Source organism: Salminus brasiliensis, chromosome 14 (genome assembly GCF_030463535.1).
Source record: "Salminus brasiliensis chromosome 14, fSalBra1.hap2, whole genome shotgun sequence".
NCBI classification, from domain to species: domain Eukaryota; kingdom Metazoa; phylum Chordata; class Actinopteri; order Characiformes; family Bryconidae; genus Salminus; species Salminus brasiliensis.
In genome coordinates this window covers 5138925-5199872 of record NC_132891.1, presented here as the reverse complement: position 1 = coordinate 5199872, position 60948 = coordinate 5138925, and the positions used below count along the sequence as shown (strand labels likewise).

Sequence of the window (60948 nt, the reverse complement as noted above, 5' to 3'; positions counted from 1 at the left end):
GTTCTATAAAGATTTATGTAACAGAATCAACAGATATCGGCCTCAGATATATTCCCATAATGGTGCCTCCCTAGCTAAAATACATAAATTAAGACAAAAAGAGTTATTACTGTGTGCAGAATAAACTAGATGATCTTGATGCGAATTTAGTAATGGAGTTTTTTCTTTTTTTAATTCAGCTCATAGCGCACAGGCTACAGCCACTACTTTAATAATATGCTGCATCTCAGTGGGAGAAGGACGGAAAATCAAAGGTAGTGAACATTTATTATAGAAAATACAGTTAAAATGTATTTTTGCAGCTCTGGAAGTCTCCACCTTGAAGAGAAAAACAAACCTAAAAAAAGCTGTAAAACCAGGCCAATCCCCCCCCCCCCCCACCCCACCCCCATATTTTCTCACACCACCTTTCGAGGCTAAATGCAACAGCTATTTGGGACAATATGGAAGTCAGGCTAAAAAGGCTTGGAGGAAACCTGGTAAACAAGCAGGTGCTAGGCTGAAAGCTAACCTGACCCACCAGCTACTATCTCTTCAACTAGCTACCTGCACACTGAGCCTGGAGGACAGCAACATTATAGGTAATTAGATTCGGTAAGGCAGAGCCGGCTCAAGACAGACTCGAATTATGCAGCCGCTTAGGGCCCCCACACCACCAGGGGGCCCCCAAGAGCAGTAAGATATCATGATAAAAAAATGACTGTAAAAATAACATTTAAAAATAAAACGAAGTGGTATTACACAGGTAAAAGCATTTTTATATTAATTTATTTTCATAGTTGGCACACCGATAACTGGGTTAATCAAGTCCTGCTGTAGGCTGCTCCACTGTTGGGCAAAAGCAGATACGCGTGGGTGATCAGTAAAGCAGTGGGGCAGTGGTGGCTTAGCGGTCAGCGCGCCAGGCTATCAATAACAGAGTTGTGGGTTCGATTCCCGGGCTTGGCACGCTGCCACTGTTGGCCCCTTGAGCAAGGCCCTTTACCCTCTCTGCTCCCAGGGCACTGGAATTGGCTGCCCACCGCTCTGGGTGTGTGTGTTCACTACCACAGATGGGTTAAATGTGGAGGACACATTTTGCTGTACAGTGACAAATATGTGTACCTTTAAAGGCTTCTCTCTCCCTATGGAATGATGAAGTATCTGGTGGTATGGGGGGGCCCATAAAAGCTTGGGTCCTTCTATTTACTCACCTTTGTCAAATATTAATTACTGTGTAATGTTTTTATTAAGTGGAAATAAAGCTGAGGATTCTGAGATATCGTCACATTGTCCTGCAAAAACCTCATACCTCCAAAAAGGCAGCCTTAAAGGAGAAGGGAATTCTTTCAATGGAAGTCAATGTAAAAGATCTTATATTCATTCGTAATTTTGGAGCATTTCTATTGGTCCATTCATCATAAAAATGTAAACTGTCAGATTCACATTATGTCACAGTGAAAGAAATTAAAATTAAATGAATTAAATGTAGGGAAGACGCCGTGTTTCTTTCTGCTCTGCTCTGGCCGGTAGATGCTCTGCACCTCACCCTGGATGCAGCGGCTTAACAAGGAGGGCTCTGATGAGGGTCCTCGTTCCCCCTGACCACAGCTATGCACTGTTTACCCAGCCTGATGCATGCTAAATAAAGAGGAGACTCTGTGAGAAAGCCAGCATTTACCGTTTTCATTCCCGGACTGGGCAGAGCTCACCAGAGCACTTCTCAGAAAGAGCAGCCGGAGCTCATCCTTGAGCACATCCTTCAACAGAACGCTCCGAAGGACTGGAAAGCATATGGTACGGATGGTTTGTGGTCACAAATTGAAGAAAAAAAGAGTAACGCACTGGATCGAACTGATTCAGGTGTGTAAACAAGAATCCAATTTATTGAAATATACAGTATTGTGCAGAGGTTTTAGGCACTTAAGCACACTATTTAAAATGATTTCTACTGTGGAAGCTCCAGATCTCATCAGAACAGATAAAGCAGGTAAACATAAATCCAGTAAAAAACAAGAGCTTCTCATTCTGAGGAAAGAAAGTAGTGAGATCTTGTCGGTGAGCTAGTCTGAGTCCAGGTTTCTCCTGGACGCCCCCCAGTCCAGCCAGCACAGCGTGGAGGATGTGTTCAACTCCATCATCATCAGCAGCAGCAGCAGCTCACCTGATTTACCATCATTAAGCCCTGATTTACCATCAAACCAGGTGTTGATCTGAGGAGAACTTTGGAGATGTTATTCGTATTTCATCTTGTATTGGTGTTTTACTGAGGAAATAAGCACTTTCTGCCCAGATAAGCTAATATTCTTATTTTCAGAGGGGGCTAAAACTTTTTCAAACAGAAACGTATTAAATTTTAACCAACTTTTGCTGAGAATCGTGTTGATAAAATTGATGAAACTGCTCAGCTCAGCCTGTGGGGGGAGACTCGAAAAGGTTCAGAAAGTGTGATGAACTGTGGTTAGTCAAGTTTTTTAGAGGAACAACGATTCACAGCATTGAGTAAAGCCTCTGCTGATTTCAGTTCAACAGCAACGTACAATGTTTACAATAAATACTTCAGCAAAAACTTAAATATAAAACATGGGACTGGAGAATAAACGGGGGTGGGGGGTAGGGTGGTGTTTGGGTTGGAGTCATGGAAAAGTCTGAAAAACTCTGCATTTGCCAGCTAATGAAGAATCCCGCTTCAATTAGTGAACATTCAGAGTCACAAAGGCACACAGTCAGGAGTTCAGTCAGTACTGAGCACAGCCAAAAGAATGACAATGGCATTGTGGGAAGGCCCGGGTGGATGCGGCACCTTGCAATTAGTAATCTGTTCTCGACGGTGCTTTTCCGCCTTCGGGGAGAACCATGGCTTATTCAGGGCCCGTCCTCCATCCACTCAGGAACACACACGAGTGGAATTTAAACACCAGCACATGCTCAGAAAGTCCACTGGGATGTCCAGTCGCGCTGAAAGAAGTGGCACTTTGAGGTTGTAGCTGATTCAAATGTGTATCATTTCTACATTCCTCCACAATTTGTTCCGTTGTTCAGTTTATTAACTTTCATATATTTGAATCCCTTAGGATTTATTATTATTATTATTATTATTGTTAATTAGGTGTCATCAAACTCGTCCATCATCCTGATTCTGATACTAATACTGATTTCCTGACACCCTCGATAAAGACACATATACGACACCTCCTTTTAATAAAAAACTGAAGGTGGATGTGCCGTAACGCTTTCACAAGTACAGTCCAGCTTCAAAAGTGACGCAACATTCAGCTTTAATTCTAATGATTCTTCTAGTCTGGCTAATAATAAGGCGTCCCACAACATCCAGCGCATCCCGAAAATGCAGGAATGATCTGTTCCACCTTGCTCTGCTGCATTATTACAGATAATCAGACTGACTTGTGAAAGGGTTTACCCAGAAATGGGTGTGAGTAGCCCGGCTAGGGCTCTTACGGTACATAGAAGTCACATTTCGTGGATTGGACCTGAAGCAGAGCTGGGCAATATGATGATATTTTATCATATAGTATCGTGATAAATGTTGTTATGGTGATAACAGTATGCTTTTCTAAGCATATGAAGGATCCTGTTAGTGCTTAATAAACACTGATCTGATAATTAGACTGGTTTAAGTAGATGTTGAGTAAAATCAGTTTACTTGGTACAGGAGAGAATCTGAATAGTGGTTTGTCAATTCTGGTGTTTTTAGTCTATGATTATTTGTATCGTGAAAAACGTCTTTAAATATCGTGATAGTACTGTTACCATATCGCCCAGCCCAGTTCAGTACAATGGGGAAAAAGCCCTGAAAGCCTTCGACTAGCCTTCTATTTTACTATTTACACTTTCATTTTAGACACCAATCAGCTCATGCTAAGCTTACCATGGCATGTACCAGCTTAAGGCAAGGGTTCCCAAATGTTTTCAAGTCAAGACCCACCTGTACCCACTTTTAGCAAGTACACTGTTCTTTCCTAAAACAGTAAATTATTGCATTGTATAAAATAATACAAGAATTACTCTGTTATCAGTTCTGGATTCAGCTCTAATCTTCAGTATGAACACATTAATACAATCATAATTAGAACTGTTTTGTTCAAATATCTGTTCTGACCTGGGTTGTTCAGCATCACTGTTAAATGGTAGAGTGAGCATTACATTAAACACTCTCTCTACTATTTAAGATGATCTTAATACTGAGAAACCTGACAAGCCTTGGCCAGCTTGGGTCAGCGTGCTGCTCTGTATCTGATCTATCTGATCTATCACTGCAGATAAAGAGGAAAGTGATGTACTTTTAGAATACACTATTTTAATTCTATGCATTAATATAATGATACAGTATTATGATATTTTGTTGTATTGTTTTGTATGTATTCGAACTGTATGAGGAACCTAATATTTTAAGGCCCTATTTTAGGCACTGTAAAATATGCTGTATTGAAAATTGTATGGAATCGAGACCACTGTACTGAATTATATTGGGAATTGTTCCACCTCGAAATATGAACTGCTGGACATTTGGACATTTTGGCGTTTTTCACTTTATGACATATTATATATATATATATTGTCTCCAGATTTCATAATGGACCAACAGAAATGCTCCAAAATGACTTGGATGCAAATATTTTTCCATTGACTTCCATTGAAAGTTCTGAAGCTTTTTCCTGCTCCTGTAAAGTTAGCATTTTGGATTTTTCATGTGACAGCATAGGTATGAAATGTGCTGTAAACAGACAATCAGCAGGCTTGATTTGGAAAGATGCATGCCTGGTGGCTCACTTACGTATGCAGTGATCCTGAATCACATTATATCTTGATACTTAGTACCCTAAAAGTACTGATTCGATATGAATACCGCTCTAGAAATGAATTCACATTTGAATGAAGCCACTTCAGTGCATCACTTCTTTGCCCAATGTACACACCAGCACATGCATGAGCTCAAGACTCCAAAGTCCAACTCATCTCAACTTCAAGTAGGCTGGTGTGGAGTAGTTAAAAAGCAGGAAATCCATTCGGTACAGGTTGTAGAGTTTCTTCTGATAGAAGGGGCTGATGTTGTCGAAGAACTTGGCCGCCATGTCTCCAGTGGTCCTTGTGCTTTTGGAGGAGGTCGGGAACTGGACCTCCTGGTCAGCTCCAGCCAGTTTCAGCAGGTATTGCGAGTCCTGCTCCAGAGTTTCGTATTTCCCCACCACGTCGTAGTGGATAAGGCAGGGGTGGCACAGTGAATGAACCCTCTCCCAGTGCTCATTGAACGGCTCCTCTTTCTGAGTCCGCGGGTCGACCAGGTAGTACACAAACTCCTCGAACGAAACGTCGCTGCCTTTCTCCAGCGCCTCCGCCTGGGGGTTGACCCGGTGCTTGCGGATGATCTTGGTCCCGTAGCGCTTGTGGAAGGCAGTGTTGTAGTTGCGGGTGAATTTGTTCCGGTAGGCCGACACCAGCCTCTCGAAGGGTTCCCGGACGAAGATGAATTTGAGGTAGGTGCGCAGCCGCCGGTTGATCTCGGCCGTGCTGTACTCGGACAGCGAGCGCAGGCGTCCCGGCACGTGCGCCTCGTTAGCTGGGATGGCCAGTGGATCGTGGTAGCGCCCGTCGCCCGTCAACACCATCAGCACCCGCTTCCAATTGGTGCAGGCCACCTTGGGTACGTAGCAGTAGAGCAGGCCGTGCTTGTCATCCACGATGAGGTGTCGTAGGTCTTCGGGGGTCAACACGCGTCGCTTACGGATGTGTGAGCGACAACCCTCCTCCAATAGCTCCCGTCGACCCTGCAGCACAGAGGCCACCGCAGACTGATCCAGCTGTGGAGAAGACAGGGGAGGAGATTAATAACATAAAAAAAATACTGGACAAAAGTATTGGGACACACTGCGTAAACCTCTAATCATTGAATTTGGGCATTTCAGTCATTCCCTTTGCCACAGGTGTATAAAAAATCAAGCCCTTTCCACACAGTAGTGAAAGAACGGGTGGTTCTAAAGAGCTCACTGAACTCGTAGCAGCGAGAATAGGTGCCATAACAAGTCAGCTGGTGAAATTTCCTCCCTCCTAGATCTTCCACCATCAGCTGTGAGTGGTATTATTGAACAGTGGCAGTGGTTTAAGAGCAGCTCAGCCACTGAGTGTCTGTCAGACCACGTACAGTTACAAAGCTGGGTCAGCGCCGAGTGCTGAGCTCAGAGCATAGTGCAGAAAAGCCTCCAACGCTCTGATGCTGACTCACTAAATGCAGAGCTCCAGACCTGCTGCTAGAACTACCCCCAGCAAACTGACCGTCTGGTCTACGAAATAAACCGTCATCCATTGACACATGCAGTCCCTTCTTCTTTCACTGGAACTTGATGGTGAACTGGAAACTGGCGGTCACATGATGGTCATTGTCATGGCTGGTTAGGCCAGACACCGAGGAACAAACACTCGCAGGGATGGATCCAATGCAAGTACTTTTATTAACAGAAAAAGGGTACAACATAGAGGGTAAACAATGCAGCAACTAAAGGAACTAAATAGTAAAACAACATAAACTCGACAACCAAAACGGGCAAGCACAAAAGCACCCCTGAGAGCGGGGGGGGGGGGCTCTGGGAGCTGAACTAAGTGAGCTGGTGAGAGAGAGCTGGGGAACCAGCCGCTGAACCCTAAACGGCTAGGCCGACCAAACCTGAAGACTGAAGTCGAAGATGGTCGCCTAGCTGGAGTGAGAGTCGCGTATAAATCCAGGGAGCGAGCGAAGGTGCCTCGCAAAACACAACACTAAAAGCAAGGTCTGCTAGTGGACCTGAACTGTGAATCAAACTGGCCTAAACAAACCGTGATCTGAGTCACAAGCCTCTCGGGCTACCTCGAGGCTCTGAACCTACAATCCTCGGCGAGGAGCTCTGTAACCAAGCCCCTTAAGTACGCCCCCCATTAACTCAACAAGACATGATAAACCGGAATTGAACAACTGAACATGAACCAAGACACTGAACCGATACATTGAATCAAACTACATCGGAAACACAACAAAAGTCCTCCTGTGGGCGGCGGCTCGGAATCGAAACCTTGTATCTCTGAAATGATCAAAAAAATAACAAACTTTTTTTTATTAAATTAACCTTAACTTTCAGTGGAAGTGGAAATTCATGTGGTGGAAAAACTCACTCAGAGACTCAGAGACTCAACAAATGCTGTTAAAACTGAGGCTCTGAGTCATTTCTAATGGAACAAACGCATTCAGATGCATAAGCAGGTCGTTCTTTCTGGGGTTGAAATTGCAGCGTCAGCCGTGCCAGTGAATAACGATGCAGCCCGAAGTGCAAGGACAGACGCTTTGAGCCAGAAGCGTGACGGAACAGCAGCTTTAACGGCTGTTTTTCAGCTTGCTGTTCTGTGTTTCACTGAATCGTCAGAATTATGTTGCTCATGTTGCTTATGTTACCGAACCTGCAAACCCTATTAAAATTGTAACGATTGTGGGAGGTGAGAAGGAGGTAGTACAGAACCTAAAACCAAAACTAAGCAGCTTTACAAGGAACGTTCCGACATGGGCATGGCATCACACGGTGAAGGACACTCCCTGTGCATGCTGCCGTAACTTCTTGCTTATGTAGGAAATGAATCAGGAGTGAACTTGCCTCAGGTGCTTCTCACAGGGACGGGTTGGATTTTGGCCGAGAAAGTAACGGAGCAGGAAATGAGGCATGGGAGAAAGAAACCTGGAGATGAAGGCCTTGAGAATACACTGGGACAAAAGAGGATAGGTCAGGCCTTCTGTTTAAAATCATCCTATCCAGTGGACCAGAATCCGGGCTGATCCTGATATTTGAATGGATCGGGTATTGGCTACTTTAAGCCCGTTCAGTTTCTTGGAAGATTTTTACCACATATAAAATATATTTTATATTATATAAAAGACCCCGAATCTTGCGTCACAAGTCTGGAGCCAATCAGCGGATCCCTACGTTATTAAACCCTCCCACTGAGCAGTTCTGTTGCCCCACGTACGGCTAGCTAACCATGCTGAGAAAACCAGGCCCAGCTCAGTTAATAAATCTTCCGTGCCGACCTGTATCCACCTGGAAAAGCCACCGGACCTGGTCACCCTCGGCGCTCAGAACCGGTGCAGCGGAAATGAGGCCACAGTGGAACCGTTTGGGATTGAGCCACAGTTTGATGTTCCAGACTCACCAGATTCATTCATTCACTGACGTTATTGAGCTGGATGTACTCATGAGGGTCATTTCAGGTTCCAGGTTCGTTCACAGCAAAGACAGATCAGTGGTCAGTGGTTTTGCTGTAATGCTCATTTTGTAGGTCCAAATGTCTAGACTTAGGTTACATAACATCCTTACGATCTAATAATGAGAAATATTACACATGCTGCATGACATCAGCAAGAGGAACCCTCCGGCTATTATTCACAAAGCTGAAATTTCCACTAAAAGAGGAAATTGCATTGTTATCTTTGTCATAACTTCTGCAGACAGACCATTAAGTGCCGCGTAAATCTAACGTTCTGTTTGTGGCCGTAAATGACAGCGGCTATCGCTGTAGGACAGCTGGACGGTTCTCAGTTGGAGTTCTGCTGCACAACGTGATTTCATGCAGATAAATGTAGCCCCCTGAGACAACCTGGCAATCCCTCGCAAGAACACCGATCTCGAGCAGTTTTCTCTCACAGTACTTTCAAGTGAGTCCAGCACCAGCGGATGACGCCGCCTTCGTCCAGCGGAACTGGGGTTGGAGATGGTGGGTAGGGGGTTTGGGAGGAGGGGGGGGGGGTCTGTATGGAATGTGGACGAGTTTTGTTTTTTTTTTCCTAGGGACTTAACTTTCCCCTGTCCTCGAGACCGTCCCTTCAGAAGCAGAGCCTGAGGAATGTGTCCTCTGAGCTTAGCTTAAAAACAGAGCTCCGCACCTGAAGCAACTCAAAACCATTAAAACATGGAGAGAGAGCAAATGAGGTCGGTTACGGCTGAGATTACGGTTCTAATTCGGTTCCAGACTACATTAACCTCACTTTGAACCAGGAGGGATCACTGCTAACTGCAGAGTAACTGATAACACAGCGTTTTTTGAGTTAACTCAGTGTAGCTTAGTCGGTTTGTTTGCTAGGGATGTCCCGATTCGATCCAGTGAGCCGGGATCGGGGCGGATCCAGGCATTTGAATAGATCAGGTGTCTGCTTTTAAGGTTCTGATCCACTTTTACGATCCAGATCCTTGGATTTGTTGTAGCAGAGCGCCCTCTGGCTTCCTCTAGGCACCATTGACTGAACGATTTTCAGCTGCCACCTGTTGCAGCAAGAACCTCTGAAACTACCCTGAACATGATCCCTGTTCATTTGTGACCTTATCGAGCTGATCCACCTTCGATTGTATTAACTAGCATGCTATTGGTTAGCTAGCCGAGTTTCTGTCCCGGAAATATAAAGACCCTGAATCTTGCACCACAAGTATGGAGACAATTTTGTGCCCTTATTAATGTAAATAAAACAAAAGCGAGCTTTATCTGAACTGATAGGTGCACTGACGCTAACGGTTATTAGCCTAAACAAGGCTAAAGTCCTCTTGCCCAGACTTTCCGTTCCACCTTAAATAATACAGCAGTTACGTTCCCCTGTTGAAATGTAAACACTGTAACTGCAGCACTGTTTAAAGTGGAATGGAGAGCATTAGCATTAGAAGCCAACTTCAGATCAGCTTAGCTCAGAGCCTGTTGTAAACGGGACGCAGCAAAACAGGCCTCAGACTCAGAGGTGTTGATGAGATTCAAACTTATGGGCAGTTAGACAGTCGCTCCACTCTAGAGCTGTGAAGCCGTTGACCATTTCCAGGTCCAAAAAAGCAGGGAAAGGTAAAGATACTCAGAACTGGGTTTGTATGTAGTGTAATTTAACAGCTCTTGACCGGCCCTACGGTCTAACTGCTGCTCATCAAGTGTTAGGAGATCGTCAGTTCAAACGGAGACGAGGGATGAGGAGATGAGGGGGAACATCTGAGGTTTGACTGGAAGTACTAATCATTTAGGCCTATCATTACTTTAGAAACTTTTTGTAAAAGTGTCCAATGACCATGACCAACCTGATCACTGTTGTAGAGCGTCTGCAGGGGGGTTCTCCTAGACTTTCCTGGCAGGCTGGTTCTTCCAAAAAGCTGCTCTGTAGCTACAAGCACACAAACAGAAGAAAGACAAAGGTAAGAAATGGAATCAGAGACTAGTCCTAAAGGTCTAGCCCATCATATGACCTGTGAACTGAAGCGCTGAAGGGTTCCTGAAGGATTCAACTACCTTCTGTTTCTGCAAGAAAAAATCTGAAGAAACAAACACGAGGTTGGTTGGTATAGCAGACCTTTAACACCACTGTCCTCCACATGTAAGGGTTCAAATCCCCACCTGATCAAGCACACTGCACTTTACCAATACGAGCACCTGGGCAAGACCTTTAAGAGCTACTTTTAATGAATCACTGTTAATTTCACTTATTTAATGTAAAGTTTTGCTATATATTAAATTAACATATTAACAATTGTTGTACTGTATACATGCAAATATGCAATTACGTAATTAATCACATTAATATTCAATTTTCCAATTGAACTTTTGATTTTGTTCCATTTATTGCAATTTTTAAAAAACATAAAACACACAATTCACAAAAACATGGCAAATTATGACACTATACACCATATGTCCAAATGTTTGTGGACACTTCTTCCAATGAATGCATTCAGCTACACCCATACACCCACTGCTGACACAGATGTGCAAATGTAAGACTCTCTCTGGAGCAGATAAACATCATGAACCTATTGGCACCATGCTGTCTAATGCCAGGTATGGACTAGAGGGGTATAAAGCTGTGGAGCAGTGGAAGAACTGTGTTCTCTGGAATGATGGATGGTGGAGCTCCATACGATACTTTTGGGATGTGTTGAGGAGTTGGGGAAAATGAGGTGGGGTGGTGAGCATCCAACATTCTGACCTCACTAATACTCTTGTCGCTGAATGCAATCAAATCCTCACAGCAATGCTCCTCCAAAATCTAGTAGAAAGCCCTCTTCCCTGGACAGTAGGACAAAAGCAGGATCAACCTTTTAATACCCTTGATTTCAGAAGAAAAGCAATGAATGAGCAGGTGTCCCAATACTTTTGTCCGTTTGTCTCTGCTTCTACATTTACGCTGAAAGGGGGCCGGTTCACATGACAGTACTGTTCCACCACAAAGCTGAGGTCAGTGCTGTTTAACCCCACACACCTCAGATATGTGTATGTGGTCCACACTCCAGTTCCTCATTCTCATGACTTTCACATCAGCGTCTTCACACACGTCGCTGAAGGACAGGTCTGGAGATGAACAGCTGAAGAATCAGCCTGTAGGGTTCAGAGGTCGGAGCAGGGCGGGGTTTCCGGCTGACCACAGTCATCAGACATAAACCTCTCCCTTCAAACTGACAAACTCTATAGGAACACTGTGTTCTCTCCTACACTCCTCTCTGCCTTACTCCCCTTCTCTCCTATCTCTCTCTCACACACACAAACACACACACACTTATATACACACTCACATTTCGCCAAGTCAAGTCTACGCTGAGGCCCTTGCTGGCCGTAGTGTAAGTGATTGGTTTTGCACATGTGCCAGCAAAGTCAATCAGCGAGGGGGAGAGAGAGAGAGAGAGAGAGAGAGAGAGAGAGAGAGAGAGAGTTAGATAGTGAGAGAGAGTTAGAGAGTGAGAGAGAGTTAGAGAGTGAGAAAGAGAGAGAGTTAGATAGTGAGAGAGAGTTAGAGAGTGAGAGAGAGTTAGAGAGTGAGAAAGAGAGAGAGTTAGATAGTGAGAGAGAGTTAGAGAGTGAGAAAGAGAGAGAGTTAGATAGTGAGAGAGAGTTAGAGAGTGAGAAAGAGAGTTAGATAGTGAGAGAGAGTTAGAGAGTGAGAAAGAGAGAGAGTTAGATAGTGAGAGAGAGTTAGAGAGAGAGAGAGAGAGTTAGATAGTGAGAGAGAGTTAGAGAGAGAGAGAGAGAGTTAGATAGTGAGAGAGAGTTAGAGAGAGAGAGAGAGAGTTAGATAGTGAGAGAGAGTTAGAGAGAGAGAGAGAACAAAGAGAGAGAGAGAGAACGAAGAGAGAGAGCGAGAGAGAGAGAGTGAGAAAGAGAGAGAGAACGAAGAGAGAGAGAGTGAGAAAGAGAGAGAGAACGAAGAGAGAGAGAGAGAAAGGGAGAGGGAATGAGAGAGAGAGAAGGAAAGACAGAGAGAGTTAGAGAGAGAGAGAGAGAGAGAGAGAGAGAGAGAGAGTGAAGAGAGAGAAAGAGAGAGAACAAAGAGAGAGAGAGAACGAAGAGAGAGAAAGAGAGAGAACAAAGAGAGAGAGAAAGAGAGAGAGTGAGAAAGGGAGAGGGAATGAGAGAGAAGGAAAGAGAGAGAGAGTTAGAGAGAGAGAGAGAACAAAGAGAGAGAAAGAGAGAGAACAAAGAGAGAGAGAGAGAGAACAAAGAGAGAGAAAGAGAGAGAACAAAGAGAGAGAGAGAGAGAGAGAACAAAGAGAGAGAGAGAGAGAGAACAAAGAGAGAGAGAGAGAGAGAGAGAGAGAGAGAGAACGAAGAGAGAGAGAGAGAGAAAGAGAGAGAGAGTGAGAAAGGGAGAGGGAACGAGAGAGAGAGAAGGAAAGAGAGAGAGAGAGAACAAAGAGAGAGAGAGAGAACAAAGAGAGAGAGAGAGAGAGAGAGAACGAAGAGAGAGAGAGAGAAGGAAAGAGAGAGAGAGAGAACGAAGAGAGAGAACAAAGAGAGAGAGAGAGAGAACAGAGAGAGAGAACAAAGAGAGAGAGAGAGAGAGAAAGAGAGAGAGAGTGAGAAAGGGAGAGGGAATGAGAGAGAGAGAGTTAGAGAGAGAGAGAGAACGAAGAGAGAGAAAGAGAGAGAACAAAGAGAGAGAGAGAGAGAGAGTGAGAAAGGGAGAGGGAATGAGAGAGAGAGAGTTAGAGAGAGAGAGAGAACGAAGAGAGAGAAAGAGAGAGAACAAAGAGAGAGAGAGAGAGAGAGAGAGAGAGAGTGAGAAAGACAGAGAGAAAAAGAGAGCGAGAGAACAAAGAGAGAGAGAGGGAGAGTCAATTGGGCAGAGAGAGTGAGAGAGAATGAAGAGAGAGTGAGGGAGAGAAAGAGTGAATTGGTGGGAGAGATACAGAGAGAATGAAGAGAGAGAGAGTGAGAGAGAAAGAGAGAGAGAGTAATAGAAAGAAAATGGGAGAGAAAGAGAAAAAGGAAGAGGAAGAGAAATTGGGAATAAAAAGAGGGAGAAGAGAGAAAGAGAAGGGGCGAGAGAGGAGGGAATGAGACAGAAACGAGAGAGAGAGAGAAAGAGAGAGAGAGAGAGAGATAAACAGGAAGGATGAGAGAAACGGGTGAAGAGTGAGTTAAACAGGGTGGGGGTGAGTTTGGAGTGAGACACGGGTGGGTGGCAAGTTAAGGCTGGGTGGACCGGTCTGGAGAAGAGCCCAGCAGGGACAGAAATTGTGCGAACAGCAGTAAGGAGACAAATAAGTGAACAGGGGATAAAGGGGGGCTGGACGCATAGCTTTAGATGTGGACCATATGCACTGGTGCAGAACATAGAGGGAGCAGTACACACACACACACACACACTCACACACTCACTCACACACACACACACACACACACAGGCCAGCGTGGCTGTTCTCCAGAGCCCTGTTCCATATTATGCTTCAGGATACAAAGTTACAGCCAGACAGAAAGGCTACAGGAAGCGAATATACAGACCAGCGGAGCTCGGACTCTCTTACTGACTTCTATAGGCTGTAAACTGATCTGCCAAGAAATGTTTGGTGTGTGTAATCTGCTTCTACAGGGCTAATGTAGCTAACGAGCAGTGTTAGCAGCTCACAGCTACCAATTAGCACCCGAAAAACGCTAGGCTGACCAAAGCAAGCGCACAAATACCTCTGGAATGGCTATAAGCTAACACTAGGCCATCGAAGCAAGGGACGATGCTGTTTTCCGGCATCTGGGAGACTCTAAAAAGGCTAAAAGCTAGCGCTAGGCTAAACAGTGCAACAGCCGCTGCGGTTATCTGGTGCACGGGAGCCTCAGGAGCGGCTAAAAGCTAATGCTAGGCCTATAAAGCAAGGATCAATGCAGTTATCTGGCATCCAGGAGCCTCTGAAACATGTCAAAGCTGGAGCTACACCGACCCAAGAAAGGGTTGATGCTGTTTTCCGGCATCTGGGAGACTCTAAAAAGGCTAAAAGCTAAATACTGCCTGGTAAAGGACTCACGCCTCGCCTCAGAGCCTTAAGATGTGGACCTCATATTTACTACTTTTTGGATGTGAAGGGCCCAGGACCCTTATGGTTATGGTGGAGCCATGTAGGGAGGTTCTTTAACGAGCACTATACATGTGTATAGGTTTTCCATGTATATGAAGACTTATAGCTCTCTGACTTCCATATAAACCCCCTGCCTGTACTAGAAGAGCCCTTGAAGAACCACCATTTTCGACTTTTCCTGAAGGTGACCAAACATATGTCTCCATTCCGCCTCGTTCTTCATGCCACTGTCTGAACCTATCCTAATCTGAAGTCTCGCGATGTATATATTTCAGACACAGCACAGCAGCCTGCTGAAGAGGAAATGTCACTGGTCTGTGTGTACGTGTTTCGCAACCACGAAACCTCACAAGCGTCAAACTTCCGCTTCAGACTTCATGAGTTTGTCACAGGATATAACCAGCCAGATAGAACTAGCTGAACTTCAACTTTTCAGATCACTGAAATTCCTCTGCACCGACAACACGGCTGATCTCGAATGGCGTAGCACTGGATATTCCCACACATCACTGTCATCACTGTTCTGAGCTGGCTGAACACTTGCTGTGCTCATTTGATCCATCATATTTGGATCTCTGAGTTGAACCAACTTCCAGTAGACTGGGTTTAGTCTGCTGCCACTGGCCACCAGATAGTGACTGGCCCATGCAAGTTGGAAGAGAGTCAGCTGTGGTGATTTAGGGTAGGGTTTCGTACACCTTTCCAAACCCTCATTCATTTGCATACAGGGCTCACCTCACTTACCTTCACGAAGCTTCGCCTGATTAGATAAACTAGAGCTGCATGTGGAAATACAGGTCACTATTGGTCACTATTACATGGAACAGGATTTGTCAATGAGACGGTCGGCCTCCCTCAGAAAAGCTGTGCGCGAATCTTCAAACCAGACGGCGCATTGGATGGATTATGGGTATTGCATTTCCGTTTAGTGTACAGCACTATAAAATAGTGACACCCCAAAGTAGTGCACTATAGTGAACAGTGAATAGGGCACAGTTTAGACATAGCTTAGGTTAGGTGGGTAAGTGGAAAGCTTCCCAAGCCTTCCTAAGGGAGAGCCCTGGACTGGCTAAGACTGTATGTAGCTGGGCGATATGGTAAAAATACTATATCACGATATTTAAAGATTTTTTTCGCGATACACGATTTATCGAATATAATCACAGACTAAAAACGACAAATTCTTATAAACTACTATTCAGAGACTCTCCTGTACTGGATACAGTGATTTGTGGATTGTATGACCATCTTTATCAGCCCGATATTCCAATTTACCAACAATGCAAACTTCGCTGAGCGACTACATTTGAGGGTAACCCCGCAAATCTGACTTCTGGCCACAGTGTCGCTTAAACACAGCCTTGGGAACACTCCACTTACACATAAAGTGACATAATACATCCATTTAGCGTGGCCGTTTTGGAACTCCGCCCAACACGGACGACGGAATATCCAGGAAAGCCATCTTTCCTTGATCTCTCTGGCTATCTGAGGGGAAGCCAGCCGCTTTTGAAGGTGCCCAAACAATGGAGGCCTTTTTAGACCTCGTTAGTATGCACAATGAACGAAGCCTTCCCAAGTCAACTGAGGCCAGGCGGCAGCAACAAAGGCCGCTTGCTGGAATGCTGCGGAGGCTTGTGGCCATTTTTGTTGGCCCGCGATGGCTTAGAGGGGACGGCACACAAATCAGCGGGCTTCCATCTAATGCTTTAAACCAGGCCAGAGACAGGAATACCTCCTGCCGTGCAGAAACAGCTCACTTTCTAATCTCCAGCCTCCTGCAGCGTGCATATAGCTCGGGATTATGTGTGTGTGTGTATGTGCATGTGTGCGTGTGTGTGTTAGAGATGTCCCAATCCAGTTATTTTGCCCCACGAGTTGATCCGAGTCTCTTAATGCGGAGCATCAGCCGATACACATCCACTTTATCCCTTTTATTTGTATTTGCCAATAGAATAGGACTCGTGGAGCAGATAAACATCAACCTATAGGCATCATGCTGCCTAATGCCAGGTATGGGCTAGAGGGGTATAAAGCCCCCAGCATTGAGCTGTGGAGCAGTGAAAGTGGACGTGACATATAGGATGAGGATGAGGTGGGGTTGTGACCAACCAACATTCTGACCTGACTAATGCAATCAAATCCTCACAGCAATGCTCCTCCAAGCTCCAGCAGAAAGCCTTCTTCTTCCCTGGACAATGGAGAAAGTTACTCCAACAAAAGCAGGATCAACTCTTTTTTTTTTTAACCCTTGACATCAGAATAAACTATGAATGAGCAGGTGTCCCAATACTTTAGTCAATTTAGTCTAGATCCACACTACAGCCTGGATCCACTGGATCGGACCAGGGCAGATCTACTGTATACATGCTTGGCATCTTTCTTTCCGTCACTCTAATCCAGGACTCATCAGTCTCACTGATTGTCTGTGATTGCTCCTCGTGGTAAACTTCCTTTAGCTATACGACAATGAAAGGAAACCAGGTCACACAGCTGAAATACAGGCTCAGCCTCGGGGGACAATGTTTAATCACTATAAACAATCACACAGTGATAGTGAAAACGATAAGGGAAGCATGTGCAGGTCACACTTCCTGTGCAAGTCTGACAAACCGAAATCATCCAGACTGATATTAAAGGCTCAGACAGAAACATAGGGCTGCTGGTCTGGGGTTTGCATTAGTGGAGTATGAGCTCACAGACTGCATTCGACCGGTGGATCTGAGTTGGATCTGAGTCAGAAACACAGGCCTCCTCTATGCTTTCCTGGAAAATGAAGTCATTAAAGCTCTACTGAAACCTAACCCCAGTTCCATTAGAGGCTTAAGATCAGGCCCATAACCAAATCCCGATAAGAACCACTATCCCGATATGAGCTACGGTTCCTCCTCTGTCCTCGTCCCGAAGATGATAAGAGCTATAACTCTATAACTCTATAATTAATGACATGAGTAACTACAGGCTTAATTACATGATGAATTACATATACGTATATCCATACACTCTCCTGAGAGGTTCATTACTACTGGGGCAGGCCTAGTTTAGTTGGAGGAGTAGGTAATGCCATTTTTGCTGGTGTTTTTCAGTGACGTTTACGAACCAGGCGTCCCAGTGTCAGTGCTTACCCCCCTAAAAATCCTAGAAATAACCCCAGATCCTAACGGCATCTACAAATTGCCATGTTGATACATACTGCATCATATCCTGTGGCTTTTTCTTTAGTATGTGGTTGGTGTGGCGCAACGGATAGCACCAGTGAGCTACCGCACCAGGGGTTTGATTGCTGGCCTGGGTGGCTATGCTGTGCTACACCAATACATCTATATATCACTATATGTAACCTGAGCAGCAAAAACAGCCTGTTCTGAATTTACAATTTCACTATATATATGTATATACTAATTTATATGTTCAGTACTAATATGACAATGCTAATATACAAGAAAACTGTCAAATATGGGCCTTTAAAAAATTAATTTACTTAATAAGGATATGTCGTAGGATAACAGACATAGAACAGTCTACATTTAAAAATGTTTATATATATTTTATATATTAATATATATTTCACTACCTCCTATTCAAGCTGTACAGTATTTTGCAATCCCCATATATATATATATATATATATATATAGTCCTTGGGCAGGACTCCTAACACTACATTGGCCCTACATTGACCTATGTACCCTTATAAGTCGCTCAGGATCAGAGCGTCTAGCTAAATGCTGTAAACGTACATATACAGAGACGAAAAGACACACGTCCCTGTGTTCTCTAAGGCCCCAATTAAGCCAACCTGTGTCCCACTTTGAGTGTCCTACATTAGAAGATGACAGAAGGAACTTCAGTTGGCTTGGCAGGCTTTTACTGTACTGGAATTCCCAATATTCCCAACCAATCAAATCAACCAAAGACACAATTGTACACTAAATAGACTAAAGTATAGGGACACCTGCTCATTCCTTGCTTCTTCTGAAATCAAGGGTATTAAATGAGTATATCCTGCTTTCGTTGGAGTAACTGTCTCTACTGTCCAGGGAATAAGGCTTTCTACTAGATTTTGGAGGAGCATTGCTGTGAGGATTTGTCTGCATTCAGCAACAAGAGCATTAATAAGTTTAGGATGTCGGATGATCACCACCCCACCTCATTATCCCCTACTCTCCTACTTCAATGGACCCCTATATGATGATCACAGATAGGGCTGATAGATGGGAGTAAGGAATAGGGAGCAGAAGGGGAGCAGTTGGGAGTTGGGATCAACTCTGTTGATCTATTTTTACAGCGTCCCAAAACGTTTTCGTTTTTAGTTTAACGTGTTGTTTGTGTTTTTTGCGAATTTCTGACTTAATAAAGCTCTATGGAAAATAAGACCTGGGGCGGAATCCCTGTTTTCAGAAATGTTAACAATGTTCTAATGACATTCGGGAGTGTTTGAGGAGTATCAGAAGAAAGGTCAGCGCAGAGGTGTTGCTAGAACACTGTGACAAGTGATGTGTTATGAAAGCGGCTTTAGTGCCGCACCTAAACCACTGCACAGCGACGAGCTTCAGAAAGCATTTCTCCAGCGCGGACGAAGAACAGTTAGCGCAGCCTGTGTCGCTTCTCTTCGCTGAAATCCCAACCTCTGTATCACCTCTACTGATGTAGCAGAGCTGGTGGAGTGATGAGGCGTCTACAGTTGATGCAGTCACTGTTAAACGTATACGCTCCATGAGGAACTTTCAGGGGTTCTTCCATTTGAAACTGTGGAGGAACCTCTTAAGGTGCTTTCAGGAACCTTTAAGGACCCTTGTTCCTCAAAGCACACCAGAGTTTCAACTGAAGAACATCCAAAGGTTCCTCAAGGAACGTATACTTTCAACAGCATACACCCTTAAAAACACAGCTGCTACAAACGGTTCTTGGAGCGGCAACAATGAAGAACCATGTTCTAGAAAGAACCATCTTAGTTGAACTGAAAGGTTCTTCCAGAACCAAAAGTGGTTCTTCTATGGAATCACCTAAAGAACCTTCAGAAGAACCTTAACTTTTAGAATTTTTAGAATTACTGCTCACATTCCCAGCCAGGAACTGGGACTTCAGACTTGGCTTTAAAGTCCCAACCAATGGGAAAGCTCACTTATCTGTACACCATATGTCCATATATTTGTGGACACTCCTTTTAATTAATGCATTTAGTTACTTTCAGCTGCAACCATAGCAAATGCACACACACAGCTCGTCTAGTCCCTGTAGAGAAGTACTGCCAATAGAATAGGACTCTCTGAAGCAGAAAAACTCTTCCTCAGGTCATCTATCTGGCCTTGACTGTTCGACAGTCTGACGTGCTGAAGACCGGCGTGTGTCTGCTCTCTGACAACATGATCTTTCCGAACATCGTGAACAGCCCAGTCACTCATCAGCCACAAATGACTTTAGCAGAGCTGAGGTCTGGGACGGTCTGCAGTGTGTTCTTCTTGGCAGAGCTCTGTAACAGTTACTGTAGCATGTGGGAGGTCCACTGTAGAGAATCACAGACGTTTTTTTTACAGATTTGTCTGCACTTGCTGTTAAAGGGCCCATATCACACAAATCCAAATAAATGCAAAGCACTTGCTGTAGTTCACTCTCCATACGTCCCTTACACCATTAAATGCAAATTGAGCAGCATGAACTGCCTGTTTGGAGTTCAAAATTTTTGTGATATTATAAAAACATATATATATATATATATATATATATATATATATATATATATATATATATATATATGTTATATATATATATATACAAACATGTATATAACATGTTTTTATAATATCACAAAAATTGTGAACTCCAAACAGGCAGTTCATGTTGCTCAAGGACGTATGGAGAGTAAATATATATATATATATATATAGTACTAATATGTTTACAAATATACGTAGTACTAATATGACAATGCTAATATGCAAGAAAACTGTCATATATGGGCCTTTCAAAAATGTAATTTATTTAATAACAATATATCATAGGATAACACACACAGGACATTCTACATCACTGCATTCTGTTGAGTTGTACAGTATCTTGGAATCTAATTACATATATGTACACTTACTTTTGCACTTTTTGCACTTCACACATCCAACTTTACAACATACCTCATATTAAACCTTCATTTATTCTCTTTTTACATGTATAAATATGTATTTCTTTCTTTCTTTCTTATCTCTACAATATTTCTTACTTCGGTGTATTTTGTTAAATTGTTTTTTTTGTATTTTATTATATATATTGTTATATTTATTATATATATTATAATTATATATTTTTTGTCTATATATTTATATCTTCTTTATAAATCTATATCAATATATTTATATATTTTCTATCTCTATATTTCTATTGTTTGTGTATTTTGTGTATATTTTAATGTTTGTCTTGATATTTTTATATTTTAATCTTTTATCTGTGGATTTTTTAATATATTATATTATATTATATTATTTATATATTTTATATATTATAAACTATATTTTTATTCATCTTGCTTTTAATAATGTTTTCATGTGGCCAGACAGTCATCTAGGTATTTCTGCTATTCACTGTCCCAAATATTACTAAATATTTGACAAATAAACTGTGATTTGAAAAACAAACAAAACACAGGAAAGCTGTAAAATATGGGCCCTTCCAACTGCAAACAACCACATTTCAACGCGTCAGTGTTCAGTACTGATATGACTGCACTACTAACTTCTAGTAACCTTTCCCTCAACAGAACAAAACACAATCAGAACCAAACAAGACATTTCTGCCTGGAAGCGACGCTCAGTCCGCAGGTCACTGAGCAAACACAAACACACAGCAGACAGCGGGCAGACTGTGGAAAACAGGCGACTGTGAGCCTTGCAAAGCGTGCTCATTAAAGTCCAGCCTGCCTCCGAGAGGCATGGGAGACTCACGTCCAGTGGCAGGTAGGGACTGTGTGAAAGGAAGCAGTCTTTCTGAGACGTGGTCTTTGTGTTTCAAACCTCACCCCAACTCGGCTTAGTCAGAAGTGTGAATCCACAGCCACTCTGAAGAAACCCCACACACACACGTTACCGGCAGCTCAGAAAAGCACACATTGCTCATTTCATTGGATTCTCGTTGGAGGACTAAAAATAATCATTTCCTTGATATTTTTTTACGCTTTATAAACTCAAACGTCTGGAGGTTGTAGAACTTGTGAAGGTTCTCACCACTTTCACACTAAACCTCTAGTACAAACATAGTGGTTCTTTAAGGAACTATTTAAAGCACCTTTATTTAAAGAGTGTACTGTAGTGATGGGCAGTCATGGTTTATTCGGTATACCGTTAAAAATCCATCCTGCGGTCCGTTTTTTCGTACATACCGTAACATTCTTACGCATTAAAAAAGTGCAGAACGAATTTAGCACTGCGTAATTATGATTTTTTTTTTTTTTACGTCCGCCTGATCTAAACCAACACAACCCAAAAAAATATGGATGCGGAACCCAGTCCATGTTAGACCATGTGGCCATTTTATGATAAAAGCAGTGAGAGAGAAAGTGAGAGAGGCCGAGAGACATAGAGAAATAAGGGAGGAGTATGTGTGTTTTTTTTATGATTCTATAACAAAACTTTACAGGTTGTTCCACATGTCTGCTGCACGCCTTTCATGTCGTGTTTGATGTCTGGTGTCCTTCAAAGCACAACTGATTCATATCAGTACAGAGGAAAGACGAGCAACCTTCAGAGCTGCACTCCTCGGCTGTTGTCTGCGCAAGCTTGTGACGTTATATGAAAAATATGTCCAAATACACCACATGTCCAAAAGTTTGTGGACACCCCTTCTAATCTGAGACATGGGTGCTCGTCTAGCTTGTCTAGGCCCTGTAAAGAAGTGCTGCCAACAGAATGAGAGGTGATATTCAGCCCCCCCAGCACTGAGCTGTGGAGCATTCGGACCTCACTAACGCTCTTGCCGCTAAATGCAATCAAATCCTCACAGCAAAGCTCCTCTGAAATCTAGTAGAAAACCTTATTCCCTGGACAGTAGAGACAGATCCTCCAACAAAAACAGATCAGCTTTTTTTTTGTTTTTGTTTTTTTAATTCGGGAGAAACAATGAGCGATAAGCGTCCCAAAACTTTTGTCCATATAGCGTATCATACCATTCGAAGTGTACTAACATCGGTGTGTTCATTCTTTGGTGTCTATTGCTTGTAGCAAGTACACTTGCACTGTGAGTGCGGGCAGATGTTGGACGTTGATGGTTGAGGGAGACGTTTGTTGTGGTTGGTAGACTAAATCATCTGGATCCTACCAGCTGCTGGATACAGGGCCCACTGAGGGCTCTGCTTGGAGAGGAGGACATGTTTCAGGCTCTTTTCCCTGCTCATATAGACTGTGTAACATCAGATACACAAATCAGATCCTATGTCTGGAACATCATGTATCTGTTCTAGCGGAAGACACAATATCTGATGACTAACACGGCCGCTTACAGCTACGGGGGCTGCTTACTCAGCTCCATACACAACATATGTTTCCGCCATTCATCAGAATACAAGGTTCCTTGTTCGGAAAGTGAGCTCATAATGAAAGTCGTGGGGGTGTGAGCACCAAAGCAGGCTGGAAGGTCTATATTAGGTCTATATTATGCAAAAGCAAATTTCCATGACCTGCTTAAAGACACACATCACTCATAACAATAAAACCACCTACCAAGGAGTGGCATCTACAGTCGGTTCTTGAAGGTGATCTGCTGAGGCAGGCATTAGTAAGAAAGACTGAACTGTGATGTTCTAGGCGACTGGGTCAGAACATCTCCAAAACATCAGGCAGGTCTTGTGGGGTGTTCCCGGTATGCAGTGGTTAGTACCCACCTAAAGTGCTCCAAGGAAGGACATCCAGTGAATCTGCAACAGGGTCACGGAGACCCGAATCTCACCCGAAGGCCCATCAGGTTCCAACCTACATAAGAAAATGTAAATCCTGGCTATGTCTTGTGGAGTCCAGGGGAGCCTTGATGGGTCAGAGCTGTTTTGGTGGAAACAAGGCCAGGCAGGTGGTTTTAATGTTATGGCTGATTGGTGTAAAATAGTTTGGGACAGGGATAGGCATGCCCAGCCAGTCCAGCTGGTCAACAGCACTACAAACCAGTGTATATTGTGTTCTGGACAGCAGGAGACCATCACAGACCGGAAGGCAGATTCTGTGTAGGAGACCCTTAAGTCCTGATCAGCATTTAATACTGGCTCATCAACATCACACAAGAAATGTTTCCATTTTCCTCTGTTTTTAATGACCGTGTGGGCAGAAGATCTAAACGGCAAATATAATAATATAATTTCCAATAAGCATCTGCTTAAGATTCTCTGCGGCCGAGCCAGTCTGTCAGCATCAGCCATTAGCCATAACATTAAACATTAAACGAAATGCTAATTCGACCCTTCCTCTCTAGAGAGTCACCCAGGTGCTCAGATGTTCAGTCTCTCGTCACTTCAAGACTTGACTACTGCAGCTCTGTCCAGGTTGGTCTCCCTCTGCGCACCATCAGGCCCCTGCAACTTATCCAGAATGCAGCGACACGGGTCGGGTCGTCTTTAACGTTCCTAAATTCAGCCATGTCTCTCCACTGCTGCGTTCTTTCTTCACTGGCTTCCTGTAGCTGCTGCCCAGGTCATCAGATTCAGAACCCTGACTCTGGCCTACAAAGCCAAGACTGGACCAGCCAGCCCCTCCGTACTTGATGGCGATGGTCAAAAGCCAATCCGCACCAAGAGCCCTCCCAGCTTCAAGTACGGCTCGGCTCGACCCGCCATCCTTTAAGATCCACGGAAGACGAGCGTCCAGACTTTTTTCTGTCCTGCACTGAAGTGGTGGATCGGTGCACCCCTAGTTGTGAGGTGATCTTCCTACATCAAAAATGCAATCAAATCCTCACAGCAATGCTCCAAAAAATCTAGTAGAAAGCCTTCCCTGGACAACTTGTCCTGTGGTATCTCTCACCAAGGCTTTGAGCAGCAGATCCTTCTTGAAGAATCCTTCTCCAAGTTGTGTGGTGAGATCTCAATGGATTACATCAATGACCCACATTTTTACTGCAAAGTCCATGTCCTATTACTATTAGCATATTACTGGGCCATTGCGTCAGGCAGCGTGGCTGATGTGGTGGTCAGATCTGTGCAGTGCTCTGTAGAACATTATCTCTGTGTCAAACAGCACATTTCCTCAGCCCTGACAAGTCCAAGCAAGCTCGGTTCAAAGTAGTTACGCCTAGCTAGAGGGGAAGAGGTCCACCAAACGCTCTGGAGAAAGTTGCCTTCAGCTCTTGTCAAAGATCTGCAGTCTCCCTTAGTATTCTTGGCTGAAGAACAGCGGAAACGAGCCAAGCTAATAATAAATCATTAGATGGGAACAAAGTTTGTCAAGCCTCTTTGGAGTCTCTGTGGTTTGCAAAGTGCTTTACTAACAATCAGAGGAACGAGTGTTTCGGCCTTCAAGAGACACAAGAGACACTCTAACAGACCCAGAGGGTGAGGGCTTCACAATTGGGAATTTCCCCACTGCGGGACTAATAAAGGACTATCTTATCTTATCTTATATGGACTAACCACTGCCAATCTGCCGACGCTGACGCTGGCCTACGAAGCCAAGAACGGACCAGCCCCTCTGTACTTGATGGCAATGGTCAAAAGCCAATCCGCACCAAGAGCCCTTCGAGCTTCAAGTACGGCTCGGCTCGACCCGCCATCCCTCAAAATCCACGGAAGACGAGCGTCCAGACTTTTCTCTGTCCTGCACCGAAGTGGTGGAACAGACTTCCCCTGGGTGTCCGAACAGCGTCCAAAAACAGAGTCCAACACTTGCTGTCTTCAAACCCAGACTGAAGACCCTCCTCTTCTGAGAGGACTTGGGTGAATAGCAGAGTGGTTTCCTTACTGGCTTGTGTTTAGTAGAGTCACACGACAGTCAAAAGTGGAGGGTCCAAGAATAGCCGCGAAGGCTGACAAAGCGAGCAGGTGCCTACCGAACCCTAGTACAAACTCTTCGGCTATCCAGAAAGTACAGCAACAAGCAACACTAATAATTACAATGTTCTTGTTACAGCATCAAAAGCTTGGAGAAGTTATGCTAGGCTAGGCTAGGCTAAGCTAAGCTATGCCATGTGGCCACTGTGGGCCATCACAGTGATGAAAGGCAGCCAATAAAAGCTGAGCTCGAGCCCTCCATAAAAGGAAAAGCAGTGGATTTCATTCAGAGGTAAAATAACAGGGTGGTAAATCGGCTTGTGAACCCACATCTGAGCATTTTTCGCCCAAACCGAAGCCGCATACTTACTATTAATACATCCGACGACAACCTAACCACTCAATAAATACAATCTATGGCAATTTATTTTTAACGACTGATGTATTGCGCAGCCAGTCAGGGTGCAGACGTTCGCCAGGAACTGAGGCCCTGTTACCATTTCTTTCCGTTCTGCCTTTCCCAGGCGACCTTTCTACATGATTTACATTACAGCCTGGGTCATATACCAGATGTTGGCCAGAGGAGATGACATGCGCACACATCATGTCTGGGGTCACTTTTACTAGGTTACACTTGTGGTCAAATAGACATAGGGCTTACCTTAAAAAACAGAAGAGGTCAAAGTCACTGACCCCCCACCCCCATCTATCACCCACCCTATCACCCTTGGGCTAATTCCCACTCCTCATCGAGCTCGTCGCTTGCTGGCAGCAGGGGGGAAACCCAATTTAAAGGCTTTAGGAATTTACCAAGATCTCTCAGTGGGGGGGTTTCCAAACATTCCAGAGTCACTTTTCCTCTTCTGCTTTTGTTCCACATTTGATTTTGCACAACTCTGACATTTGGTTTGTCTTAGTGGTCGCTTCAGACAGGACGTAGACCCTACGTACGCACTCGGTGGGGTACCCGTGTTTGAAATGCGCTAATTTACGCTATTTACGTAATGTCCTTTAAAAACTACTGAGCTTTAAAATCAGCCATTTTTCATTGAAGCACTTTTGCTTTTTACCATCCAGCTTTCTGTTGGTATCAGCCCAGATTTTGACCCCCACCACATGCCATCTGTGTATAGTAGTCCCACGATAATAACTGACTAATAAGTCTTCACCATATTCGGTAATTGTACATGTTTTCTAATTAAGGCTAACTCTGACGGAGATGTCTGGTGGTCTACGACCAGAAGGTGGTACGTTTAGATCTCAGGACTGTCTGGCTGGTATTCCTGGCTGTATCCTTGAACAAGGACTCAGCCTCCAACCTTGTGCTCCTGCCAGGCTGGACATACTGTCCTGTACAAATTTTTGAAGAGCTGCTTATCTGGCCAGTAAGTGTTTATCTGCTCAGTAAAACACCAATATTGGAATAAACACTAATAATAACACTCCTACAGAAAGTGGTGGTGGTGGTTCTCCATCACTGTGTTCATCATTAGAACATCTCCAAAGTTCTCCTCTCTCATGGAGTCTAGTATTATTTAGAGTTCTCCTCAGATCAACACCTGGTTTGATGGTAAATCAGGGCTTAATGATGGTAAATCAGGTGAGCTGCTGCTGCTGCTGCTGCTGCTGCTGCTGATGATGATGATGGAGTTGATCACATCCTCCACGCTGTGCTTGCTGGACTGAGGGGCGTCCAGGAGAAACCTGGAGGAACCGAGCTCTGTTCTTCAGACTAGCTCACTGACAAGATCTCACTACTTTCTTTCTTCAGAATAAGAAGCTCTTGTTTCTCCTTTTACTGGATTAAGGTTCACCTGCTTTATCTGTTCTAAAAAGAGACATGCTTTTTAATAATGCGCTTAAGTGCTTCAAACATCTGCACGGTCCCGCAGTTAGGCAGCAAAACGACCCATTTCCTGTGTAAGCAGATCAATAAAGAGCAGCTTAACCTTTTAACTCTGGTCCTGTGGGGTCAGTGTCCAGCTCAGCTTGGCCGTTTCCTACTCTAGCACACGTAATAAAGCTGGTAATTAAGTAATTGCAGTGGACCTAACCTGAGCAGTGACCCATGCCAGACTCCAAACAGCCAGGCCGCGCTAGATTAAGGGGAAAAGTCCACTTACGTGAAATTTCGGAGCATAATGAAAGGGAATTTGTTAGCCAAGAAAACCATATTCTGGATCCAGTGAATATTGTAACAATAACAATGTTATTATAAAGTAAAGAAGGAAAATAAATGTTCACAGTTCTCTGGTTAATGTGATACAGCAGGGTGCCAAGGAAACCACCAGTGGGCTTAACTCAGACTCTCCAAAACCACAGGTAGCTTTGCTGCGTAACGTAAGGCCCAGAGAACCAGGGGCAGTTGTTTATCTTTTACAATACAGGGACCGCTTTTCCTGGCTCAGTAAATCTCAGGCATTTCACTAATGTAGCTCTGTTTATTCGTGAGCTATATGGCCGGATTCCACACCTGAACTGCCCTAACCACTGCTGAAAGTGGTTGGACACTCCTACTATACACCAGTTTAGGTGTGCTAGAGCAGAGGAACCCCCAACCACTGCTGAAAGTGGCTGGGTGCTCCCACTATACACCGATTCAGGTGTGTTAGAGCAAAGTAAAGTTGCCAGATCCTCCTGCTTCTCATCAATTCAGGAGTGTTGGAGCAAAGAAAACTCCAGAAATTGCTGGATGTGCTTAGATATACCTGCTCTTCACCCATTTTAGGTGTGTTAGAGTAGAAAACCCTCCAAAACATTGCTGAAAGTAGTTGGACACTCCTACTATACATCAGTTTAGAGGAGCTAGAGCAGAGGAAACCCCAAACACTGCTGAAAGTGGTTGGGTTTTCCTGCTATACACAGATTCAGGTGTTGGAACAAGAAAACCCCATAAATTGCTGGAGGTGGATGGATACTCCTGTTATTCACCAAATTCAAGTGTGTGAGAGAGCAGAGAAACCTCCTAACATTGCTGGAAGTGGATGGATGCTCCTGCTATACACTTATTAAGGTGTGCTAGGGCAGAGAAACCACCACAGATTGCTGGTAGTGCTAAGGAACTTCTGCTCTTCACTCATGTCAGGTGTGTTAGAGCAGAGAACCCTTGAGAAAACATTGCTGATACTTCTTGCTCCTATACACCAGTTTAGGAGAGCTAGAGCAGAGGAACCCCCAAACACTTCTGAAAGTGGCTGGGTAGTCCTGCTATACACCAATTCTGATGTCTTAGAGCAGAGAACCCCCCAAACATTGCCGAAAGTGGATGGATGCTCCTGTTCTTGAGCCATTTAAGGTGTGTTAGAGCAGAGAACCCTCCCAAACATTGCCGAAAGTGGTTGGGTTCTCCTGCTATACAACAATTCAGGTGTCTTAGAGCAGAGAAACCCCCAAACATTGCTGGAAGTAGTTGGACACTCCTACTATACACCAGTTAATATGTGCTTGGGCAGAGAATCCCCCAAATATTGCTGGCACTCCTGCTCTTCACCCGTTTCAGGTCTTGAGCAAATAAGCTTGCTGAATATTCCTGATTCAGGTGTCTTAAAGCAGAGCAAGCCCCAAACACTGCTGGCAGTGGATGGATCCTCCTGTTCGTCACCTGTTTCAGGTGTGTTAGAGCAGAGAACCCACCCAAACATTGCTGGCAGTGGCTGGATACTCCTGCTCTACACTGATTGAGGTCTGCTAGGGCAGAGAAACCCCCAAACATTGCTGGAAGTGCTTAGATCCGCCTGTTCTTCACCTGTTTCAGGTGTGTTAGAGCAGAGAACCCACCTAAACATTGCCGAAAGTGATTGGGTTCTCCTGTTATACACCAAGTCAGGTGTGTTAGAGCAGAGAACCCACCCAAACATTGCTGGCAGTGGATGGATACTCCTGCTCTACACTGATTGAGGTCTGCTAGGGCAGAGAAACCCCCAAACATTGCTGGCAGTGGATGGATACTCCTGTTCGTCACCTGTTTCAGGTGTGTTCGAGCAGAGAACCCTCCCAAACATTGCTGAAAGCATCTGGGTAGTCCTGCTATACACAAATTATATATATATATATTCAGGTCTATATATATAAAAATATATATATATAAATATATATATATATATATATATATATATATATATATATATATATATATATATATATATATATATATATATATATATACAGTGAGTCCAAGAAGTATTTGATCCCTTGCTGATTTTCTTTGTTTGCCCACTAATAAAGACACTATCCTTCTGCACTTTTAATGGTAGATATATTCTAACATGGAGAGACAGAATATCAAGACAAAAATCCAGAATATAATTTTAAAGAATATATTTTAATTAATTTGTATTTCAATGAGGAAAATAAGTATTTGATCCCTCTTGCCAAACACACTCAATACTTAGTGGCAAAGCCTTTGTTTGCAAGCACAGCGGTGAGACGTTTGTTGTAGTTAACCACAAGTTTAGCACACACACCAGGGGGAATTTTGGCCCACTCTTCTTTGCAGATCCTCTCTAAATCATGAAGGTTGGTGGGCTGTCGCTTGGCAACTCTGACCTTCAGCTCCCTCCATAGATTTTCGATCGGATTGAGGTCTGGCGACTGGCTGGGCCACTCCATGACCTTAATGTGATTTTTCTTGAGCCAATCCTTTGTTGCCTTTGCTGTATGTTTAGGGTCGTTATCATGTTGGAAGACCCAACCACGGCCCATTTTCAGATCCCTGGCAGAGGGGAGGAGGTTGTCCCTCAGGATTGTGCGGTACATGGCTCCATCCATCTTCCCAGTGATGCGGTGAAGTAGCCCTGTACCCTTGGCAGAGAAACACCCCCAAAACATTATGCTTCCACCTCCATGCTTGACGGTGGGCACAGTGTTCTTGGGGTCATAGGCAGCATTTTTCTTCCTCCACACATGGCGGGTGGAGTTGAGGCCAAAAAGTTCAATTTTGGTCTCGTCTGACCACAAAACCTTCTCCCAATAACTTGGTTCATCTTTCAAATGATCATTGGCATACTTGAGGCGCGCCTCCACATGTGCTCTCTTCAGCAGGGGTACCTTTCGGGCACTGCAGGATGTGAATCCATTGTTGCGCAAAGTGTTGCCAATTGTTTCCTTGCAAACTGTGGTCCCAGCTGCCTTCAGGTCATTTGCTAACTCCTGCCGAGTGGTTGCAGGACGATTTCTGACTGTTCTCAGCATCATTGCCACCCCACGAGGCGAAATCTTCTTTGGAGCACCGGGCCGAGGTCTGTTGATTGTCATGTTATACTCTTTAAACTTTCTGATAATTGCACCAATAGTTGTTACTTTCACATCCAACACCTTACTAATCTTTTTGTAGCCCATTCCAGCTTTGTGAAGGTCAACAATTCTGACTCTGAGGTCCTGTGACAGCTCTTTGGTTTTACCCATGTTGGAGACTTGAAATCTGTGTGATCTGTCTGATTCTGTGGACAGGTGTTTTTCACACAAGTGATTAGTGAGAACAGGTGGCTTCAGGTCAGGTAACAAGTTGATTGGGAGTGTCTAACTGGTCTGTAAAAGCCAGAACTGCTAATGAATACTAAGGGATCAAATACTTATTTCACTCCATGAAATACAAATCAATTAATATATATTCCTTAGATTTATTTTCTGGATTTTCTTTTTAATATTCTGTCTCTCCATGTAAGAATACATCTACCATTAAAAGTATAGAATGATCATGTCTTTATTAGTGGGCCAACGAAGAAAATCAGCAAGGGATCAAATACTTCTTGGACTCACTGTATATATATATTCAGGTCTGTTCGAGCAAATAAGCTTGCTGAATATTTCTGATCACCAAAATTCAGGTGTCTTAAAGCAGAGCAAGCCCCAAACGTTGCTGGCAGTGGATGGATACTCCTGCTCTTTACCTGTTTCAGGTGTGTTAGAGCAGAGAAACCCTCCCAAACACTGCTGGAACTGGTTGGATCTCCATTCTACAGACTGCCGCAAGTATCTGCTGCTCTGATAGAATCCAGATCTTGCCAAGGCATCTGGATCCTTTCCACTACAGCCATGGCCATACCAGTAGATGGTCTCTGAACAAAAAAAAAAAAACAGCAGGGCAACCTAAGACTGGTGTAAGAACAAACTGAAGAACCCAGCAAATGCCACAAGGCTACAGTTGAGGTCTGCCACAGGTTATTAGGCAAGAAGATCTGTGGTAAGAAACGAACAAGGCCTCTTCAGTTCATCCATCCAGTTCAACCGTTAGACAGTTAGACATACGTGGCCCAACACGAGCCACGGACAAATCAGCCCATTCAACCCCAGTGAGAACAGCCTCCTTACTCAAGAGACCATTGCTTCCACGTTCTGCTGGAGATCTGCTGGAGACCTCTCCACAGCTCCACCACTGCGTGATTAACACGTAACTCACACTTACACAAAGAGCCACATTACAAGGTCCAGCTTACAGAACCAGAGCTGCTCCAGTATAAACACTCTAGGTTCTGAAGTTGGGACCTTCAGCAAGTCCAGCAACACTCACCAGATCTCGAGCTGGTCTGGAAATACAGGATCAGAATGAAGAAGGATCCAACGCATGTGGCCAGAAACATCCGACCGACTTTGGGCTTTATCATCGTGCCTCTCCCGGCCTCCCGGGGCTCATACGAGGCGGCTTCTCGGCTCCGTCCCAAACGCAGACTCTCCGAACGGGGTCAACAAGGCTCCTGAAGCGCTCCGTCCCGGAGGAGAGCAGGCAGACGTTCCCATTAGGGAAGCAGGCTCAGCTCGACGCCTGGGGGAAACGACCCAGAGCACCCAGCACTGGTGGCTCCGAGGGCGGCGTTAGAGTTGGTTGTGGCTATAGGGGGGACTCTTTGGAGCTTCAGAGCCCCCATCTGCTTCAGGCACTCCGCGCACGCACTGGTGGCCGACACGTCTCCAGTGCGCAAACTCCTCCCGGGAGTCTCCAGCGTGCTCTCCGTCCTAGTGTCTGCTCAGCCACTCGTCCAGTGGGTGTGATTTTACGCAGTGAGCTCGAAAACATGGAGGGCTTTTTGTATCAAAAGTTTCGGCCGTGACGTCACGACCACCCATGACGCAAGAGGTCGATGGAAGAAAAAAAAAAAAAGAAGAAGCAGTGTTGGGCGCTCGGCCGGACTGCGCATGCGCGCTTGTAAAGGTTCGCACAGGCATGGATTCGAGCACGAGCTTGTTTGGTTGCTCTGTTGGATGATGATAATGAGGAGGAGAAGGAGGAGGAGGAGGAGGATGAAGAAGAAGAGGAGGAGGCAACAAACTCCATGGCCTGGCCATTTGGCGAACTGGTCACTCCAGGAGAAGGGAAGTAGCCCTAACCCTAAACCCAAACTGTGCCAAACTTCTGTGGCATTAGTGACATCTGCTGGCCCGGCCTGCTCAAAACTACACAGCATTCCTATAGGGAATAGCTGATGAATTGGATCAAAGCTGGAAATTGGCAGGTCCAGTAGGTCCTGGGTTTGAGCGGGTCAAACTTGTAGAAGCATGTGGTGACACAGGACCCAGCAAACAAGCTCATGTGGGGCTCACGTGGGTGGAAAGTGGGCTAGGTGGGTTCCTCTAAGCGGGTTTGTACTGATGGGCATCCCAAATGGACTTACCCACCCTAACCTCAAAAGGGTCCCATCTAGGGCCCATGTACAACTGTGTACAACTCAGATGAGGCCCATGCTGAACCCCTCTTAGTCCCATCACTGGCCCTGTTGGGCATCCGTATGTGGGGGCAACATGGAAGCCATAAACAAAGCTTGCTGGTTCCCAGCCGGGCTACCCGTACCAGCCCCTCATGGAAATGTTAGCTGGGATTGGTTAGGGCACCGGGTTATAAGGATGTGGGTTCGATACCTGGGTTTGCTTGGCTGCCACTGCCAGGCCTCTGAGCAAGGCCCTTAACCCTCTTTGCTCCAGGGGTGCTTTCGAAGAATTTTATGAGAAACGGACCAATAGAAATGCTCCAAAATGACCTGTGTTGAAGTTGACATTTTGGAGATACAAGTTTTTTGCTGGACAGCAATGTAGCATAGCCTTCTAATGTAGCCTTCACATTGCTGCTAAATACTGCATTACCTGAAGAACTGCAGTCTATTACCTCACTAACGCCTGCGTTCACATACACTAAAAGGACACAAGTATTGGGACACCTTCTCATTCATTGTTTCTTCTGAAATCAAGGGTATTAATAAAGAGTGTATCCTGCTTTTGTTGGAGTACGGTCAGGGTGTTGGATGATCACCACCCCACCTCTTCCCCAACTCCTTAACTCCTTAACAACTCAACCCAAAAGTTCTGGATGGAGCACCACCATCCATCATTTCAGTGTGCACAGTTCTTCCACTGCTCCACAGCTCACTGCTGGGGGGCTTTAAACCCATCTAGCCCACTCCTGGCATTAGGCAGCATGGTGCCAATAGCTTCATGTTCATGTATATCCTAATCTATTGTCAGTACTTCTCTACAGGGACTAGACAAGCTGTGTGTCAGAGATAGGTGCAACTGAAAGTAAAGGGGTGTCCACAAACATTTGCACACTGCACTTTATGTAGTCTTCTGTTGTGTTGTGTTGCTTAATGTTGAGCTGTAGTCCTGGAGGTATGCAATTCTGCTGCACTGTGTGTTTATTCGCAGATGAAACGACACAAAGGCCTCTTAACTTGACTTGACTTGACTTGAAGGAACACTATAAACATCAAAACCGCAAGTAGTAGCGCCTGCTGAAACACCCCCAACACAAGACCCCAGCAAAGGAACGGTTTAGGCGTATGCATCAGGGGCCTACGAAATCCCCTGCAGTCTGATCATGTATACTATAATCTCTTCAGAGCTTGTGTAAGCATGCTCCACAGCAAAGCAAAGAAACGTTGGGCTTGACTGTGTTTGCTTGTGCCATGTCCGACTGAGCCAGCAGGCATTGTTTACTCAGAGAGTGGCTGTGTGGCGGGTGGGGAAGCTGCCTCTCCAGCTGGCACAAAGGGCACTGCACTAATGTAGGGCAGGTCAGAGCCAATACGTAGTATTGTAGTACCTACACTCTCCGAAAAAAGAAAGTACCTGCCAATAGGGACTCAATGGAACCCTCAAAGGTATGTTTCAGTACCTTTAGCTAGTACCATGTTCTGTGCCAGCTGTTTTTCCTCTTCCCTAATACAAACAACTGGACCGTAGGTACCATGTGTATATTGAGTACTGTCATATTGAGAGTAGGCCATTACATTACATTACATTACCTCAAGGAATAAAAGTGTATAAGGACAAAAGTATTGGGACACCTGCTCATTTATTGCTGCTTCCGAAAGCAAAGGTATTAAAGAACGAGTTCCTCCTGCTGTTGTTGGAGTAACCGTCTCTACTGTCCAGGAAAGAAGGCTTTCTACTAGGCTTCGGAGCATAGCTGTGAAGATTTTGTTGCATTAAGCCACAAGAGTGTTCCCAAAAGTATCGGATGGAGCACCAACCATCCATCATTCCAGAGAACACAGTTCTTCCACTGCTCCACAGCTCAATGCTGAGGGGGGGTTTATACCCTTCTAGCCCACGGTGCCTATAGGTTCATGTTTATCTGCTCCAGAGGGTCCTAATGCATTGGCAGTATGTCTGTACAGGGACTAGATATGCAGTGTTTGTGCATTTGCACATCAAATGTTCTACAGTGTGCACGCCAGTTGCTTAATAGACATTTCTACCAGCTGATGTGTCCTGGCATGTGTCAGGCACTGTAAATGAGTGAATTACATTAGTGAACTACAGATGGTACACAGACAGTTGGACATGGAATTAGTCGTTTTCAGGTCGCAGAGGTATGCTGTCAGGAAATGGCATCAGATGCTCTGCTTAAGGGCACTAACTGATGGTTCAACATGCTAGAACATTCACCCTGATTGATAGCCTGTTATAGTCATAACCAGGGCATAACAACGCATCGTAATTATATACAATTTCTGCCTGGAAAGATCTTGAACGCTGCACCAGAAATGCCTATATATTAAAAAATGACACTGAAAAGCTTAGGTCAGGCCAAAAATACAACTATACAGTAACATATTTCTGTTTTTGGGGTTTTAGCTTAGCTTAGCTTAGCTTAGTCAAACGTTCTCCTAACTCACATCGCTTACTTCTGCTTCTCAGTTCGATCCACAATACATACTGAGTTGAGCTCAACTCAAAAGCATTAGTAAATAAGCCGCCAAAGCTGAAGCTGATTAAATATTGTGTAAGATGATAGTTTAGTCTGTGGCTCCGCCCCTCCATCTGTTTACTGTTTTCCCTTTCCCATCTGCAGGTCAGAACTCCCTCTATCACATGGCGTCCCCAGACTGGGCAGCTTTTGACAACGGAGCACAAAGCTCTTGCTTTGGTTTTTGAACTGACACTCATCTCCTCACACTTGATGAGCAGCAGTTAGACCGTAGGGCCGGTCCAGAGCTGTGAAATTACACTTCATAGAAGCACAGTAAATTTGAGTAAATTTGAGCACCCTCCCTTCTTTCTCTGACACAGAAATGTACAGGGCTTCACAGTGCTGGAGTGGAGCGACTGTCTAACTGCCTACCTGTGAAGATACAGGAAATGTGGAAAGGTGGGAATAAGCAGTAAACAGATTGAGGGGCGGAGCCACAGACTGAAACTCTCACCCTGGTGTTTTTAGGCTCAGCTCAGTACGTACAGATGTAATCTGTTGCTGTGTAGCTTGTGTAGTTGCTATTCACTGTATATATTTGTTTACTGTAATCGTCTGAACCTGTCGTTTATTCAGCTGTTCAGCTGCTCACATGCATGCTGTGTTCATAACCAGGGTTTCTTTGTCACAGGCTGGAGTAGGGCCTGGCTCTCACCCTTTGCCTGGAATGGAAGCTGTAGTGCTGCCTCTCTTCAACTGGAAAAGCCTTGATTTGCTGACAGTTCCTCCATTCTGAGAGCAGCTGTGGGCTCTGGGGTCCGAGACAGAAGTGCCATCTGCAGCCTGGCAGTGGATAACTAAATACCACCGTATGTACAAAATACAAGCTCAAAGCAGATGTGGCTAACTAAGCACTTCGAAGAGCTGATCAAAAAGCTTTGGCTCAGGATGTGAGTCAGTAATCCCGTAAAGTACACTACCAGTACACCACTAATTTGTCCAGCCTCCAAGTCTTCTCTTCACAGTTGGTCCAGGCTTTAGCAGAGCTACTCTCTGAAGGATGAAGCTGAATGCAGGGGGATTGAGGGGTAGAAGTGTCCGAGGTCTTGGAATCTGCCCCTCTGACTTGGAAGTGGTGATGAAGAGGCCAGGGCTTTTCAGAGGTCTCCTCGCAGCATCAGGTGAAGCAACAGCTTGGCCGTCCCAGGGTAGCATCTCAAATAGCGTGAGAGAAATCATTTGTGACTACAGAAGAGACGGTCAGCAAGGCTGTCTAGACGATAGGACTGGACTTCGCTCATCACTATAACTGTAACCTAATTGTTGCATTTGGTCTATCAGGTATTCCTACCATATCGGTGCATGCTCTTGATTTACAGGTTACTGACTGTGGCCCATCTGCTGCTGCAGAAGTTCTGAGCCACCCTCTACCCCACGGCTGGGGAACTCCGGTCCTGGAGGGCCAAATTCCTGCACAGCTTTGTGGTTTTCCAGCTCGAGCACACCTGATTCAACTTACCAGTTAATTGCTAGGTGTTCCAGAGCAGGGAATTCACCGAACTGTTCCCCATGCCGATGCATTAATCACAGACCAAACGTGAGGTCACCACAGGACCACCACTGACCGGATATGCTAGAACAGCCCAGTAACATCCCTGTGCCTGATGCACTCATAGCAGTGCCACACTCTGGGGTCCACCACCCAAAATAGGCAGCTAAGAGTGAAGACTCTGTGGTCAGGAACGGAGATGGGTACATCTAGGCATATGCAAAAGTTTGGACACCCCAGTTTAAATGACATGTTTTGTTGATTTTAGGACAGGACACTTACATTTACATTTACGGCATTTAGCAGATGCTCTTATCCAGAGTGACTTACTAAAGTGCTTTGCTATTTACCCAAGAAAAACCTCAGCTAGTTTGAATAGACTAATAATTCAAAGATACCTCTAATCTTTAGACTCTACTAAACACAAGTCAGTAAGGTGACCATAGTACTATTCACCCAAGAACTCTCAGAAGAGGAGGGTCTTCAGTCTGGGTTTGAAGACAGCGAGCTGTTCGGACACCCAGGGGAAGCTCGTTTCACCACTTTGGTGCAGGACAGTAAAAAGTCTGGGCGCTCGTCTTCCGTGGATTTTGAGGGTTGGCGGGTCGAGCCGAGCCATACTTGAAACTGGAAGGGCTCTTGGTGCGGATCGACGTTTGACCATTGCCATGAAGTACGGAGGGGCTGGTCCTTTCTGGGCTTAACCTCCTGAGACCTTGACTTTTGCTTGATGTGCACCTATTTGGGATTAGACCTAACAAGTATAAAAACTAAACTTAGTCTTTAACAATATCCTTATATTATAGGACAAAGGGTCAAAGCTTTGAAAAAAATGGGGATTATGGTGCAGAGAAGCACAAATGTAATGTCCCCATATGAGGACACAGGGTCTCAAGAGGTTAAAGATGTGTTTTTTAAGATCAATTTCCAATAATTAATTGAATTTAACAAATTGATGCTTTAATTCCAATGTATATCCAATTATTTGGCAAATATAGCACACATATACCTATATATATATATATATATATATATATATATATATATATATATATATATATATATATGTGTGTGAGGTGAGATCTTGTGAGCTAGTCTGAAGAACAGAGCTTGGTTCCTCCAGGTTTCTCCTGGACACCCCCCAGTCCAGCAGCAGCAGCAGCAGCTCACCTGATTTACCATCAAACCAGGTGTTGATCTGAGGAGAACTCTAAATAATACTAGACTCCATGAGGAGAACTCTGGAGATGTTCTAATAATGAACACAGTGATGGAGAACCACCTCCACTTTTATTAGTGTTTATTCTAATATCAGTGTTTTACTGAGCAGATCAACACTTACTGCCCAGATAAGCAGCTTGACACTCACTGTTAACTCTCCTAGGGGACTAAAACTTTAGCCCAGTACTATATATACAGTACATCTGTATACATTTATAGCTATACTGTAGTATTTAACTGTCCACCAGGTAAAAGTCCCTGAATGTGGCCATTAAACTAAGCTGGAAGGGTTATGTGTGGCTCTCCTGCAGTGCAGTGTGTTCAGGCTGATGAACCCAGCGCTGGATTGTGTTCAGCTCCAAATCTCCTCTCCTCTGCAGAGCCAAACGCATCCTCTCCCTCCTCCCATCTGCGGATATCCAGGACTGCAACAGAAACAGGGAGGAGCAGAGGGGAAGGACATGGAGAGGCATGAAGGGAAGAGAACATCTAATGCCCTGGAGGACATTTCAGCAGTGACGGGAACACTTAATGCCCCAGAGAACGTTTTAATTGATTTAGTGTTTTTAGTAAGCATGCACTCCTGAATGCACTCTGGCACACACCTATAAACACACTCACTGCACTCACTCCAGGTGTCAGAACCGTTCTGCTTCTCTTTGGACTGAATGGATCAATGACTTTACCTTTACTTTGCTTTACCAATTGTAAATCTGTTATTAGAAAGTGCTAAAAATAAAGGACACTATTGGGACAAAAGTATAGGGACACTTGCTCATTCATTGTTTCTTCTAAAATTAAGGGTATTAAAAAAAGAATTTACCAGGCTTTCGTTGGAGTATCTGTCTCTACTGTCCAGGGAAGAAGGCTTTCTACTAGATTTTGGAGGAACATTGCTGTGAGGATTCGACTGCAAGACAAGAGCTGCATTAGTGAGGTCAGGATGTTGGATGATCACCACCCTACCACATCTCCAACTCCCCAACTCATTCTATCCAAAAGTACTGGATAGAGCACCATCATCCATTATTCCAAAGAACACAGTTCTTCCTCTGCTCCACAGCTCAATGCTGGGGGGCTTTATAACCCTCTAGCCCACACCTGGCATTAGGCAGCATGGTGCCAATAGGTTCATGTTTCTTATCTGCTCCAGAGTCCTATTCTAACTTAACGTAGCTGAATGCATTCAGTAGAAGGGGTGTCCACAAACATTTGGACATATTGCATGCATCTCAATACCCAGTTTCCTCAGGGTGTCCACAAACCTTTGGACATATAGGGTATGAGGCCTTATAGGCCTTATAGGCCTCGTCTAAGTCAACAATGTATATATCTACTAAACGCTCCCATCTGCTCCAGCCTTCCTGCATGGAGCATTCCTGGCCTATCTGTCTTACTTCATCAGGAGGACACTCGTGTTTATTCCCAGAGGGCCTCTCATCCTTCTCTTTCCATTCCTCCTCCTCTTCTCAACCTTCCAGCACCTTCTTTTCCTCCTCCACACTGTCTTCACGCTCCTCACCCATGACCTCGTTCTCTGAAAAATTCTCCTCCAGCCGTTCATCACGTTCTTCCTCATTTATCCTCTCCTCCACACACTCCTTCACCCATTCGTCTTTCAGTGTTCTCTTTCTTTCCCCTCCCATTTCCCCACTGCAGCTGATTGCAGCAGGGCCAGGAAGACTTGAGATGTCAGCTTTTCCCTTGGTTGTGGACTTCTGCAGCTCTCTGAGACGTGTGCTATGGATCCTGGGTTGCATTACCTGTTTAGCATCATGTAGTAGTCTTGATCTTGCCATCTCCTTTGAGAACTCACTGGTCACTCCTTCTACAGAAGGCCTACAAGCCTTGGTGTAGTCATGGATGATCAGTTATCATTCTCAAGCCATGTTGCAAACATAACTCTAGAGAGTCGCCCAGGTGCTCAGATGTTCAGTCTCTCGTCACTTCCAGACTTGACTACTGCAGCTCTCTCCTGGCTGGTCTCCCTCTGCGCACCATCAGGCCCCTGCAACTTATCCAGAATGCAGCGGCACGGGTCGGGTCGTCTTCAACGTTCCTAGATTCAGCCATGTCTCTCCACTGCTGTGTTCTCTCTTCACTGTAGCTTCCTGTAGCTGCTGCCCAGGTCATCAGATTCAGAACCCTGACTCTGGCCTACAAAGCCAAGACTGGACCAGCCAGCCCCTCCGTTTTTGAAGGCGATGGTCAAAAGTTGATCTGCACCAAGAGCCCTTCCAGCTTCAAGTACGGCTCGGCTCGACCCGCCATCCTTTAAGATCCAAGGAAGACGAGCGTCCAGGCTTTTTTCTGTCCTGCACCGAAGTGGTGGAACGAACTTCTCCTGGGTGTCCGAACAGCAGAGTCCAACACTCGCTGTCTTCAAACCCAGACTGAAGACCCTCCTCTTCTGAGAGTTCTTGGGTGAATAGCAGAGTATCATGGTCACCTTACTGACTTGTGTTTAGTAGAGTCTAAGATTAGAGGATCTTTTAATTATTAGTCTATTTTAACTAGCTGAGGTTTTTCTTGAGTAAATAGCAAAGCACTGGAGAAGAGCGTCTGCTAAACGCCTTAAATGTAAATGTATCTTTGCTGGGACCGAGCAACACGGATAGGAGCAACATAACACCAACTATTACTAAGCAAACTTCTGAACCCTTCATGGCATGGTTTTGTTCCTCCTGCCATTCATCCATAAATACACTGATCAGCCATAACATTAAAACCACTGAGAGGTGCAGAGAATAACATTGATTGTCTGGATCCAATGCTGCCAGTCAATGGCTAGACAGCAAGTGAACAGCCAGTTCTTGAAGGTTCTTGAAGTGTTGAAAGCAGGGCAATGAGGCGAGCATAGGAATGTGATGACATGATATCTGTAAATAATATTTTTTTTTCTCTGAATTTTTTATTTGTATTATTTATATTATGTATATACTTTGTATTATATTGGTAATTGTAACTGTAAGTGTCTTGCTATCACTTTGCTGCTGTGACACTGTGAATTTCCCCACTGTGGGACTAATAAAGGATTATCATATCTTATCTTATTGTATCTTATGACCATAAACGTGATTTGATTTGATCTGATATTCAATAATTTAATGACTGTTCATGAACTAAAGCACAAAACTGCACTGCGGTTGTTGTTTTTCTCTATTTTCAGAAGCTATAAATAGCAGGGAATGCTATCTGCGGTTAACAGTTAGTGCTAGCAGCAGTTGTTTTCCCCCGAAGTATCTTTCAAAACATCGCTGACCCCAAAATCATGCCGGCCTCCTCTGCGTTTAGATACAAAGAAATGAATGACGCTGGTGTTTTCTCTGGCTTGGTTGGGATTGGATTGGCAGGGTTTGAGGTGTCCTGACAGCAGGCAGATCCTCTTCATGCAGGCCGCTGTATGTGCAGTAATTGCTGCCCTGCGAACGCTGCAACCAGAGACACACTGTGACCTTTTGACCTTTGGTGGCCTTTGTCCTGGGGTCGCTGACCTCTTTCTGAGATTCTTAAGATTGATGCTTAGTGCTGGTCCCTTTCTTGGTCGGATCCTTCGGAGTCAGCGAAATGTGTAATATAATGTGTATAACTGCTGGGAGGATGTGGCATATGAATGCATTATACCCCTGTAGCCCATGCCTGCCAATAGGTTCATGTTCATCTGCTCTGGAGAGTCCTATTCTATTGGTAATACTTCTCTACAGAAACTAGACAAGTGTGCATTTGCACAGCTGTGTTAGTAAAAGTAGCTGGATGCATTCATTAGCAGGGGTGTCCACAAACATTTGGACATCGTGTGCATCTTAATATATCAGGCTTTTGGTGTTCCACTAACTATTAGCCCAGATAAACAGCCTTCTTAAGAATTGCATGCAGTACTATATGTCCAAATAGATCTGGCAAAGGTCTGCCAGGTCTTCATCATCAAATCTGAAGACCTAGCCAGAGAATTTGTACGGTAGAATACTTTCTGTGTGATTCAGGATTAGGGGAGATTCTCTCATTACAAACGTGGACTCAAATATTCACGCTGGGCTTTGTCTTTATGCCTGGATTAGGTGTAATCCCTCATCGTGAGATCCCTACGGTTCCCCTTTCATCACTGTTCTTTATGGAGCTGCCAGTTAGAGCCTCCGTCTGACACTTGCCAGGTTTCAGTGCTGCAACAACAAAGATCTTTGATTGATCGATTTGCACAACCCTACTAAAACTCTCTGAAGCAGGTGAGACAGACTTAATTATACAGCTTTAGATGGAAAAAAGGCTATTCTCAGGGGGCTCCAGCTTGACAGGGCCACTGCATGATTTAGTACCCGATAATTGTCTAGCCCAGAGGTGGACAAGGGATGGACAATGCAGTTTGGTGATTTCCTACTAAACCTGAATCAGCAGGAAAAGCACAAATCTGAGTAGGAATCCAGCCTTCCTATACTGAATTGCCCACCTTGGTCTAGCCCATTGGCTCCCAACCCCTGTCCTGTACGTTTTAGTAGCTTCCTGCTGTAATTCATTAGCTTTATTAATTAGCTAATTCCCAGGATCGGGTATGTTGGGACCAAAGGGTTCCCAAACATTTTCCAGGACTTTCCCAGGATATTTCCATAAGATGTAAATCTGTCTATGAATCAGTAGTTAATAATCTGAGATAATAGCTTCTCTTTATCCAGTTCAGATGAAATCAGTAAGGGTATGATTGGAAGTCCAGCAAGAAGTAGATGACCTAAACAAATGTTGACGTTCCCTCAGGTTCGTGTGAGGCCAGGGCCGAGCAGTCGTGTGTAAATTTCGTACATATCGCACAGCACAGGACCAACAGAGCCTCTGCCGGGCCAGGCCCAGCTCACACCAGCCCAAACTCCTGTCTGCAATTCAGAACATAGCTCTTAGATCCAAGGTGTTCTCACTCTGCCCTCCACAAGGCTCTGTTCCAGTCACACTGTTCTAGAATGTTCTCCTCTATTCATCCCATTCTAGAATGTTCTGTTCCAGTCACACTGTTCTAGAATGTTCTCCTCTATTCATCCCATTCTAGAATGTTCTGTTCCAGTCACACTGTTCTAGAATGTTCTCCGCCATTGATCTCATTCTAGAATGTTCTGTTCCAGTCACACTGTTTTAGAATGTTCTCCTCTATTCATCCCATTCTAGAATGTTCTGTTCCAGTCACACTGTTCTAGAATGTTCTGTTCCAGGCACGCTGTTCTAGAATGTTCTCCGCCATTGATCTCATTCTAGAATGTTCTGTTCCAGTCACACTGTTCTAGAATGTTCTCCGCCATTGATCTCATTCTAGAATGTTCTGTTCCAGTCACACTGTTCTAGAATGTTCTGTTCCAGGCACGCTGTTCTAGAATGTTCTCCGCCATTGATCTCATTCTAGAATGTTCTGTTCCAGTCACACTGTTCTAGAATGTTCTCCGCCATTGATCTCATTCTAGAATGTTCTGTTCCAGTCACACTGTTCTAGAATGTTCTCCGCCATTGATCTCATTCTAGAATGTTCTGTTTCAGTCACACTGTTCTAGAATGTTCTCCGCCATTGATCTCATTCTAGAATGTTCTGTCCCAGACACCCTGTTCTAGAATGTTCTGTTTGTCACACTGATCTAGAACATCATGTTCCACCATTTGCCCTATTCTAGAATGTTCTCTGCCATTCATCCCATTATAGAATGTTCTGTTCAGTTGTGCTGTTCTAGAATGCCCAGCCCATTCACACAGGCTCATCTGATGGCAGGACCAGGCTGTCACGTGTACTTTTCTGCTTGGTCACAGGTGATCCTGCCATACCATAGCACAGCAGGCTGCGGTCAGAGGGGTAGCAGAGTCTCCGCCAGGTCACGCCAAACTCCATACAGAAACACCAGCCACCATCTGCCAGCCAGACTCCTGCCTGCAAATCAGAACAGAGCTCTTTGAGCTCTGAGGAACTCCAAGGTATTCACACTCTGCCCTGGAGAGCCAGCATGAGCTTTAATGTTATTATTATTGGTGCTGGTCCTGTTCTGACACACCTCATCCGTCTCGTCAGCCGCTTATCAACCACCATAAATGTAAGCAGCTGTCTTGGAGCAGGCCAAACACTTAACTGAGCCCGTGTTGTGATCTTCTAGCAGATGACATGGACGCCATTCCCTTATATCAAACCTTTAACAGGGCATGCACTGAATGAAATAAATGATCAGATCTGTTGTTACCCAAAGTAAGAAAGCCAGACCCCCCCCCCCCAGAGGTCAGGGGCTTAGACTGGAATGAAGGTGCACCAGTCAACAATATCAAAAGCTCTGCATACAAAGGGCCTGTATGAGCGAGTGACTAAGAAGACGTCTGGAGTTTGTCAGAAGGTTTTATGGTCAGATAACCATACAGCTTAAGCTGTAGTAATAACTCTGGCCACAAGATTACGGTCAATCAAAACACATTATTAACAAGTCCAGCAGATACTGGGTCAATCATAAAGTCACTACTTTTTGCACTTTGTGCAGCATAAAACTAAACGACCATGATTTACCACCCCAGATAGAATCACTACACACCTAAAACTATTTGACTTACTTTAGTCCATAAAACCAAACTTGTCATTCGCCTCACATGTGGTACATGGGGTGGAACGAAATTGTGATCTCTAGGTCCCAGTTACACCCAAACAGCAATATTGAATAAATAAAACAATTCAATAAAATAATATAAAAAAACTATATATATATATATATATATATATATATATATATATATATATATATATATATATATATATATATATATATTAATCTACCCGTCAATAATGCTATATATTTTATGTAGGTTAGTCTTAAAGGTGTTTGTTAGCAACATTAGCCTCACACTTCCCTTAACGTAAACTCAAGCACACTATTCAACATTTATGACGTGATAAAAGAGGAGTTATATAAAAATATATAAATATATATATATAAACAAAAGAAAATAATAATAAGTCTAACATGAGTCTATTGGCACCATCCTAATGCTAGGTGTGGGCAAGAGGGGTATAAAGCCCCCCAGCATTGAGCTGTGGATCAGTATAAGACCTGTGTCCCCTGGAATGATGGTTGATGCTCCATCCAGTCCTTTTGGGATGAGTTAGGGATGACTGTTGGGGTGGTGATCATTCATTCAACAGCCTGACCTCTCTAAAGCTCTTGCTACCACAGCAATGCTCCTCCAAAGTCTAGTAGAAAGCCTTCCTTCCTGGGCAGCACAAAAAAAAAGCCCTGATTTCGATGAGCAGGTGTCCCAATACTTTTGTCCATAATTAGACCTCAATTAAAACAACAAAAAATACTGACAGAATGCAACAAGTATTACAAAGGAAACTTTATTTTTCTGCACTTCCAAAGAAGGAAATACAGAATGTCTAATTACTGTGAAAATGTTTGGTAAGACAGTAAATAACCTCAGAAGATGAACACAGACACTGAAAAGGACCACACTTCACTCTGAACAGTCCCAGCTTAAACCCACCGAAGCTCTGATCCCTTTTGCAACTTGGTAGCTTCAACATTCAGCCAATAAATATCATGAATTATTCCAGGGCAGAAAGCAGTTTTCTGGATCAGGCGTTAAACTGCTGCCATCATTAATCCTTCTGCCTCTGAACTGGTGACCAAAACAGACATCGTTAACTTTAATGTATGTTAATATAACAAGAAGTACGTTTGGACCATTTCCATTGGTTCATTCATCAGGAGTTCTTTACACGACGTGAATGGCAGCTGGTATTGTAGAGTGCACAGAACCACACACCCCGAATCTCTGGTTCTCCTCCGCTATCTCTGGCTACTTTCACCAGAAGAGGCCTCCCTGTATTGCTGGGTCCAGGTTTGTGGCTCCTGGCTGTGTAGCTGAGAACACAAAGGAGAACATAAGGAAACCCATGAGGCTGTGAAGCTGAGAACACAAAGGGGAACATGAGGAACCCCCCTTTTTTAGAACAGAACAGCTTGGACATTTAACATTACCAGTCCAACTAGAGCTGGGCAATATGACGATATTTTATCGTATCGTGATTAATTTTGTTATTGTGATACACAATTAGCTTTTCTAAGCATGTGGAGGAGACTGCTAGTGCTTAATAAACACTGATCAGCTGCAGGTTTTATTACTAACAGTGTTAATTAGATGAAGAGCAGAAGATGCTGAGTATAAATCACTGTATTTAGGACAGGAGAGGATCTGAATAGTAGTTTATAAGGATCGTGTGTACATGTATTGTGATAAATACTGCGTATTGTGTATATTGTGATATAGTATTTTTACCATATCGCCCAGCCCTACACAACTGCGTACCATGTATTTTCCGTGCGACTGTGTGTATACGTTGTTTAGCATGGCATGGCGAATCATATGTACGGTTGGCAGCAGTGGTGCCCACTAAGCTATACCACCCACGTTGCTTCCAAGACGCATTTAAACCAGATACAAATCCAATCCCTCAAACCACTCCAGGAGGTGGTCAAGCAGTGTGTAAACACCTCCGTCACTCCGAGACTCATTCCACGACTTAAACCCCTCCCAGTACAGCCGAAAGACCAGTAATAAATGCCTCACAGCAAGTAGATTTGCATATTACGTCCCACTCAGCCCTCGGATTGTGGTTTGACTACCCAGAGTAAATGCCAAGTGTCAAAAACCTCATCAGGACACAATGCAGATACTAGTCACCTGAAGTGACCAGGTGTTGACCACACTGTGCCATTAACCTGAAGGTGGGGGGGGGGGCACTCCCGTAAAGCAGTTTAATATGGTAGATGCATCGTTAAGTGGTTGCAAGAATGGAATTGACTAACCTCTCCAATGAACTCAAGCACTTTCATCTTGGACACCTCCTTCTCAGCTCTCTGGCCCCAGCGGAACTCATACTCCAGTGGCTCAGTGTGGGGGATCCGCAGGTATTCCAGGTATCTACAAGACACAGCACATTTATAAAGCTCTGTTTATTTACAGGTGAAGTAAGAGGTCTGTGAGGAACTTGCACAGTCTGGACAGTTTCAAACTATTCACATCAGCAGTAAATGTGTAGAACAACACTATGATGGATTTGGAGTTCAGACGGGTTCTGCTTGTGGTGGGAATCCAGTCTCCCTTCTGTGGTAAGTGGAGCCAGGAATGAGCGATTACAGGGCTAAAAGGGAGGTAACGGGGTGGTGAAGGGTTGAAAAGTCGTGACACACATGAACAAGCTGGAGATGGTTTTAATAGGATGGTAGATTGGGAGGAGGGGCTTCAGGCATGCTCCTCCTCCACAATTTGTTTTATTTAGATTAGTTTTAAATAATCCTAATCCATGTTTTGCAACTAAACTATATTTTACTACTAAAAATCTAAATCTGAAATAGATTTATTCATTCACTCGCTTCAAAAATCCAACATTTAGGCCTGTATTTACTGAGATATGATTGGTGACAGTCCAAGTTCAGTGTCTGTTAGCAACATTAGCTTAGCACGCTGCCACTATAAACTACAGAAGTACATGTCAGATATAAAACATATATTGGTTGACTGACTGCTTATGGGGACAGGGATTGATTATGTTAGTCTAATTATTCACCCAACTATTCCTTTAAAAGCACAGTAACATAAAAAAAGACTGCGGAAAAAAAACACTAAAACAATCATTTTATTATTTAATAAAAAACAAACAACTTTGGTTCTGAAGATTTAACCATTTGTTTGGAGGCATCTGTGGCTTAGATTCGTATTCTTTGCTAATCTGGCTCCCTTCAAATGCTCCATTGTAATCTATGGTGTGGTATAAACCAGCTGCCCATGGTCTGAGGGGCACCAGCTCTGAGCACACCAACAACCTCACATTGGATTCGAACCCCCAACCTTTTGGTTGGAAACCTACAGCATTAATCCCCTGAGCTACCTGAACGGCAGTTCTGGGAAAGGTGAGAAAGGTGGGAATGGAGAGATACTGCAGTAACAGCGGGACAGGGTGGGAATGAAGAGGGACAAACAAAGTGTGTGAGGTGTGATCACACCTCATTCAGCTGACCTGTTCACAGACTTATTGAGAACAATTAAGAAAAAGAATACCTCTTGTCTGTGTGGTTCACACTTTTAAAGAACACAACACAACTCAAAGGCATGAGCTGATGTTTGAGAGAAGTACTGGACCCCATCAAAAACACTGGACATTTAATCAGTGCACGTTCTTCGATTCTCATAACACTGAAATGGCTTACAAATGGAAGCACAGTCGCAGGGATGGGAAGCTCTGGTCTTGGAGGCCTTTGTTTCTTTACATTTTGGGGTTTTCCAGATCAAGCACACCTGAATCAGCTCACTCTTTAAACTGGCAGGTCCAGCAAGTGTGTTAGGATCAGAGGGATCAGTAACCTGTGCTGGACTCCAGACCTTGGGTTCCCCAGCCCTGGTTTAGACCATCCAGACAGAAAGTGTGATTTTGTGGTCATTTGTTACCAAAAAAAAGAAAGAAATAACAAAGTAAAATGATTTAAAGGAGACAAAAATCAGTCTCAAAATGGACAAAAGTATTTGGACATCTGTTCATTCAGAAGAAATAATGAAAGCAAAGGTATCAAGAAGGGTTTTTCCTGCTTTTGTCAGAGTAAGCGTCTCTAATGTCCAGAAGAAAAGGCTATCTACTAGATTTTCGAGGCACTGTTGTGAGGATTTGATGGCACTCAGTGTTTCAAGCAATCATCTCAGTCTACTTACTTTTGTCGCACAAACTCATCGGTGACTACCTTCTTCACATCTCCGAACTCCTCATGCTTCTCACTGTGGATTCAATCACAGCTGTCAGACACACAGCTGTCAGTTGACTGATTTTTTTTTTTTTTACATTTTCAGTGATTTTAAGCAGCATCTTACCCGACATCCACTCTTAGTTTTTTCAGGGTGTTCCACACTACATCTAGGAAAGGACATTCAAGATGGTTAGACTTCTGCTTGGATTTCTAGTGTGGTTCTTGATTCTTACTCATCTAAAGGTCTGGGCATCATCGGAATTGTAACAAAACGTGCTTAACTTTACCATAAACATAAAGGATACATAGGTTGGATGTGACAGCAATGATATGAAGAAGGTTGATGAAGACCAAGACTCACTTTCTTTGACTGTTCCTCCCTTCATGAAGATGATGCTGAGAATGACGAACAGTAAGCCAGTCTTTGGGTTACCAGGACACCTGACAATCACAACATCACACATTTATGATCTGCAATCAATTGTGCAGATGAATGCTTTTTAATGCCGGACAGAAGTATTGGGACACCTGCTCATTCACAGTTACTTCTGGAATCAAGGGTATTAAAAAGAGCTGATTCTGCTTTTGTTGGAGAAACTGTATCTACTGTCCAGGGAAGAAGGCTTCCTACTAGATTTTGGAGAAGCATTGCTGTGAGGTTTGATGGCATTCAGTGACGAGAGCATTTGTGAGGTCAGGATGTTGGATGATCACCCATCCCAAAAATACTGGATGGAGCACCACCATCCATCATTCCAGAGAACCCAGTTCCACTGCTCCACAGCCCAATGCTGGGGGGCTTTATATATCCCTAGCCCATGCCGGACATCAGGCGTGGAGCTAAGGTCCATGGTTATCTGGCTCAGAGAGTCCTATTCATTTGCACATCTGTCAGCAATGGGTGCAACTTACAGTCGCTAACGGCATTCATTAGTAGGGGTGTCCACAATTATTTGGACTTTTGGTGTTCCACTCACATGCTGATTGGCTCCCCAGGCACAGGCTGCAGCTTGTTGATGAGGATATAAATATGGTTCTTGGAGTCTATCTCCACCAGCTTCAGACCAAAAACCTGTGGAGAGAAAGACACCAGTGTGTCATTGACTGATAAAACCGCGGACTTAACTGCATTTACTCTGAGCAACAAAAGCATACCTGCTCAAATGTGCGGTCAACTCTCTTTATGATGTCTTGGTATAAGGCTTTGTACTCCTTTATCACATGCTTGACGATGTCTGTGTGTTAGAGAAATGTTAGAGTAAGGCTGGGTAAGGCAGTATATCAGTAATCAGGTATATAAAAAAAAAAATTAAAAACATGATGTCTTATATGTAGAGATGCTGACGGCTCAGTCTCATGTAACCGGTTTCGTGCCGGTCACATTTACACCTGTGCACCACATGAGGGCGCCAGAAGGCCAAACACAGCAGTAAACACCGTGGCAGACAGATGTTCTGGACCTCTCATACGTGTATGCATACGATTTACGCATTTACAAGTGTGTCTGTGAATGCGTTCAGTATGAGAGCAGCTGTATTCACACAGCAGAGCTATCAGAGTCTGATCTGCAAGACAGAGAAGGAGCAGATCGTTTCTGTAGGTTAATTTATAATTAATCTGAGGTTTAATTCCCTACCATTCAGCTTATGTAAACACTGGTGAATTAGGATTTTAAAATGACAAATATAAGTAAATCTGTCCAACTGTGCGTTATCGCCTATGTTCACTCCATTATGGGTGTATTTAGGAAAGGTCAGCATCAGGTCAGTAAAGGTTAGTACATCCGGAAGCCTTTTAACACTACTATTTATGCTTCCACATTAACGTTTGCAACAGATTTTAAATACATACATACATACATTATATATATATATATATATATATATATATATATATATATATATATATATATATATATATATATATATATATGTATGGGGGACTATCTATCTATCTATCTATATATATATATATATATATATATATATATATATATATATATATATATATATATATATATATATATATATATATATGTATGTGTGTGTGTATGTGTATATATGTGTATATATGTGTGTATATATATATATATATATATATATATATATATATATATATATACACACACACACACACACACACACACACACACACACACAATATATATATATATATATATATATATATATATATATATATATATATATATATATATAGATAGATAGATAGATAGTCCCCCATACACATTTTAGGAGGACGAAGGCAGAGGGCGCCGTTTACGTTTGGTGATATGGCGCTGAAAACAGGTGGAAAAACAAACACAAATTATGAATGACCCTGGCTGAGAGAATGGGACGCCTACTCACTCATTAGTCCAGCGCTATATAGAGAGGAACTAGATAATTCAAGTAGCAGTAGTCAGTAAAAGCAATGAAGTGTTTATGGAATAACATTTGACTGTTATGTTGCTGAAAAACCTAAACCTACTGTTGATGAACGACCTGAACATCACGGCATCCAGTGGACTGTAATCATCACTTGCTTATATGAGCAAACACTATCGGCCCAGATCGGCCCCAATCTGTTCCACCGTCTGTTGGCGTAGTGTGTCCGGCCCTCAGTAATACCATGCCGGAGACTGTTTGATGGTATGGAATGAGTGCATACTGCCCAACCCGATTATTTTTTAGGCATCATCCAGGAGATCTCATCAGACGAGTAGCACTCACCTGCTCTGCGGATGGGTATTTTCTTCTGATCTTTTATCAGGATGAATTGCACCACCTCAGCAACCTTTACAATAAAAAAGGACACAGATACCCTGATACGCAACACAGGATTTTAATCAATTTTCACAATTTAATGTTATTCCTGAATAAAGACACTAGAATTTCATAGAATTTAAGAAAAATAAGCTGTGGTTCACATTCTTTACATATTCTGAAAGTGTTACAGTGATGTGTGTGTTTTTTCTGTTATGAGGCTAACAAAACAAGTTACCTTACGATCGACCTGAACAGACGTGAAGTTCTCCCTGGCCTTCTGCACCTGTGATGATGTTAGCTGTGTGAAGGAGGCATCACCATCATCATCCTCGTCCAGTACAACCTGCTGTGAGCGCTGTGGAGTTCCAAAAACATGCAGAACAAGCCTTTTATTTTTTTAGCATGTCCCTTTTTCTTTTTCTGAATAAGGCATATTGCTAAATTTCCTAATCTATCCATCTATTGTCGGTGCCACACAAAACTTTTGTTTCTCAAACAGGCAACTCTTCAGGAGAAGGAAACTTTGGAAGTTGAAATACTGAACTACTGAAATGTTTCATTTTAAGTCATTTTTGAAGACATTAAAAAAAAATAAGATTGACAAAAATAGCAACTACTGACAGACTTGTCTATCTGTCTACAGACCTTCAATCAGCTAATGGTCAACAATCAGAGGTGATGTAAGCGTAGCAGAGGCATATTCTACACTACATCTAATGTAGGGGCAGTGGTGGCTCAGCGGTCAGAGCGCCGGGCTGTTGTTGTGGGTTCGATTCCCGGGCTCGGCAAGCTGCCACTGTTGGGCTCTTGAGCAAGGCCCTTCACCCTTTCTGCTGCGGCTGCCCACCGCTCTGGGTATGTATGTGTGTGTGTACTCACTGCCCCAAGTTCACTAGTGTGTGTGTGTGTGTGTGTGTGTGTGTGTGTGTGTTCAATACCACAGATGGGTTAAAAGTGAGGACACATTTCACTAAACATAGTACAGTGACAAATACATGCACCTTATGCCTATTATGTGCCTTTTATTCTATTCATTAAATCTATAATTCTCCCATATATACCTTTTATTCTATACATTTCATCTATAACTCTCCCATATATACCTTTTATTCTATACATTTCATCTATAACTCTCCCATATATACCTTTTATTCTATAATTAAGCACTGTTTTGTCAAACCATGTGTTGGATGGTAACTAGACTCCATGAGGAGAGCTTTGGAGATCACCACCACTTTCTGTAGGAATGTTATTTTATATATATATATATATATATATATAATATATTATTAGTGTTTATTCTAATATCATCTAATATCAGTTTTTGTAGCTAAATGACTTCCCTCAAGTGAAAATATTATCATAAAATACTCAAAAAATAAAAAGACAGACAATCAATGTTGTACTTCTGTACTTCTACACCACGACCTGGGTGAACACAGCTAGCTGCTGACCAAGCTACTCCTCCTCCTCCTCCTCCTCCTCTTCCTCAGCTCTGCCCACAGCTTCAGTTAAAGCAGTAGAAGAAAGCCTTCTGCTCTCCTTACCCTCGCCAGTTTGCTCTGGGAGCCCGCAGTCGCGACTCTCTTCCTCTGAGACATTTGATTAATCAGGATTTAGGAGGAAATGTCTGGCTGTAGAAGTGAAACCCCGAGTGAGTGAACGCAGCTCACAACACGCGCTCTGCTCAGCTAGTGCTCGTGCTCGTGCTCGTGCTAGTGCTACAGCACAACAACCAGGACAGCTAGCGAGCTACCGTCCAAACCGAGACGTTTAGTGCCGAATTAACTGATCAGAGCACTGCGGTTTAAGTGCTAGGAAGTGCCACACACAGTTAGGAGACTTCAGCCTCGATATAAAACACAAACGCGACCATTTTACCGCACAGTTTGCTTTCTAAACGAAAGCGGACCGCACACAGTTTCCGCCTCCCTAGTCACGTGCTGTCAACGGACGCATCTGATTGGTTGAAGGGTGACAGGGCTTTATTCTACACACCCATTCTCCGAACAGTCCCGCGCGTTTTAATCCCACCCGTATTCGGACAGGCACGCCGCTCTAGCGCTCTAGCGCCGCTGGCCAATCAGCGCGCAGGGCTTGTCGGAATACGGGTGGGGAAAAAACTTTTTGCAGCGTTAATGGACCAAACAGATTATTAATTATTATTTTTTATATTAATTATTACGTTTTTTTATTTTTTATTATTTTTTATATTCGTTTTTATTTTTATTTTTATTTTTTGTCATTTTATTTCGATGTTTTACTGTGCAGCATTCACTTGTTTTACTTGTGTAAATATTATAATTATTATGATTATATTCTGTTTTTGATTGTGTATATACGAGGCCCTTTACTACCACAGGGGCCTACCCACCTGTGTTAATGTTATGTGACAATAAAAGTGTTTGAGGTATTATTAAATTATTATTCATTATGATTATTTTTTTTATATTTTATTTAACAAAGTTTATTTGTCAATACATAGATATAAAGACAACGACATATACAAAGACATTTGGCCTGCTAATCACCCTACCCCCTTACAACCAACAATAACATCCAAAACTAGTACAAATCCAAATTATAAACATAATAATTTAATAAATGTATTATATTTATATTATATTAATAATATTATTATTATGCAATTTTATTTAAACATATATATTCGTAAATAAAATAAAGCAAAATAAAGCAAAAGATAATTATTTATCAGACAAAACAGCAACAATAGGGGCCTAAAGTCATATCCTATTATCTGATATAAGAATGCATGACAAGCACAGGAGCGAGGACAGCAATAAGACATTTGTTCCCAAGAAATTTATGAACCATTTAAATGTGCTCTATTCCTTCTAAAAATCCCTTAGTCTTGACACAACACAGCCTTAGAATTTACTCCACAAGGTGGCAGTGTAGTACTGAATTTGTGGAGGATGGTCAAACCCAAGATGGCCTACAAATGGTGACTCTTCTAATTTACTGAGATTAGATTCATTCTCTGTCTGACCCCTAATTAATCGGTTTTAGTTGAGTAGAGCTTTATTAGAAAATAAAATTAAGTATTGCAAGTAGAGCATAACAAATGCCTGTTATTAAATTATACATATTTATATTAAATTATCACATATTATACATATCTCACTCTAATCAATCCGTTGGAGTTTGATAAGGTTGTACATTCTGAAGAAAATATCCAGTCAAGCCATTTCTACACAGTTGTGATGATAAGAACCAGGGGTCACCATGACAACAACATCAATATATAGTCTTATATGTAATGTTGATGATGGTATATATTTGATTTTATGCTAAAACTGTATCTTACAAAGTAAGTAAATAGATATAAATCAGGGTCTCGGGCATCAAGCGGAGTAATTGTAACCATTAAGGTCAGGAAGCTTTTGGAGCCATTAAACTCTCTGGACATCTGGTACCATTCACCACCACTGCAAACAGATCTACACTAGTGTTTTTCTCTAGAACGGCACATTTCACATTATACCACTGTTGCTGACTTTGTTTCCATCTTAACCATTTACAATTACGCAATTTTGACAATTAGGTGAAATTCCTGTTTAAATAAAGTGTAAGATGGGTTTTAATTACTTACACATACGTTTTTTTGTGTGTTTTAGTTTGTAGTATACATTTTAATATTAATAGTACAAACTATAAACTATATAATAATATAGTGTGTGTTCAGCTGTAGACACTCTGTTTAAATCTCAACATTTCTTGTAATATCTTTCTATGGCAAAGCTGTTGGAGCTCTGCTTTGAGCTCCTCGAACATCTGGATCCATCCTAACTCTTTATATTCATGCAGTTTTGAAAAATGGACGAAATTCCCCTTTCAATAAACAGTAAACAGTAAGATGGGTTATTAATTGCTGGTATAATGATATATATATATATATTAGATATTATATAAATATATTAGATAATTATGGTCTAATATCATGAGGCAGTGTGTAGACAGACTATACACTCTAGACACTTTATTCAAAATCTCAACATTTTGTGCAATACCACTTCTATAGGGAAGCTTTAAGAGTCACTGAGCTTTTTGTACTGGTTCCATCAACCACCACTGAGCACAGTTCTCAGTCAGGAGGTTTCTCTAAAAAACTGCTTATTTTAAATCAAACCGGTCATACAGACTGATGTTTCCAGCTTAACCATTTAGATTTATGCAGTTTTAAAAAATGGGTGTCATTCCCCTTTAAATAAACTGTAGCATGGGTTATTAATTGCTTTAAATAATTATAAAAGAAATAAATAAATAATACATACTTGTTTATTTATAATTATTATTTTATTTAATAATTAATATATATATAATTATAATATATTATAACATTTAATAATTATTATATATTATTTATTGTTATTAAAAAAAGAAAATATATTACATATTTTATTATTATTTTATTTTTATAAAATGTTTTATATTTATTTTTATTTTTTAGACAGACTAAAACTCTATGACAATTTCTTTTAAATCTCAACATTGAATGTAATACCTTTCTATATATAGTGAAGCTTTTGGGGTCATTGAGCTCTTTGGACGTCTGGTTCCATTCACCACCACTGAGAACAGCTGTGTTGGTAAGCTTTTCTAAAACAGCACAATTCACATCAAACCACTCTGACTGACCTTGTTCACATCTTGACCTGTAATTTGCAATAACGCAATTTTGAAACCTGGGTGGATTTCCCCTTTAAGCTCACAGTGTGAGATGGGTCATTCCTTGAGCATCAAATAATATATATATATATTTTTTTTTTATGGTAAAAATGCTTTCCTCTCTGACACAGTTCTAATATTTCAGGGCAGTTAATAAACAGAACTGGATGCGAGAACAAATAAAGATAGATCCTCAAAACTCCTTTACAAGCAAACGCGTTTCAGCAACGGCGAGGTTAATTTCCCTCCCCATAAATTACACCAGTTCAGTTCCCCCTCTCCACAACCCCACCACCTCCTCCTCCCTCCTCCTCGTGCTGTGTTGTTCCAGTTCCCCCCTCCCGTCAGTGTGCTGCACACACACAGCTGGGGGAGAGAGAGAGAGTCGGATTTGTGTGTGTGAGTGTGTTTGTGTGATAGCATTGTGCCAAGGGCAGGGAAGGGCAGGCGGGCCCAGACTGAGTGGCGCCGGCGCACACCTGGGGAAGTTCAGGTTAAATAGCTCCACATTCCTCGGCGCACAGCTGATTGAAACATTAACAAACAGTAATCCGTGAGCCAAGCTGCAGATGGGCCGGGACCGCGGCCAAGGAAAGGGGGGAAAAAAAAGGCTTGCTGGGCTGTGGTGTGTATGAGTGTGTGTGTGGGGTGCTGAGTGCTGCTCTCTCTCTTATTCTCTCTCTTATTCTCTCTCTCTCACTCTCTCTCTCTCTCTCATACACACACACACACACAGCTCAGTACTTAGTTACAGTGCATGCATTTGTTATTATACACACTAATTGAAACACTTGTGGATCATGTGCAGATGATAGATGATGTGATGTCCGACTATCTCCTTTGGGCCATAAAATCAGACCCAGCTGCCCTGATTTGAAATAGGAATTAGGCCAATTTGCACTGTTGTGGCTGACCCTTAAGAACAGCCTGATCTTTTTGGGTAGCAAAGACTGATATCTTTCATGGCCTACTTCATCTCTTCCTAAATTAGTCCACTTCATGCTAAAATCTTCACTTATGCTCAAGCATATCTGTGAGATTTCTAAGCAAAGTGGGTTCCACTGTGGTTCTCAGGCCGTTTCCACCCCCATCGGACCTAATATCAAGTCTGGGGTTGGCCCTAATTTCCTCCTTTGATTTCCTCCTTTAAAGGCATCCTAGCACTTGGTCATTGTTTATGAGCTTGTCGTTACACAGTGTATCAGTGCAGATGAGCCTACAGCAGTAGATCACGCCTGATTCTGAGCTCAGCTACAGAACATCAAGGGCATGTTTTGGCCCGTGGGTTGCTTCGCCCTACCAGATATTCACCAATTCAGTAGGGTTATTAAATTCTTAGAAAATCAAGGTTCTGTGAAAGATCAAATCCTGGTGCCATGAAGAACCATGTTTGTAACAGTAAAAGGTCACATTTGGGCCTTTGGTTTGATTCCCCAAACTGACTCCATTCTCCAGTTCATCTGGATCTACACCTACTTAAAAACCAAGGGTCTGAACACATTGAGGCCCTCCTGGATCTTTCAAGCTGTGAAGAACCTTTACATCAAGTGAAGGTTCTTCAGACCTTAAAATGTTACAAACATGGATCTTCACAGCCTCTTATGGAATCTCTCAATGTTGAACCATTTGAAGAACCTTGATTTCCAGGAACCGGAGAATATTTGGTAGGGGGAATCAAACCAAAGGCCCAAATATGACCTTTTTCTGTTCCAAACATGGATCTTCATGGGACCAGGAGTGGGTCTTCTATGGCCTTGCTCAATTTTGAACCGTTGAGGCCTGTTTTTATTGTATTTTAAAGATTTCTATAAGTGTAAGAAAAGTAAGAGTAAATAATACAAAACACCACCATTGTTTTTTTTTCCAAAATACTATCTGTATTATTAAAAACACAATTCAGATACATTGTAAGAAAACAATATCAATGAAGACATAAGGCATTGTAATATACAATACAAATATACCTCAGAAATCTGAGAAGCTGGATTGGGTTTTTTTTCCACTCATTCTTTCTTTTTTGTACAAAATATAAAAGTTTCTCTATGTGAACATTTTGCAAAATACAAAAAGAGAACAGGAACGTTTAAGGCAGGGGCGCCCAGCGCTCGTCTAGGGTGACCAGAGTCCAGCGGGATTCACTTTGGCAATTTTGCTGCTCAAAACCACCAAAGTTAGCTGGACTGCGGACCTCCATGGCCAGCACTGCTCCCCCCTGATTTAAGTAAGGCATGGTCAAATGACATGGTCTTTTTTTCAGATGACATCTAATACAGACAACATATTTACTATGAAGCTCAGTCGCTGGTTCCAGGGTAGCCTGGTGGAACTAAACCACACATATCTCTCTCTCTCTCACACACACACACATTTTCACACACAACTTTGTGGACCTCGACTCTTCGCTGACTTTGACACCTCAGGCGAAGAAGCAGTCCCACTATTTTGTATAGTTTTCCGCGCGACAAGCGCTGCACGGACGCTGGCTGGTTCTCTCTGCAGCTTCGGATCTTCTGCTGGAACAGCTCTGGTCTTAACATGGTGATCAGGACAGTTTTACTGAGGAACAACGACTTTTCTTGACCTCAGCGGCACAGGATCCTGTCGTCCGAGCAACCGTTCTGGAGAGACATAATAAAAATAGCACATCAGACACAACATTCGCTGATCTGAAAACAACCATAAATGCAGCTGAAGAGCCCAAGGGTAGGTGGAGCAGCTGGGATGGGAACCCCCATGCATTTGAATGGGGATATGAGTCACAATGATGCTACAGCTGGCATAAGACTCCTTGTCATAAGTTTTGGCACTCATTCATAAGTTTTGGCACTATTAGGCCCATTTGGCAACCATGACCATTGTCATTAAGGCTATGGTAACGATCCACAGTATAAGCCGTAGTCGTGAGGGTACCTACAACCAACAAACAAGAACCATAGCCTGTCATAGCCCATTTATTTGACTATCCAGCCACCCCTATGGGATGTCTCATGCCCCAATTGTGTCACACTGCTCCCATACCAGCCATTACCACCTGCCATTTGCTATACACACATCCTCATGTCACATCATTAGCAGCCCTATCACACAAGCTTCATCAACCCCTCCATGTTTTGGCCCCCAAGCTCACCTCCACAGAGATGCTGCTCAGCTCGGCGTTCAGGGTAGTGAGGGGCGTGCGCGTGCCAGTGGCCGTCCCTTGCTGCCGGTGGCCACCAGGACTGTCCAGCTCCACCTGCAGGTCCCAGATGTAGTCGATGACATGCTGCAGGATCTCCACCTTGCTGTGCTTCTTGTTGGCAGGCAGCGTAGGCACCAGCTCCTTCAGCTTGCTGTAGCAGCTGTTCATGTCCTGCAGGAAGGCGCTCATCTGCTCGTCCAGGAGGGGCAGCTTGCACTTGGAAATGGCCAGGCTCTGCTCAGACAGGCCAACTTTACTCTTCAGTGCGCAGGTGGCTCCAACCACTTTCATTTCTTGCCTCGAATCGACGATGAAGTAGAGGAAAAGATGCACTCTGCGGCTCCAAGAGCGAGTCTTCAAGAGTGTTCAAGAGGGTTCAAGAGTGTTCAGGCTCGTTGCAGCAGTAGCAGTAGTAGTAGACTGCGTGTGAGTCAAGCTCCAGTGCGAGAGCTGTATTTATCCTGGTGTGGGACATGTGGGCGGGCCTTAACGCGGGGGAAATTCGAAAGCCGGAGATCCAATCAGAATTGAGCCCTCCAGGAATAGGGCAGGCTGTCACCCAATGAGCACACACTGGGGCGGGGGTGTGGGGGGGTTTATGGCCTATCGGGCTTTACAATCGTGTGTGTGTGTTTTTGTGTGTGTGTTCCCCCTCGCCTCAGTGTGGGAATCCAGCTGCCCGCCGCCCGGGGACTCCGCAGGTGTAGTGATGGCCCACGGGTGTGTTATAAAGAATGCTGCAATTACTCTGGATGAATAGGCTTTTAATTAGTGTCTTTACAGCAGCCTAAGCATTGCGAGCTTCTCTTGGCAGCTTAAAAAGACACAAGCTGGAATAGTTTAAGCTCTCAGGCCGCCCTGCTAGGCTTTACTTTCTATGCTTTTATTATTGGAAACACTGAGATCAAGCTCAGGGTAAGAATATGGGCTAATGCAGTGACAGCAGATGTGTGGCCTGCTCCAGCTTTGTGTGGCAAATACTCAATTTCGGCAGCGTGGCAGATTTATCCCAGAGATTAATTGCTTAATCAGTCGTTTCACCAACATGATATGAGCAATTATTCCCACAGGGATAATAGCGGCTCACTTATAGGGCTATACTGAGAGGCGAATGAATGCACTTATGTATTTTTAGATGCTGTTGGAGTGGATTTGTGATGCCTTGTAGCCATGTTAGTTCTTAATTCCCCTTTTTCTGGTGTTGGTTACCATTCTGGACTGGATTGAGACTGGTCACACCTCTCACTACAACAAAATTTGAAAAATTAAATAGCAATCCTATCAAATTAAATATGATCAAACATAGGTAGTCTGAGGTATCGCAAGCAACGGCCCTAAATACAAGTATGTATATATGCATATTGCAGCTGGGAAATATTGCACATTCAATATTGCACATTTCCAGGCTGAATTACTGAA

General features: G+C 43.4%; 3 protein-coding genes across 3 annotated transcripts; all 3 read right to left on the bottom strand.

Annotated features, from left to right (window-relative positions):
- Nucleotides 1-1837: 1837 nt before the first annotated feature.
- Nucleotides 1838-32252, bottom strand: LOC140576571 (carbohydrate sulfotransferase 11). The gene is made up of 3 exons (XM_072696019.1): nt 31780-32252; nt 10062-10144; nt 1838-5798 (listed from the first exon to the last, which is right to left on the bottom strand). The coding sequence occupies exons 1-3, from the start codon at nt 31871-31873 to the stop codon at nt 4953-4955; spliced, it is 1023 nt and encodes a 340-aa protein (XP_072552120.1). The 5' UTR covers nt 31874-32252; the 3' UTR covers nt 1838-4952.
- A 13229-nt stretch (nt 32253-45481) lies between these two features.
- Nucleotides 45482-53589, bottom strand: ndnl2 (necdin-like 2). The gene is made up of 10 exons (XM_072696020.1): nt 53210-53589; nt 51898-52017; nt 51627-51690; nt 50053-50132; nt 49875-49969; nt 49259-49338; nt 49022-49064; nt 48866-48928; nt 46969-47083; nt 45482-46023 (listed from the first exon to the last, which is right to left on the bottom strand). The coding sequence occupies exons 1-10, from the start codon at nt 53261-53263 to the stop codon at nt 45949-45951; spliced, it is 789 nt and encodes a 262-aa protein (XP_072552121.1). The 5' UTR covers nt 53264-53589; the 3' UTR covers nt 45482-45948.
- A 4619-nt stretch (nt 53590-58208) lies between these two features.
- Nucleotides 58209-59947, bottom strand: LOC140576573 (DNA-binding protein inhibitor ID-1-like). Its single transcript, XM_072696021.1, has 2 exons — nt 59479-59947; nt 58209-58969 (listed from the first exon to the last, which is right to left on the bottom strand). Exons 1-2 carry the CDS (start codon nt 59818-59820, stop codon nt 58934-58936), a joined length of 378 nt encoding a protein of 125 aa, XP_072552122.1. The 5' UTR covers nt 59821-59947; the 3' UTR covers nt 58209-58933.
- Nucleotides 59948-60948: the final 1001 nt, after the last annotated feature.

Excerpts from the sequence above, each read along its gene's own strand:
- LOC140576571 (XM_072696019.1), bottom strand. The coding sequence starts at position 31,873 with ATGATAAAGCCCAAAGTCGGTCGGATGTTTCTGGCCACATGCGTTGGA. Across the intron at positions 10,145-31,779 it reads CCAGACCAGCTCGAGATCTG|CTACAGAGCAGCTTTTTGGA; the intron begins GTGAGTGTTGCT and ends GTGTGCTTGTAG. Across the intron at positions 5,799-10,061 it reads CGCTCTACAACAGTGATCAG|CTGGATCAGTCTGCGGTGGC; the intron begins GTTGGTCATGGT and ends TCTTCTCCACAG.
- ndnl2 (XM_072696020.1), bottom strand. The coding sequence starts at position 53,263 with ATGTCTCAGAGGAAGAGAGTCGCGACTGCGGGCTCCCAGAGCAAACTG. Across the intron at positions 47,084-48,865 it reads GATGAGTTTGTGCGACAAAA|ATACCTGGAATACCTGCGGA; the intron begins GTAAGTAGACTG and ends TGTGTCTTGTAG. Across the intron at positions 46,024-46,968 it reads TGCTTGAGTTCATTGGAGAG|CTACACAGCCAGGAGCCACA; the intron begins GTTAGTCAATTC and ends TTGTGTTCTCAG.
- LOC140576573 (XM_072696021.1), bottom strand. The coding sequence starts at position 59,820 with ATGAAAGTGGTTGGAGCCACCTGCGCACTGAAGAGTAAAGTTGGCCTG. Across the intron at positions 58,970-59,478 it reads TGAGCAGCATCTCTGTGGAG|AACGGTTGCTCGGACGACAG; the intron begins GTGAGCTTGGGG and ends ATGTCTCTCCAG.